Source organism: Erigeron canadensis, chromosome 7, assembly GCF_010389155.1.
Source record: "Erigeron canadensis isolate Cc75 chromosome 7, C_canadensis_v1, whole genome shotgun sequence".
NCBI lineage: Eukaryota > Viridiplantae > Streptophyta > Magnoliopsida > Asterales > Asteraceae > Erigeron > Erigeron canadensis.
Genome location: NC_057767.1, coordinates 37467877 through 37537910, shown reverse-complemented (window position 1 = coordinate 37537910; position 70034 = coordinate 37467877). Strand labels below are relative to the sequence as shown.

The following is a 70034-nucleotide window of genomic DNA, read 5'->3' as shown; positions in this document are numbered from 1 at the left end:
CAAAGTTGGAAATGGTAAGTCTGTTTCTATATGGAATGATAAGTGGTGTAGCTTATGCCCGTTGAGTAAGTATGTTACTGTTTCTATGATAAAAGTTGCACAGTTAAAGGAAAATGCCACCGTTGCTGATATAATTGGTAATGGGGAATGGAAGTGGCCAACCGAGTAGAAAGAAAGGATTGCAGAGTTAGACAAATGTTGATGTTCCTAATCTTGAGAATCAATTAGATGATAGATTAGTATGGGTTAATAAAAAAGGGGTAGAGACTAAATATTCTGTTGGAAATGTATGGAACGATACTAGGGAGTATGGCAAAAAAGTGCAGTGGGCTAAGATGGTTTGGTACACTCAATGTATTCCAAGCCATGCGTTCGTTGTTTGGTTAGCAATGAGAGGTAGACTTAATACCCAGGATAGATTGGCTAAGTGGTATCCGGAGAATGAGTTTGAATGTGTATTTTGCAAAAATCAAAGTGATTCTGTTTGCCATTTGTTTTTTGATTGTGAGTATTCTAGTTGGATTTGGAAGGAAGTAAAGAAAAAAGTTAAAGGGAGTGAAATTCCAAATGAGTGGGAGAAAATCGTTACTTGGTTTATAAATTCTAAATGCCCAAGCAAGGTGTGGAATGTGGTACAAAGACTTGTATTTGCTGCAAGTGTTTATTGGATTTGGAGGGAAAGAAATAGCAGAATATTCAAAAAGATTGTAATCCCTAAAGAAACAATAAAGGAAAAGATTGTGGAGTGTGTTAAGCTGAGAATTTTGAGTTTAAAGTTTAAACAATGCACAGCTTATGAGGAGTTGAAAGAGAATTGGGAAATAAATATGGCTGAGCATAGACCAAGATTATGAAAAATTGGTTCTGCAGGTGAGATTGGTTTTTGCTTGAAGAAGGGATGCTGATTGATGGTGGAAAGGAATAGAAGTTAGATACAACTGAACAAAGAGAATGACTACTATGGATAATAGAGATGATACATATGGACTACGGTAAGCTAGAAGCCTCCTGTTAGGGCACTTCCCCCTGCTTATAGAATTGGAAGAGATAAGGTCAGCCTCCCAAAAAAAAAAAAAAAAAAAAAGAAGCAACTTATAAATAAAACTTGTATATAGTTGACCATTATCTTTGAATATGCTTCTCTCTTATCCACATATCTTCAAAAAAAAAAAAAAATTGTAAAACTATATATCGACCTCTTCACAAGCAATCAACGTATATATATACATACATGAATAAATATATAGGTTCCGATCCATCTTATAAATCTAGGAGCTAGCCCAGCATCAGAAATATAATTAACAATATTCCAATGTATTTCATAGAAAGAAGCTAGGTTACATTATTTGTCTTATCATCTAGCTAACTAGTTATACATGTTGAACATAATATTATCCGAAATATAATCCAAAGTAATTAATTACCAAAAATCAGTGGTTCCAAGAATATCATCTATCTCGTAGTCATGGGCACTACAAATTGAGGAAAGTGTCCCCGATGACATCATGTCTTCATGATAAAACCCCGATGACATCATATACGTCGATTCTGATGGAACTTGTGATCGTTGGGTGCTCATCAAATCCCACGGTGTGTAATAATCCGATGAAGAAACTTGCTCTTGTTTCAAACCTAGAGATGCCACACCTTCTTTGGATTCTTGTGTCGCCGAGGGCAAACAAGCAGCAGGGTTAACTTGTTTGTTCTCGGTGAACGTATTGGTTTCGAAATTAAGAAGGATTGAGTTATTGCTAGAGTCTGGAGATTCCAAAATAATTTGTGGAGATCTCAGTAAATTCTTGCAAGTATGTTTTCCATGGTAGGTGACCTTATACCGAGGTGGCTCTTCATTTGTTTTTTGAACTTGTTTGGTTGCTTGGCATCCTTGCTCAATCTTGTGAGTGCACCTATAATAGTTCCTGCTCAATAACAATATATTATATACAAGTCAATAATTAGCAAATATATTTCTTATTAATCACAATACTTATACAAAGCAAATAGAAGTGTGCCCATACGTTGCAGCGATAACACCTTATAACGCGTGAGATGTCTGTAATACAAGTTGTTTAGGTTATTTTTGTTAGATACAACGATGAGACATCTAACCGTAGTTATCATTCTAAATACATAAGTAGAGGATTAGATGCAAAATATAATAAGGTGCAAAACTTAACTATTTTAAATATATTTGTTAGGATATTTAGGGTTAGTTCGAGAAAAATTGAAAAAAAATGTTTATATCCTTATTGATGACATGCAGTTTGTTTTATTAGGGATTATCGATAGATAACCCTTAATCTTTAGTAGTATTGCCTAAGCTAGGATTAATATTTCATGTAGTCAAAGTTAAATGGCGTATTTTATTAACTTATATTAGTTGCCCAATTTAAAAAGGGTTATTATTCACATACTTTATTTATTTTTTCTAGCAAACACTACCTACATGCGACATAAACGTTTAAGTGATCGCCGACTATATATAGGTTTATAAGTGGTGTATAATTAATCTTACGCGATCGCCTAATATGATATGTATATAGGTCTATAGGTGATTGCCGGGTTAAAAGTTATCATTGATTACGGTCAAAGCCTTATATGTCAAGTATAGATCTAGAGGCGTCGTAGAAGCGGTGTTTTTTTGGATATGGATGTACGTTTATAATAACACCATTAATTAATTAATTAATCAATAATAAATGGATAATAAAAATGTTATTGGTGTACCTGTCATAAAACCACAACTTAACAACAATTAGGTACCTCAAACTCTATTTGTCTTTAGTGAACCTAGACTAAACAAAGAATCTATGCTTAGATTTGGAGAAAGGTTACTTTTGGTAAGTTTGAAAATCTTATCCATATAGAATGTAAATTTACTACTAATTACGAGTAATATTATTACTTGAATCTAAATCTAAAATATTACGTATTACCGATGGTGTTTGCTGTTGAGAATCACTTTTTGGCCATACTTTCTCCAAGCAAATCCATCATCAATCAAAGTAGAAATGACTTTTGTAAATGTCGAGGAGCTTTTCCTACATTTGATCAAACATAATATCTAAAATTAGCAACTAATTAAATACAAATTAAATCAGGTTGAATATATATGTAAGTATAAAATTAAAAGCAGATCCAAAACTAGCAACACCATATACACTAAGATATAATTGATAATATAATCATATAAATTGATAAACATATACATATCATAAGATGTTTGTACAGTTTGCTATGTACAACTTGTAACTTATAATAATTATACAAAAATTATTGTATTTTTATCATCTCATGTACACTAAGTTAAAGAATTATATTTTGCACCATAAAAAGTACTTCATATATCATATTGTTACGATTTTGATAATATAAGCATAGTAATTAATGATTGTTCTTTGTAAAATAACTTTTGTGATGTGTAAGAATCATAAGCTAACATTATATGAGTAATTTATAACCGTTACAAATCATTGCGATCGATATAACTAACACATACCGTCTTTTGTAACATCCTCTTTTAGCTCTAACCGGTGTGGTTGGAGTCTTAACACTCTCACGAGAATCTTCAGATTTGTCATCATTCCAACTATTTGGAGATCTCCTCTCCAGAGTTGGGATGCGAGAAGTCTCGTTTGAACTCGAAGAGTTTAAGATTGAAAGGGTGTTATCAAACATCCCCAAAATCTGTCCCACTACACCATCAACTAACATGAGGTCGGCCTCGATCTTTCCGGGCTGCTCGAGCATTTCACGGAGCTTATTGGTCAACTTTTGGCCTTGTGTGAGTTCTTGAATGGCCTTCATTCGATTGCTAGATAAACTCTTGGGCCAAGAGGATGACTCCATAATGTATTTTGGTGGTGTAGATCTAACTATAGTATTTTCAACCCTTTATATCAATACTCCTCTTACTAATATTTGTACATTACGAGTATTATTTATTGTTATTATTATGATTATAATTTATTAAAAGTTTAGAAACTTTAAATAAGAAGCAAGTGGTTGCTAAAAATACAAAAACAAAAATTGTAAGTATATTAGTTCCACGAACACGCGCTAAAGTAGTTTATAATACTATAGTTAGCTCTATTTTTGTTCAAATTGCTTTATGTGCGTGTGGGTTAAAAATAAATGACGTTACACCAAGTTTATGCTATGACGCTATCATCCCCGTGCATGTGGTTATCGACGCCGTGTTTGAAGGTTTTGCATTTGAAGCAATAAGGGACGTATTATGAGAATATAGTTAAAAAAATTTTAGTGCTTAAAACTGATTGATAAAGGGTGGTAAATGAATTAAAACTTTCTATAAATTAAATAAAAATAAATGCATAAGATAGATATTAATAAAGTACAAAACGTACTATTTTATGTAAAAAAAAAGTTTTTATTTTAAGAAATGTTAAGTTCATTTAATCCTTCTAAAAATATGTCTAGTGAGCACATGTTAGAAAAACTTTCCATCTCTTATTTTTATAACATATCATAATCTTGTAATTTAAAGGATTTTTAAAATAATAAGTTAGAAGAATATATCATTACCTAATAAATACTAATTGAAAAGTTATATTTCTTTCTAATTTTTTTTTTTAAGGTGTGTAGATTTATCCGTCATTTATTTTAGAGATTTATATGTATTTCGATGGTCTTTTTTGATTATTTTTTTCTTTGAGATCGACTTCTAGACTCATTAAAATTTCAAGTTTTATCACCGATGATATCATCATAGGATCTTGACATTTTGTCAAAAATTAAAATTTTTTATAGAATATTATCGCTAATAAAAGTTTGATTAACAGTTTCAAGATGTTTGTTCTTGTGCATTAGCTCAATGAAAGGTCATCCCACATTCAAGAGGTCTTGTGTTCAATCATTGAAAAAGACGTAGAAAGTCTTTTTATGAGGGTTTGACTTGGGTATACCAGGTTCAAGTCTGAGAAAGCAGGGTTTACCCATATTAATCGTCGTGCCTTCGGACGGATTATTAGGGGTTTTCCCCCGATCGGGTATTTGAAATAGACATTTCTACTTCGAGAGATCTCTAGCGCGAACCCGGTTAAAACAATGTATGCTAGACCTATTGTTGTCAAATCGCGACATGAAGTTTCTAGCGAAATTATAAAAAAAAAAAAAAGAAAACTTCCAAGATGTTTCAATAATTAAAGGTACTTGGTAAAAAACAAAAATGATACTTTAGTTTTTTTTTCGTCCTCATTACTATTGATTATTTTGGTATATTAGACTAATAAAAGTTGTCTGTGAGGATTCACGATATCAAAACCGATTGATAATAAAAGCAAATTAAGGTTTTTTAATTTAAATTTTCAAGTCACCATGTTATATTAAGAATAAAAAACCGCCTCTGATATCTCGACGGTGTATGAGAGAGCTTAAAGTCAGACCTTAATTCTACCTAAGTAGAAAGATGTTGTTTTCAGATTTTATGTAAATGATATAATAGTTACTCCGACCTTTGGACGGAATGAGGATCGAATTCCAAAGGCCAAAGCGTTTACCAAATTACCTACCCAATTAATGATAAAATTTAAATTTCAATGAAATAAATATGTTCATGTTTTTATTAACTTATAGTCCATTTACTTATGGGGTGATATCTGTATTATAAATTTTAATATATCTACTACCAATATTTATTATTGATTTGTACAATTAAATTAATTATAAAACTTATACGTTATAATAGATGAATCAAAAACAGTGATACATTTTTCGCTTCTTTTTACTTATAAAAAAACCTCTGACCAAGTCATTCCACATGAGTTGTAAGTTGTCTGTCATTTACTTATTTAAGAGAATTAACAAGTGGCCAGTGCTGTGTTGATCAAAAACAGTAGCACGTGTTATTGGTCATTTATTTACAAATTGGTATACTTTAATCTTTTACTAATACTGATTATTATGATTAGAACTAAAATAATTCATGGTGATGACGGGTTTTAAATGACAACAAAAAATATCGTCATCTATTTATGTTGTGGCAACACATTCAACTCTGTTTGCACAGGTTACAAGTCATATCATCTTCACTTATGGAAGACCAAGTATATTTTTCTTTAGATATTTTTCAAATTAGCAAAAGATAGTGACGTCTATAAAATATAAATACTCAGATATTAATATAGTTTTAGATAATATAACTTTTTTAGAACGAGTGTTAGTTGTTTAAAATTGCTAACCTTAACAGTGACACCTAAGCTGACAGTATGTTAGAAGTTGAAACACGAAAGCACCTCTAAAGACCAAGAATGTGATAACACAACCCACACGTATCTGACGAGATAAACGCCCGAGACAATTAATATTAAGATTCGATACCTGGTCTTCAAAACAACAATCACTCCCTCAAAACCTCTAAAAAGGGCCCCATGTAACCAAGTGGTTGAAATATCTATATTTGATGAACCAATTCATGAAATTCAAATTATATATACAACTAAAAATAATAACCGGTGATAAAAAGTAACTCATTAGGCCTCTTTTTATAGGAACCTACTTCCAACATACGTTTATCACTATTCATCAGTTTCTCTCTCTTCTAGACAACACCCCCTCTTTATAACCCCACTTATAATCCACTTTTAACCCCACATCAATTCACTCAGCTGCGCCTAAACACGGAACAAAGGCCCAAACACAGCTGGTGCGACTAGCGTCTGGGACGTTGGCTGTGTCGGACGGAGGGTTGACGGGCTATAAGGAATGGCCTTACTATCAACTCTTCAATTACAAAAACACCTATATATAACTATAATAATCAAATTAAATATCAAGTCAATATAATGTTCAAGTGGGCTTGCGTTCATACTGACTCACGTGGTAGACAAGGAGCTATTCACACTTGTATTTTTTTCTCATGAGTGTGAAACCTTGGCATATTTATACAGATTTTTGAAAAACTCTGATAATAATTATTTCATCGTTTTTCAATTAGATCGATATTTAGCTAGGATTGATATATGGTAACATATGTTTCTCTTTTTACACCCAGATGAAATTACGGGGAACGTTCCTTTTGGGACAAGTGGGTAAACAATTTCCTTTTTCAAGTTTTACAAATCTTTTTAGCTTAACTTAAAAAACACCTTGATCGTTTATGAACCTTTCATTGATCACCTCCAATATTATATATTTTTTTTGAGTGATATCTTAATCTTAATTTTAATATAAATTATAGGACAGTTGAACTATTGACTAATTAATCAATTAAATCGCTTAATTTCATCAAATTAACTATCACTTATGTCATCATTTAAATTAAATATATATTAAAAATCTCAGTAATCATTATCCAAATATATTGTTATATTAATATTTATATTAACTTGTAGAAAAAGTCTCATTAATTTACACTTTTTTGTTTTACATCAATAATTGACACTTTTAGTCCTGAATACTTAATTTATATTTATTTTTAGTCATAACTTGAGAGGATTTTTTAAAATTTACAATTATTTAATTAATTAAAAAAATTTCAATATATGAAATATTGTCTATAATAGATTATTTCAAAACCTAATGACTTATTAACAAATATTAGATTAGATTTTCATAAATTATAAATATTAATATTTAGCATAATATCTAATATAAACACAATTTGTACTCTAAATACATATTTCAAACATAATAACACATGACGATATACAATATTTTTATCCTAAACACTATAAGAATCACAGAACATGAAACAATCACAGAACAACACACGATTTACAACAGAAGTTACTAGACTATTAAATCCAAATCAATATGAATTTATTCAAGATTTATTCTATCTCTCAATCAAATAGGTATATAATATTCCCCTTTTTTATATATTAGTTTTGCGTATTAATATTTGAAGTTACAATTGTCACTCAAATCAAGAGTCTTAATTGTTATCAAAGAATATGAAAACAATCCTAATTGCTATCTGATTATCATAAGACAGGTGATTGAAAATAAACCTATGCTTGCTATGGGATTTGTCAAGTACAAAATCATAAGTATGTTTATATTTCAATTCGTATTTATCTTTCATAATAATATCACATTATGAGTACAATTGGTTTCAAAAAATTTTATTATAAAGAAATTATTACAGCATGTGGCTTGTGGAATGATTACGACAAACAATTCCATCCATATGTCTCAGCTAATAATGACAGTGACAAACCTATGATTACTGTACAACAACTTGCAAAGTATAACACTTATAACCGTATATCTTCAAAATTATAAACTTTTATATTTAATATTGATAATATCGTAAACTCGTATCCAGTGTTGAACACAGGTCTAAAATCTAATTATATTAAATAAAGACGACTAGTAAAACACTAAACGTTAAAATATACATGTACAAATACAATTACAATATCTAGAAATTATATCACAATAAATTCTCATTGGGGATTGAACTGCAAAAAGTGTAAAAAGAAAAAAAAAACTCTAGTACTCCTTGATTATCACTTTCTAGAATTAGATTAATAACTGGATTAAACCTGTGTGATGCACAGATAATTTATGTCCATAACGAATGCTAAAAAATAGTATTATGAGATATGATATATAAGTCAAATTGTGATAAGATCAAAGTAACAAAATAGAATTGAAACAATTAAGAATCCACATATGTATAGATTTGAATTTTTCATGAAAAAAACTAATCATATCTTCTTAACAAAGTGTATGATTTATTTTTGTTAAACCGTACAATAATGAGATATAGATATATAAATATAATAAATAATAATAATAATAAACCATAAAATAAATAATAATGATAAATACAGTTAAAATTAAAAATTAGCATTCTATATTATCTTACATTACTAAATTTTTTAAACTTAAGATTTACATTAATATGTAGAAACTCATTATCTGAATTGGCTAAATAAAAAAAGAATAATAATTACAATAATGACAAAATTCCATGTAGAATAAAAGTTTATTTGACAATTAAAGATTATATCCACCTAAGTCCTAATAATATTTTTTTATTATTAATTAATGATGATTAAAATAAAGAATAATTTTTAATAGTTTGCTAAAAATTAAGAAATTTATGTAAGTATGACACCTAATGAAAAATCATACATGACTTTCTCTCATAATTGTCCACCGATTAAAAATTATCTAAGAGAGATTTGCTAATCGATAACTCTTATTATTATACTCTAAATGCACGCATCATTTTGTCTATCTGCTTAACACATTATTAAATTTGTAATAAATACTCAATTGTAATTTATTGCCCACTTAATCATGACTCTAAATTAAGACAACTCGTAAAGAAACTTATTTGACCGGTGAAGAAGACAGCTTGAAATAAAGGGTAAAATAAACAAACTCAAAGTTATTTATATCTTATTTTTAGACAGAATCTATCTGCTAGTGTTTTAAAAGCCGGTTTGAACAGACCTGTTTAATCAATTGAACCGATGTCTGGTCCGTTGGCTTATATAAATAGACTCATCATTTTGTCAGACGGTTTAGTTCAAGCCAGCTTGATTATTTTTCACATTTATTATTTTTTATGATAACTTGCATACTTTAATCTTGTTATGAAGTTTCATACTTCTATTTTCATAAATTTTTATTATAAATCGTATATTTTTTTCGATTTTAACTTTTGAAGTGTACTTTTGTTGTAATGTAAGATCTTAGTAGCATTTCTCCGAAAATATAGGTTGACTATTTGACCTGGTTCAAGTGGTCAATTTTTGTTGAACATGTTAAAACGAATTGTGTGGAAGTTATTTGATACACTAACCTCATGAACTCCCACAATGGGAAAGTTTGATCAGCCTATCACTCATTTATTTACTAGGTACTTATAAAACTAATGGATAATGTTGACTATTCATAATAGTAAAAAAAAAAAAAAATTTGTTTTATAAAACTAATAGACCCACAGTGAATGACCTATTTCCCCCCCTCTCACGAAACACGAAACACACAACATGAGAAATGAAGTTGATCCATGCAATGCGGCCTCCAAAGTGTTGAACCTACAAGACATAGTTATCACGTTTGTTATAAAGCTATAGTGCCATCAATATAGTACGTCTTTAGTTCGACATGACTACGAGTAAACGATTCCTCTTCAGACCCAGAAAAGGCGAGTCTTTGACTCACCTGTCACCGCCTAACCGAGATATCCCCATGACCACTTCTGACCTTTTCCCGGGTCATCCCCATCATTCTTACCCAATAATATAATTTCCTGCGAGGATATCAGACACCTGACAACTAGATGGTGGTTTAGTTGTATCCAATTCATGTACTGTACTTTATTATATTCATATGGTAAGAATAAAAGATAAATAACTAACATACCAAACAAAAGTAAACAAGTGGTTGTCAACTAAAGTATATCCGGTGCTAGTTACATAATACATTATTCATCTCTTTCATAATACATTATTCGTCTCTTTCATAAAGACCAAAGATTAACTTATTTTAACTATAGTAAAACATGTAACAAGTTTTATATGATCTATGGTAACAGTTTGAGCAAGTATATACAAAAAATTAACCCGGAGGGATCTCTTAACCCAAACCAGGTGATATGATGCTTTGAAATTTGCAATGCACAACCTAAGAATGCATACCTCGTCCAAGAGGGCTAACCATCCCCAGATTAGATTGAAGACAGATAATGATGCATTACAGAACTCATAAATAATCCATCGGAAGGTCCCAGTCTTCTTTAGGGTCATCAATGGGTCTATCCCTAGGTCTCTGGTTACCTGCACCAGACCTTCTTCTCCTGCCTTTTCGGTATTCAGATTGTCTTTCAAGATCGGAGTAATCATCAAGATCATCCATTGAGTAATTCATTTTCTCAGCACCCCAAAATCCCTGTTTTACAAAAACTTTTATAATGATGAGAAGATAAGATGAACACGTGGAAAAAATTGACGTCATTAGTATATTCCAAGTTCATGGTGTTCGAAAAGTAGAAATGTTGCAAACTGACATTTCCAAAGTAGTAAAATATTGCACCGTTCTGATCTTCAAGATAAAGAGGACTATTATTTCTAGTTTGGTTAAAATGACTTGCTTGAGTCCAAAAGTCTATATTTTTAAATACTCATCCTACATATATATAGGAGCATCTTGATCTGTATAACCTTTCTGTGTACATATTGCCACTGAAGTTAATTGCACAAAGGACTTTGACTCCTACCAACTATACATGGAGGTGAAAGTTTAGACAAACCAGGTAACAAATGAAAAGGGGTTAGTTTTGATACGAGGTAAGTCAACCCGAAACACTTATTGTCCAAACATATCGAATCTCTAATAAATAATCAGGGAGTCAAGTACGATCAACAAAATCATACGATTTTGGTATTTATTAAGCTTCCAAAATATAGTTTCTCTTTCAACCACTTCCGCAGTTTGGCTTCTTTTTCAGCTAATAGCTTTTTATACTTGTAATTTTAAGACCTTTAAGAGATAAAGCATAACTCTAAGAGACCCATGAATCAGACTTGTTGAATAATTTTAACATAAATTAAGTATTTAAGGTCATTAAGTTTAGCATGTTTTATTTGGTGTGTCTAAGAAGTGTTATAGTCTAATTTAGCATGCATCATGTACGTGTATATTGTGAGTGTGTAAGGGGAATGATCCTTCCAAGACTTTACATGAACGAGCCAAAATTGCTAAATTTAAAAATAAAGTACCCTGCATGTTTTTTAACTTATTTTCCCAAGTAGTATGCAGCAAGGCTCGTCATGAGGCGTACCCCTGGGCCCTGACCTTTCTGTCATAAAAGAATAACCTACCGGTTGTTACACGTTCACCCATATGACCATCGAACAGAAACATGTATTTACCTTAGTTAGTCGTTGTATGCGTGAGGCTGCTGCTTCATGCACCACAATCGTATCCAATAACACTTCAAGTATATCTTCAACCAGTAACGCATATGTGCTCACCTGTATTAAGTCACCTTCTACTTTAGAAGAAAGTGGAAAAAACTGGAAATTTAACTTTTAAATCTTGAGATAGTACTACAATTAGTATAGAATAATGTAAAATGGGCGGGTACGGTAAAGGGTCGAAAAAGCTAAACTTTTAGGCGGGTTCAGTTTTGACCTGTACACGTTTGTACAATCTGTTTTTTCATCTATTTAATCAAGTATTGTAATATGATTACAAAAAGAGAAAATATTATTATATAATAAACAACTTTCAAAATTGTTCTACTAAGTCAATCATGCTTATTAAGGATTTAATCACTCAGGTCTCATTTTTTTTTACCAGAAATTGATTTCTTAACCACTCTTTGGACAAATGTTTTCAGTATTCCATGAATAAACACCAACTATTTCTACAATTGCAGAGCTTTAAATATATTCCATATCAACATTCTGACACACGTATTTGACTAATATATAGGCAAAAAACACAATTGTTTTCTGATTAAAATTTTCACAAAGTTGGAACAAAATTGAAACTTTGTAGTTAACACCTCATAAAAAGTAGTTAAGAGTGACCTGGTGGCATGGGAGAACAATGGTGAAACCTCGGTTACTATTTAGTGATACCCAAACAAAACAATTTTATTTTTTCAATAATGATCTAACGTGTACTAATTTACAAATACGATATAGAAATTTCATGCAATAGAAATACATTTAATGTAAGTTCAGTCCGTTCAACCCATTTCTTTAATTAATCTAACTATATTTACCCATTTGACCCATTAGAGTTAAAACATAAACAGAATTAACTCATCTATAAGTAAATGAGGCAACATCATCATCTTTACCGAAACAATGATCTACTCACCAAACTTGATGGGATGATGGATATTCCAAATGAATCAAGTTCGAGAGATTCTACTACCCCAGAGTTTATATTAAAAGTATAACCGCGCACCTAAAACCACAGGAATTATATAAACTTGTCAAATGATAGCAAAGTAGTCACATTTCAAGTAATATTGCATTTTTGCAGGAAATCCGGTTTCTTTGAAACAGGAAGCCAATTATGATTGTTTAAAAAGTCAATTACTTATACCGTAGAAGAAAGAACCGAAAATATACAGATGATGCTTAAGATCAAAGATATACCTTTCCAATATCTCGTCGACCCGGTGTCACAACATTATATCCTACCTAAAAATGAAAACTGTATTAAGATTCAGTTGACAAAGATCTCTACTACTTCTATTCCAACAAACAGGATTTTTGTGTACTTTTGAGGTCAAGATAAACTTGCTATTGTAAAAGGTGCAAATGAAGCTACCAGTGTTTCTAGTCCAACCATTTTGAACTCATTGTCCATAACAGTCTCATCCTTGATAAGCACCACATCACCAACCTGTGGTCAAAGCATAATTACATATTTAACACTTCAGGAAGGCCAAAGGAGCTAAAGCAGCTAACAAACAAAAAATAAGGCTATTTAGAGTTTTTGTGCTTGGTGTATTAACTACTTACCTGCTTTGTATCTTCCAAAAAGAACATTTCTTGTTCTCCGGATAGTAGATTTGGTCTCACTTCTACAATCACTACCCTCCACTGCAAAAAGAAAAACTATTACCTGATATAGGAAATATATATGCAGGATCACATAGTTTATGAACAAAAGCATCTATAGAACTCGAAACCGACCATATGTAAAAGGGAAAAACTATTAATTGCTATAGTTAAAATATATGTAGGATCATAAAGTACATGAACAAAAGCATCTACGGAACTCAAAACTGACCCATATGCAAAAGAGAGGTGACATGTACATAAAACCACCTCTCTATGCAATATTGCAATATAAATGTAACGTTTAAGAAAACAAATTATTACGATTCTGTGGAGTATCAAGTATTAACAAGAAAAAGTATTACTCATTGTCCACTCCCTTCATCCCATTAAACACGCAACAATATCTGTTTAGGACGGTTTTAGATGACAGTTACTTATCTGCCATCAGTTGCATTGTAAAAACTAATGATATTGATTTGGTTCCGAAAGAATTCCTATTTCCTACTACTCTTGTCATTATGAAGGGGCTGTTTGGCAATGCATTTTCAAAGTGATTATATGTGATATGGAATAATCAGAATTAGAGACAGAATCAGGTAATAAAATACTGCATAAGATAACCAAATATCCTGAATCAGACTTTCAAAAGACTATTCCTGTCGTAATCATTCAAAGCTGATAATTTGACCCATAAGTAATTCGTTTCACTAACCACAAATACTAGAAACGAAGTATCTACTACTTGAAAAGTGAAAACATGATAATTGAATAATCACTCTAAAAACACATATCCAAAACAACTCTTTAGATGATATTTTGGAAACTTTACCAATAATCAAACAAAACAATATTCATACGACAAGTAGACTGGCTTGTTTCTGTGAACTATTTTCTAGGCATATGTTACTTCTTTTTTCTAACGAAAAAAGCGATACGCTCACCAGATAAATTACTCCATATACCACAAGCATTGTTTTAATACGTTTTTACAATCCACTTTAAAGATTGTACGGTGTAGTGCATGAAATATATGAACTGTACTAATCACCTCCATATATTAAAATCTATTTCTGGAGTACTTATAAAAACGGAGAGAGATCCCTGTTTAGGCTACACAGGGAAAGTAGAGCTTCTCAGCTCTCGCTCTGATGTACACGCCTAACCGGTATTCTAGTGACCCTTTCCTAGACTTTTTCCCTAGACATCCGAAGATGTTTACATGGGGTACAGATACATGCCTTTAATTTGATTTATTGTACACAAATAAATCTATAACATGTCTACAGTCTACACGGTATTAGCAATTACTCCAAATAATACAAGCAACTAACAAACATCTCAAAACAAAGGATATTGCTAACACACATTAAAGTATTATACATGGTGGTTAATAATTATTTTTAGGGAGTGGTTATACAACATTTACTGTAAGTTAACAATAGCCCACAGTCCTAAAACAAGGATTTTGCAAACACAGAGTAAAGTATTGTATCATTGCATTTAATATCGAAACAACGAAAAAAAGGTCTTATAGACTCACAGTGTTAGTATCCACCCAAAGCTGTGAAACAAACCCCAAACAAAGTGCAGATTCAATACTTATCACTTGCTTAGCAACTATATTTGATCTTTTCATCAATTCTCTCCCTTTTCTCACAACTTTCACTTGATCTTTCTTGTTACCAACATCAAATTCCTTCAAATTTTCTCTAATTTCCACCAAGTCCTCATCTTTTTCTCCATTTTCACTCAAATCGACATCAAATTCCATCTGGGTATTTTCTGTTTCTTGATCTTTATACTTAAAATCTTGATGTACACTCAAATTGACATCAAATTCCAACTGGGTATTTCTTGTTTCCTTAATCTCTTGAAGAAATTGGGGTTGGTCTGAAGTTGAGCTTGATGGGTTTGGATTTTTGCTGATTTTTAATGACAAGATTATGGGCTTTTTTTGAAATGAACTTAGAAATTGTGTAGATGAAGGGAATTTGTAAGAAAATGGTGCGAGTGAAGATGAAATGCAATCACACATGGTGATGAAGGGGTTAGAATCCAAGAGCCAAAACCTTTTTCTTGGTTTTTGATTTGGGGGGTTTTTGCTACAATATTTATTTATTTTATGTTTACTTTTACATTTTTGGTTGGAGGAAATTAGAATTTTACATTTAGTAACAAAAAGATATTGATCATTTAATAATGCTAAAATAATGCATAAAGATTCGTAAAAAACAGCTATATACACCTTGACAAAATTTTCATAATGATGATTAAAAAAATTAAGTTAAAAGAAAATTGTTTCACGTGCTATATCTTTCCAACTAGTGTTTAAAGTATGTTCGTTCCTCAGGATAGAGCTTGTATTTATAGTGTTTGGTCAACAATCCTAAAAATTCTTCCGATATGTGTCACGCAGGGCTCCTCTATGTGTCTTATATCGGTGTTTGATATTGCTTTTGGTAGCTTTTATGCTTCCCTTAGCTGCATCTTTGCGTTGTAATTTTTTCTCGATAGACATTTAAAAAAACATGCAAATTGTGTTGTTTGGCTAATCAATGCGTCACATGGAATCTTGGGGGCACATATGTGACGCCTAACTCCAAGATTTGATCATATATTGGCCCTTCGATTTCAATATTAATTTTGCTTAACTAGGTCACTTAGTTAAGCATAATTAATCATGATATTGAAGGAATTAAACGATCATATATTGGAGTTATGAAACTAATGAACGCTCAAATAAAAGTTTCAATAAATGCAACAAGTACATGAAATATTAAAGGCTTTTTTTTACTGATAGCAATTATTTTGCGGTGTTTAAATTTGTACTTTATTATGCCAATATTCAGAAGTTAATTTTTGATGTATAATGATTTAACCAAAATTTATACATTATTATGTGAAAATTCAGAAGTTAGTTCTTGATGTATAAAGGTTTAACCAACAACTAGGTAGATATGTAATACGTGGGTTAATAGGGAGAGACTAGTAAACCCTTTATCACATAAAGTACTAAAGTTACTAACTGCAACTTGACTAATTATTTTTTCACCCCTGAAAAGTGTATCGACCTTGAGTTCCTACACATCCCACCAAGTGTCTCTGATGTATTCAATATCAATTGTCATTTTATCCTTCAAAAATAAAAGATAAAGTCAAGTCCTAAATATCATACACTTTTGAGATATATATACATACATACATGTATATAAGGTAGAGATCTAGAGAGAAAATAGCTTGAGAAAATGTTTATTTTTGATTTTTTTTAACTTTTTTTTTATAATTTTTTTTATATATTTTTTTTTACCATCTTGGTTATAATTAAAGACAGTACTTTATATATATTATCGAGTTGAGAGTTGACATACTTACTTGGTGCAATCGGTGTTGGGGAGACGGTAAGGCATGTTAACGCCACATTTGCGGGGAAGGCCGGCCGCATTGTCCTGGTTGATGTTTTTAAGAGATCCGATAAAGTCATTTAGACACTTGCATACAACTTTCCGTTTACTAAGCAAACTAGTTTTCTTAAGTCCGTTACAACATAATGTTGGTGGTATCTCTCCGCCTGATGCTTTTAGGTAATTTAAACAAGGTTGAAAGTTGTCTGCTACAACGCTACATATCATAGCATCTTCTTGCTGTTGTATATCATCACCCGTACAAAGAACTGAGATCATCATGATGGAAGCCACCATTATGACATATAAAACGTTCCTCATCACTATTCTTGCCATTAATATAGAGCTAGAATAAATAACTTGTGATGACTTTTTTTTTTTTTTTTACTCTTTACGTGTGTATTTTGATATTGATGTAAGAAAATGTGTTATGGAGAGCCTTGGAGTAGTATGTGTTTATTTATAGGGATCATGTGCGCATATTTGGGTGAGAAATATATTGTGGATAACCGGATTGAGTATACATTATTATGTCGTAACAATGCATCGTGTATGAATTGAATGAACTATATATGTATGAAAATAATTCAAAATAAATAAACTTTCAGAGTATTCTGAATTCTAGAAATCAAGTTCAATTAAGTAAAAATTTGTACGAGTGATGATAAAATCCAAAATTAATTTTTATTTTTTGGAATCATTCCCATAGTTTATATCCATTTTTTGCAGGAAATTCATGCAATGATCACTACTACTATTTTAAACAATAACCATTAATTATAAACTCTAATTTTAATTTTTAAGTCTTACTTTGTGATACACGATTAGTAAATGATTTAGTTTGTTTAGCAAAAATGTAGACGAAAAAATATTGGTAGGTTAACTGATTAAACTGATCCCATATAAAACAACAATCAAGTCGATGTACGTAACACGTACATTAACATAGCAACTATTTTTGTTTTTAAAACCATCATTTCCGTTTGTGTTTTCTTACATGCTATAATTAGTAGTTTTTCTTGTTTTGTTTACAAGGTTAGGTAAAATGATTTACTGTTTTTGTTCAATTGTTAGTTTGGTTTGCTAATTACGAGTACAAGATTAAGTTCAAAAGAATATGATTGTTTGATGGCATTGTATAGTAGTAAATGTTGGATTTTTGTTTCATTAAAAATGTAAAATATATCATAGATGTTAGATTTCTCATTATTAGATGTGAAGAAATAAGTTGGGATAAAACTCGATCACTTTTGTTGCAAGGTAAATTTTCATTTTACAAGCGGAAGATCGTTCTAAAGCTAAATCATAAAATTTGTGGTGTATGTAACCAAGTAATATAATCACGATTCACGACTTTTATCTATAATAATATTAGCTCTTGCTTTTTGTGTTGTTACAAACTAGTTGATTATACCCAGTACGGATAACAATATGGATAACATATTGTATTTTGGGAAAAATGAGTTTAGTTTAGTATGAGAAAATGAGTTTAGCTGAATATATAATATACTTCAAAAATAAACAGAATATAAACTCGAATATGGATTAGGAACTTTAACATATCTAACATCATTCGTCATGCAAATCAGGTGAATTTAGCTTGACGCAATTAACTACATCATTTTTTTAATAAAGTTATTTTAAAAATAGAGAGAAATTAAATTCATAATATATCAATTTTCTATATGATATATGTGTATGACTTGCATCTATAAATTTTACTCGATTTTTCCCTAATAAAATTAGTAAAAAACCACCGAGAACAATCGTCCATATTACTCTCAGTCTCTCTTTTTAGTATTGAACTTTTGATGATGACTTAGCTGCTGTTTTTTCTATCTCCACACATATCCTGGCTAAAAGGATAAACCCTCATTTAGCCACGTGGCAAAAGTTCATCCCTTTGCTGACACTCCCACATTACCAAAATAAAAAAATCACAAAATATCATTTCATAATTATTTTTTTTAATCCAACAATGGCTTCTGCAACAATGCTTTCATCATCAACAAGTCTCAAACTTTATTCAAATTTCATCTGTTTCTCACCATTAAAACCCATTTTTCCATATTTTAAACATCCCAATTCTGCCACCAGCAGTAGTATATGGGATTTCAAGAAACACCCATTAAAACTAAATGCATCTTTCAATGAAATATCAGATGATTTGTTAGAAAAGACACTTCATTTAGACAAATTTCCAATTTTTAAAAATGGGTATGACCAGTTTCAAAATATAACACAAGATTTACCAGACAGTGAAAAATGGGGTGTGTTTGTTTTTACTGGTTTAGTTTGGATATATTTAACAGCTAGGCCAGGTGTACTTATAGGGGCTATAGATACATATATATTAGCAAATATACAAAAAGTGTTTGATGGGATTTTGGGGAGAAGAAGTTTAAAAAGTAGGGATTTTTTGATTGGTGATAAGCTGGGTGAAGGATCATTTGGTGTTGTGTATTCAGGTGTTGTAGTGCCTAAGAATGTTAGTGTTGAAGAAAGAGCAAGAAATAGTGGAAGTAAAAGGAAGCAACTTGAAAAAGATGAAAGATTTAAAGAAAAAGTTATACTTAAACAGGTAAAAAAAATAAAAGTTTTAAGATTTTTGGTAAATTATTTGTTAAGTTTTAATTGGGGTGGTTTGAAATCACCGCCGAGATAGCCTAGTGGTTATACTATGTGATGTATGTAATCGCAAGAACTCTCGGGTTTGAATGTTCCTAGGTAACATCTTGGGGGTGATTAGAGAAAAGGGTTGGAAACGGCCATGGAATACCATGTGCCGTATACATTTGAGTCAAAAAGACACGCCCTCTCTGGATACCTGCACTGGGAGATACGTTTACTGGTTTTATTGAAGGGGTGTTTGGGATCGGTTAGAGGGTGGGAGTGCATATTTTAGGTGCTTGTAATTTAAAAGTTGTGATCGAAATAAGCTACACTCACATTTTTTTTGGTCTTAGAATAAGCTTAGCCAAAAATTGATACTGCATTTTGACTTTTAAAAACGTAATATGCTTGAAATGAGCACTTATGTCAGTATGTATCTGCTTTACTGCTTATTGCATATTTTAAGGTAGATTTGCAGTTTTGAGTGTTTAATGTAGAATAAGCGGATATGCAGGTAAAGCAAAGTTTGTTATATTTATCAAAATGCGTAACTGTTTAGGTTAATGTGGTTTGTATGATTGATTATCTTGGATAGTTTTAGTCACACTTTTGATTTAAATGTGTACTAAATAGGTGAAAATTGGAGTTCAAGGTGCAATAGAATGTGGTGATTTTGAAGAATGGTTTAACTACAGGTTGTCACGAGCAGCTCCCGAGACATGTGCTGAGTTTCTTGGGAGCTTTATTGCTGAGAAAACTAATTCAAGATTTACAAAGGGGGAGAAATGGCTTGTATGGAAATTTGAGGTAAATTTTGTTTTTGTATTTTGGCACTTTTGGTATTATATAATATAAGGGTGTTTGGCATTGAGTTTTTAAAGTGATTATGCATTAGCGAGTGACAAAAGTCGAGTAATATTGACAGTGTTTGGATGTGCTTCTGTTGCTTGAAGCTGTTATAGTCATATTGATCATATGTTTAAGGACTTAAAATCGAATTGACATTCTTATCAGTTTTGCTGCAGCTACTAGCAACTCATTCAAAACTAATTAGTTGATCCCTGAGTTACTAGATAATCCATATAGGTTATGTTATACCCAAACACTAGAAATTGATTATATGCTATTTAAACACGTATATGCAAATAATCAGCCTCAAACCGCAATGCCAAACACCTCCTATGATATGTCAGTGTATTCATATCAGGAGTTAATGTAAATGACACAGGGGGATAGAGACCTTGGTGATTACATGAAGGATAGAGCTTTCCCATTAAACTTAGAATCCCTCATGTTTGGCCGGTTATTACAAGGACTTGAATCTATACAACGAAATGCATTGATAATCAAACAGATAATGAGACAGATAATTTCATCACTCAAGAAGATACATGACACGGGTATTGTTCATCGGGATGTAAAACCAGCCAACTTGGTGGTCACTAAAAAGGGCCAGATCAAACTTATCGACTTTGGTGCAGCCACTGATCTACGAATTGGAAAGAACTATGTACCCGACAAAGGTCTTCTTGATCCGGACTATTGTCCACCTGAACTGTATGTGTTACCTGAAGAAACGCCTTCCCCACCTCCAGAACCGGTTGCAGCTCTCCTATCTCCAATTCTTTGGCAGGTAATACTTTTTCATATGGGCCAATCATTCATTTTTAGATATATTTTAGATTTTAGTGCACTAGATCTGATTATTTGAAACTTGGTGTTTTATAGCATTTTGTATCAAAACTATAGTATTTAGGATAGAAAAATTGGTGAATAGGGTGAGTTGGGTAACAGTCTAAATGAGTGCAGGGTGGAATGCATAGTTTTAAAGTATGGGTCAGTTGACCTACAAGGCTACAAACATCTTTTTATCTATTCAGTGTTGAGTTATTAATTAGTTAATGCGTTAAATAGATTACATAAGCTATAGTTACAAGGATAACCAAAATCCTGGTATACAACGATGTAGAAGGTTGCATGCATTAAAAATATACTTTTGGGTAACTATTGAACCACTCGACCATTTGACCTGTTCCTTTTTAAGCTAATTGTTTGACTTTAGTCGACTTATTTGACCCGTTTGAGATGGTACTTGGCCCAAATCAACACTTCCCATTACTAAATGGGTTGAAATTGCACCTCTAATATGGGGTGTTTTGATTAACAGATTCTGGAAATACAATCATAAGTTTTAGTGCTTAGGTAGATAGAGCGATTTCAGTTTTTTTTTTCATTATATAGGGATCAAAATAAGTATATTTGTGTCGTGATTGACCCATTGGGTACAATGGTTGTAAAACAAGTATATTTGACTTCTCATCCTATTGCTAATTACAATTTTTTTACTTGTTTTTGCAGCTAAACAGCCCTGATCTTTTTGACATGTATTCAGCTGGAATAGTCCTATTGCAAATGGCTATACCATCATTGAGATCTAGTGCAGCATTAAAGAACTTCAATCTTGAACTAAAAGCTGTCAATTACGACTTAAAAAGATGGAGGGAGAAAACTAGAACTAGACCCGATACAAGTGTTCTTGACTTAGATTCAGGTAGAGGCTGGGATTTGGCCACAAAACTTGTTTCAGAACGGGGTTCTCTGCGTAGGGGTCGTTTATCAGCTTCGGATGCTTTGAGGCATCCTTATTTCTTGTTGGGCGGTGATCAAGCTGCGTCTGTTCTTTCAAAGCTGAGCTTATCCAAGTAGAAACTCAAAACTTGAAAGTGTACACATCATATTTCTTTGGTTAGTTAGGTATATGAGTAAAAATAGTCAAAACAATAGTTCAATGACTCATTATCCGTTTATATCAACACATTGGTTCCTCGAGTTTTATTTCAAAGAAGTGAGATTCTTCTGTTATCCTTCCATTTCGAAAATTTTGTACGGGTGGGTAAAAATTTCAAGACCAATGCTGTTTCCAGTATTTCATGATTTTTTTTTTTTTTTGAACGTAGGAAATCCGTTGTTGTAAATAATATCATGAGTCAAGCTTCAGTTTGAATTACAAGGTACAACGAGCTCGAGCTCCTAAAATTTGCTCAATCTCGACTACAGTCAAGCTCGGGCTCGATTTGGCTCATTTACACCCATAAGACTCACTAATGTCCATTAGATAAATAAACTTTGAAACAAAATTTGAGCCTTGATGTTATACATGTCAAGTTTACCCTTTCTTTTTATAACGGTGATGTTATTAAAAACCTTCTAGCAAGACACTAGATGGTTAACGATACAAGTACGAAAGTCTAGAAATATAACAATGTACACATTCTAGACCCAACTTGAACAAGGCTAAAACTCTACCGATTATAATAAAACTAAGACGTGGAAAATCTTCATTGCCGTAGTGTTTTTTATGCGGTCCCATAGAATGTTCGGGTGAACACGATACCAAATGATACAAAAAAAACTCGATACAAGCAGCAGCAAGGAAAGCCAACATTGAGCTAAGCATATAAATTTCTGATTTCAGTAGTTAAAGTGTATATGGTTGCAAATGTGACTATCGATATCGATGCCCATTGCCAAATTGCGAATTAACCTCCACGGCTCTCGGGCCACACAAATAAATTAACTTTATTCGGAATTTAAGGTAGTTTCCATTTATAAAACTCAAATATTAACTCGCAACAGAATCGATCTCTTAATTAATTAAAGGAATGTATATGACTACAATACTATATATGGAAAGTGATGTTTAATCGAGAAATCATTGTTTTATTATATTATATCTATATATATAAAGATAAAAGATCAGAAAACACCCTCAAAGGCTCAAATTCGGTTTATATCATTCGGCCCGATAACTCTCTTTCGATAAAAACTTATTAAAACCCCTTATTATTTATCTTTTCGAACGTTTTAACAAGATGAATACCATTCAAGGTTCATCAACAGAACAACGTCGTCGTGTCGGTTTAGTATACGATGAACGAATGTGTAAGCATTACGATCCTTGTGACGAAAACCATGAAGAATGCCCCGGACGTATTCTTTCTATTTGGAACAAACTTACGTCCACCGGACTCACAAAGAGGTACGTACGTACGTATATATACTTTTATATATTAGACCATCTTCAACGGGGCAACGTATTCCCACGGTTTTAGACGAGTACGTCGAGATTCCGGCGTATTGGGGAAGAATGGCGTTTTGGGTATTTATTTTATGAGATCCAAGCGCTTTGATATGTGTATATATAGTAGAAGTAGAGAAACGCTTTAATTTTAGTTGCAGATGATATATATTGATATGTATATCTAACGAAGAAGACCAACCCTTTGAGTTAATTTTATACTATAAAATTGTATTGTAGATCCACTATAATCAAATTTCATTTAACCCCTTGAAATTTTAAACTAGTTACAAAATAAAATAGCTACAAAGTGTTACATATTAATTCTAAAGTATTTATAAATCTAATATTATTGATCTTTTAATTTTATTATTATTTAAATGTGTTTTTAATTTAATCTAATATGGTTTTCAAAATTAAATAAATAATGATGTGGCTACAATAAACTGATATTTCGGTGTGTGGGTTAATGACAAAAATGGTTCAGTGTGATGAATCAGCGTATTGCTGATGTGGCATAAATAAACTGAGTTTCAGTGTGGTGGGTTAAATATGGTCTTAGTAATTAAGTATATAAATATATATATATATATATATATATATCCTATCGTACATATATTGTTTGTTTGTTTGTTTGTTTCAGATGTTTGGTGTTTGGTGCAAAAGAAGTAGATGAGAAATATATATCTGCAGTTCATACAAATGATCACGTTGACTTAATCAAGACTATTAGCTCTAATAGTGAAAGAAACGACGAGGCTCGAGGTTACAGTTCGGTATATTTCAATGACGGTTCATCGGAATCTGCTTATCTTGCGGCTGGATCAGTTGTTGAGGTCTCTAATCGAATCTAGCTATTTATCATATATGGTATACACCATCCGTCCCACTAAACTTAATAGTCAAACTTTATGAACTTTGACCATAAATAATTTTGTTTGTGTTATATAATATTTGATGAAAGTTATATGAATTAGTTGTCTTTTAAATTTATGTTTCATTGGTATAACTTTCATCAATTATTATATAACACAGATAAAAATATTTATAGTCAAAGTTGGTAAAGTTTGACATTGAAATTTTGAAAGTGGACAAGTTTAGTAAGACGGAGGTTATATAAAAGCTGTTTTTTTAGTTCTGGCCCGGCTACTAATTATTATTACAAATTATTGTTCAACGTACAGGCTGCTGAGAAAGTTGCAAAAGGAGAACTTAATTCGGCCTTTGCTATTGTTAGACCTCCAGGACACCAAGCGGAAGATTGTAAACCCATGGGATTCTGCCTTTTTAACAATGTTGCAATTGCGACAAGTTTTCTCCTTAACCAAAAAGTGAGTTGCAACTACCAATACATATGTGATATGTTTTTTTATTATAATGTACGTGTGTAATACAGTACATGATATGATTAACTTAAATGTTATTACCTTTTAGGAATTGGGTATCAACAAGATATTGATAGTTGATTGGGATGTTCATCACGGAAACGGTACTCAAAAGATGTTCTATGACGATCCTCGAGTGCTCTACTTTTCCGTTCACAGGTAAGAAACACATATGAGTAAATTAACATAAGAATTTACTTTACTAAATTTGTCATGCTTATTGTTGTTAAAGAGTGTTTGTTGTAAATATGCAGACATGATTCCTTTGTTTTTGTCTTGAACGGCAAAGTAAGACATGAACGCTTTTATCCTGGTGGTGATAATGGTTCACACATCATGACTGGTTCGGGTCAAGGTTTAGGGTACAATATAAACGTTCCATGGCTGAATGGTGGGTGCGGGGATGCAGATTATATTACAGTTTGGAACCATATTTTGATCCCGGTTGCAAGAGAATTCAAACCCGACGTAATCATGGTTTCAGCAGGATTTGATGCAGCAATGGGTGATCCTCTTGGAGGATGTTGCGTCACCCCAAAGGGTTACGCTCTAATGTTGCAAAAGGTTAGCATTCAAGATTCAAGTAAAATATGTTCTTATAGGCTCCCTTTGTGTGTATTATACTAAAACCTTAATTTGTTCTACCAAATATATATTTACTGCGTGATGTTTTTAATTGTCTTAATTAGCTGATGGAGTTTAGCAGCGGAAAGATTGTTATGGCGTTAGAAGGAGGTTACAATCTTGAATCTACATCAAACTCGGTGCACGCTTGTATGGAAGTGTTGTTAGACAACAAACCTATTGATGAATCCGTCAAGGACGATCCATTAAATTCCACATGGGAGTGATCAAAACGGTAATGTCCTGTAACTTCTATTCAAGTTTCTAGATTTATTTTATTTTTATTCACTTTTGGGAAGTTGTCAATAGTTTCTGGCTATTCATTAGATATATATTTGTCATTCTGAGGCAAAACTTACGTATGTCCAGGTTCGCAAGGAATTGAGTAGATTCTGGCCAACACTTTCAGAGAAGCCGCCTCAGACCTCAACAAAGGTGGATCTTACGATTCCTCTTTCACAACTGAAACTTAGTGAAGAAGATGCTTAAGGTGACACGGTTGTTGTTGAAGTACTTTGATATGGATCGGCTGAGAAGTGCAGGGGTGCAGAGTGATATGCACCAAGTTTAGGTTTAGACTAATTGGTTAATAAGGCCTATGTAGTTATTGTTATGGTCGACTTAATATGTCCATTGTAGAGCTTGTAGAAGCAAGGGGAGCTCGAATCCTGAATTATACCATCATTTAGCGTGATTCATCTTTCATGTTGTTAAATTTTCCAACATAGCCACGGGTCAAATACTATTAGTCCGTTAGGTCAAATGCTATTAACCTGGCTTTTCGCGTATGATGACAGCTTAAAATTTGACCCATACAAATTTAACCTTTTACTTATTTGCAGCCCAACCCACTGACCATTTTGACCTCTGTACTAGAATTTTACATGTTTTGAACCTTTTCTAGACCCGGTACAAGTGTTTTTGAAAGTCGAAAGTCAAAACTTGAAAGTGTACCCATTATATTTCCATTTTGATTAGCGAAGTGTCTCGGTGAAAAATTCAAGCAACAGGTCAATGACATAAGGTAAAATATCATTATATATATCATTCTTGAAATTTTGTTTGTGGTTGTGAAGTTATAGCCTTTTTGGCAGGGTACAAGTAAATACATTTCTGTTTTCATGATTGTTGATCATAGTTGTCCTTGATCAATCGATTTATGTAATTTTTCGTTGGGTATGTCAAGGATCTCTTCACATTAAAATTATAACTAGAAATTATAGTCAAAGAGTTGAGTTCAACTTGATGAAATGATTAAACTAATATGGATTTAATAAAGTTAATACTGGGTAGTATAGATATTTTGATTAAAAGGGTAAATTAGAAATTTTAAAAGTAAAGTGTTAAATTTTTTGAGATTAGTTTGTTTATATAGGTAGTATAGATATTTTGCTTTCGTTCGATTATTGTGTCTATTAATCTATTATATGTATCTTTTGGGCAGTGACTTTCCACTACTTTTACAAAGGAAGATTCGGCCCATTAATATGCATTAAACGGGTGTTTGGTCTAGCTTATAGATTTTTTGTATGTATCTTATTTTTATCTAGCTTAATTTTCAATGGCTTATTTATCAATCTACAAACTTATCATAACTTATATTATATATGGAAAAAATAAGCATATTAGTAAGAGAAGAAAAAAACCCAAATAAAGTTAGCTTATCAATGAAATATAAACTACATGGATAATAAGCTATAAGCTTACAAATAAGCTTAACCGATTTTTTATGGCTTTTTTATATTGACTCTATTTGATTTTAGAAGTTTAGGTGTTTTTTTTGGGGGGGCAAAAATCAACCTTCATGAATCATGAGATGTTATGGTAAATGACTTATTTTCTCGAATGCATAACTTGATGTGTTATTACTTGGTCTAAACGAGCATGATATCCGTGCAATGCGGCGGAAGACGGTCTGCTTTATTAGGGATTTTGGGTAGTTACGTAAAGAAAAATAAAATAAAAAAGTTCAAAGGCAAATAAGGTATTTCAAAGACAACTATATTTAATAGGGAGGTTTGTTTTATTAGGGAGTAAAGATGATATAATATAATTCTAACATAAATATTTACTTACCAATTTTCTTATAGGACTGCATAAATGCCAAAGAATTATTGGGGATCAAGTCAATACCTTATGAACTCAAGCATCTATGATAGGGGTGTTCAAAATATCCTAATTTGAATGCTAATGAAGATCCGAAATTACAAACATGGGCCGAGTTGGGCTGTCTTGCTTTTATATCTATTACATTTGGGTCACTCTTCAAACATTGAATAACTAAATCAGTAAATCCTAATGTTCGAAAAAAAAAAAAAAAAAAAAAAAGAAAGAGAGAGAGAAAAAAACAGTAAATCCTATATCCCTAGTTCACTAACTTCCTATATCATTATCCTAAGTTCTCTTTTATATATCATCTATCTAACTTATCCCTCTTAACCATCAATTTAAGCTTTGGTTTAACGAGGGAATCGCCTAAATTGATAGTTAAAAGGAAGAGCATGATAAATGAATAGATATGAAGATCGGAGATATTAAGAGAAGAGACTGACGATAATGATATAGAGAAGTCACGGAACTACGGATTTACTGATTTAGCCATTTAGGTTTTTTTTTCACAAGTTAATAAATATAAACACAAGACACCCCGAGCTTGGCCCATGTTTGTATTTTCGAATATTTTCATATATCTGAAAATTCAAAAACTATTTAAAATATCATCTGATATCCAAATCCAAAAAACCGAAATCCGACTTTTAGATATTCAAAAATCCGGATCCCTATTAGATTCTTCGTTTTGTGGATTAGGATATTTTGAATACCCCTGCCCTTAAGTTCACAAGGTGGGTGACTTGATCCCCCTTAATTCTTTAGCATTTACACCATTCTTTAAGAAATTTGATAAGTATAAATATAGAGTAATAATCCGGTGAGAACACTTTTAAAATAATAACGGTGAGATTACCTTAAAATCATCATTTTGATGTATTAAAAGTCCACAAAACTGACATAGTGCATAACTAATTATCATCATTTAAGTGTTTAACAACACATTTATCCGTCAAAATCGAAATAATCATGTTTTTTGTTTTGTGCATCCATCTTGGATACATATTCATCAAAATGATGCATCCAACAAAAAACGTGATTTTTTTAATTTTGATGAATCAATGTGTTGTTAAACACTTAATAATGATAATTAGTTATGCACTATGTCAGTTTTATAAACTTTTAATGCATCAAAATGATGATTTTAAGGTGTTCTCACCGTTCTTATTTTAAAATTGTTCTTATTTGATTGTCCCCTGTAAGTATGTATATATATATATATATCTATAAGGTTGAAAATAAGCTAGGCCATACACCTCTTTTTACAAAGAATGGGAAGTCACTTTGCCCTATATACATATAATAATAGCCAAGAGACTTAAACAAAAGCAAAATAGACAATGATATCTATTTCATCTAAGTCACAGTCAGATTATAGTCGCAAGTTCCTCAAGAAAGGAATTGACAGTCTCCACTAATCACTACAAGAACGCAAAAACAAATTTTAAATAAAGAGAAAACTAACTGAATAAGATGTCTAGGAAAGGTTCTGATATAATAAAAGTATATTAGGTTGAAGCAAAAAATGAGTTTGATATGTTAGTTCAAAAAGTTGGGGAACGATATATCTACATCAATTTTACCATCTACAAAAAACGCATATTATAGTACATAGTATATAACTGTATAAAGCGTGCATTGTTGTAGATGACAAAATCTTATTGTAGATTTATCACCCCACAAAAAGTTTGATGACATGTTAATGTGGTACCTGGTATGTTTTGACATTTATATATACCATAGAAGATGGCCTTATAATCTCCCACTTCAAACAAAAGATCCACACCTTCGCTTTCTCTAACTAGAACACAAAATCCAGATCTACGCATATTTTGAAGACTAGCAAAACACACATCTTCAATAAACATTATAGCATGGAAAGGAAAGCAATTCACCAAGCTATGAAAGATTAATCACATAATCTATATCCATAAACTCAAACACACATGATTCACCGGATAATAAAGCACAAGTTAAATAATAATCATATAATCTATAGTCAAATTACCTAGATGTCATAATAATTACCGGATAATTAAGCATAAGTTAAGTAAATAATAACTACTACTTTATTTTCAAAACATGAGATCTGGCATTTAATAAAAAGAAAATTTAAAAATAAATAGAACCCCGGAAAATATGAACAAAAATACTATCACAAAAAAGAAAATACTTTTTTGCAAAATATAGACATTAAAATTAGAGAAAATAAATATCACAACATATTAAATGACAAAAATAAAAAATTTGTACAACATATTTACAAAATTAAAATATATCAACTTTTTTTTCTACAAAAAAAAGGTAAGTGGGTAGCCACCCTCTGAAGCCATGTAGGTATTGGTACTCAGCGCGTTTACCGCATATACGCATGCTCGGTAAAATCCCCTGAAGACTTGGTTGGGAACGAGATTCGAACCCAGGACGTGCGCCCCCAAGCCCCCATTGTTAGGGGTACGGTACCACTGGGCTATTAACCCATTGGTAAAAACGAACATCATGTAAAACTTTTTTTTCTACATGAAAACATATATCAGATTTTTCTTTTTAACATTCAAACATTTTGTAATTTCATAACTTTCACAAGATATGAGAGAAAGAGAAACAGACAAAGATCAGAGATACAATGTTAAAGTATTCCAATTTGATCAGGTAAAATCTGGGAAATTTTTATTCTCTTGGAAAGCCATAAAAGGTTTGAGGCTTTTAAGTTCTTTGATTGCAAATCAGATATATTACATATTTGGAAAACAATTTGTGTGTGTGCATGTAATGTAATATTAGTTCAAGTTAGGTTTGTAGATTTTAATTCATTATGTATAAAAGTGGAGACGAAGAAGAGTCAAAGAAAACTAATGAGAGGTAGTTGTATAAGTAATAATGGTTGAGTTTATGAAGGTTGGTTGGGGGTTGGTATTTATGGTTTTGTATGACGTAAAAATTTAATGTTTAACTAGTGAGGTTTGGGCATTGCTGTGTTGAAACGGTTTTGATATGGTAGTTTACTTGCGTTGAACCTATTTAAGAAAGTGTGAAATAACAAAGAAATAAATTGAAAAAAGCAAAAAATGTTTGTGCGAGAAAACGAAAAAAACCACATCAAAAAGTTTACAATATCAAATACATACATTTAGTTTGTGCTATAAAATAAAAATAAAATAAAAAACACAAAGGAAAAACATAATGTTGAATAAACTTTCTAATCTATTAGTTGATAATGCAAAAGCAAAAAACTATAAAAAAAAAAAAAAAAAGAAAGAAAGAAAGAAAGAGAAGAAACTTCAAACAGGATGCAAAATGGCAAAATAGTGATACGGGTATAAGATGTGTCAATAGAAGAGAACACAAAAGCAAAAAAAGTTGTGCAAGAAACAAAAATAAAACGAAAGAAAAAAAGCCTTAACAGAGTCTAATATAACAAAATCCAAATATTAACTGAATAGTAACGTGGGATGTAGGTGGACTAATAGAACAAAGGCAGACAAAAGATCAATTGGTGTAACCAACCTATGTTACTATTCGCTTTAAACTAGTTATTGTATCGTGTCGTGTTCGTTTTTGAATATTAATATATCTATTTCTATGATCGAATATTTAATCAACTACTATCATCAGCATATTATGTATACAACGATTTGCATAAATAACTCTTAAATAAATCAATTATCTAGAAGTATCATGCAAGACCTTTATAAATTAACTAAGAACTTATTTTGTTTTAATAGAATTTTAAACGAAACCATAGTATAACTAATTTTATATTTCATTTTGGGAATAATCAAGAACATATATCAGTTCTAAGGGGAAAAATTGAAAAAACGACCACTAAACACTAGTCAGATGAATGAATTATAAAAAGAGAGGCTACGGCCCAAGTAGTGAAACACATTCATTGTAATCTATATCAAAAAGTCAAATTTTATTTCATTGTCGGGTTGATTTGCTAGTATACATCTACAAAGAGAGTTAGAAACAAAATTTTAGCCTTCACTTTAAACATGTCAAGCTTAGTATATATAAATTTAAATTTAAATTTAAATATATAAATGTTTACTCGTAATAAAAAGAGCTAGTAACAAGTAACTTATATTTTAGAAAGAGGGCTGTTTTTTGAAAAAAAATTTCTATCAAAGGCCCAAAGTTCGTCCTTGATCGAGTCCTTTTGGTTTTTCAGTTTCGGTCGATCGTACACATGATTAAGTTTGTCGGTACCATTGGACTTACATATCGACACTTGAATTTAACTTTAGATACGAATTGAGAAGAAGATGGAGGAAACCACGATTGATACAGTGGACTGGATTTCGCAGCTTCCAGATTTTATTATTCACCATGTGCTGTCTTTTCTTTCCGATGATTCAAAAACGCTTGTTCGAGTGAGTGTATTGTCGAAGAACTGGTATTCTCTAACAGCTTCTCTACCGATTTTGAAGTTTGACTGGTTACATCTAGGGGATAATCTTTTCAAGTATGTCAAGTATACCACGTCAAGATTAAACGAGCAAAAATTCAGTCCACACACATTTGACATCTGTGCACGCATACGTGAGCCTACCCATAGAGATATTATCGACAAATGTGTGGGGTTTGTTCTTCAAAAAGGCGTGCAGGTGTTAGTTCTGAATGTCTATAGATGTAAGGGTCAGCAAATGTATCGTTTGCCTAGCCAGCGCTTATATGCTTCTTCGTTATTATCTTTGACGATTCATTCATGTGAGCTGCCTTCGTCATTGATGTTTGATACTTTCACAATCCCGTCTCTGAAGATTTTGTCCCTTGAACAAGTACCGATTTATAATGATGAAGTGATCACATATCTGACCGCTAATTGCCCAGTTCTCGAGGATCTTGAACTAGAATTCTGCTATGGGTTCAAAAGAATTTGTGTTAATGCTCATCAAACCCTTCAAAAGGTTCAAATTGGATGTTCTGGTCCAATTGATAAAATAGATATCCAAGCTCCAAATATAAGTTATCTTCTGGTGGATGCAAGCGCATGGGAGCCGACATGTATGAACTTGGCTTCATGCGAAAAAATTAAAACATTCTGTTACTACGGGGATCAATCAGAACCACATTTTTTACCCAGCTTCCGCTGCATCCAAAATTTGCTTTTGTATTCCCGTAGCGAAAAGTGGAGGCTGTCAGTTCCATCCTTGAGGAGCTTGGCATTACAATCTGACTGTGACCTAGATGAAATCGATATCTATGCCCCTAATTTGCATTTGTTCGAGTATTCTGGCTATTGTAATTTTTATGGGCAAAAGCGGCTTTCAACTCCTTTTAAAAAGGAGGATTCGGCCCATGCAACTGCATTTATGGGAGACTTCGAGTCATTTCTTTATGTTGACAGTATTTGGTTTAAGAAGTTGAGGTTCTTTCTGGGCAAGTATCAAGGAATCGAAGTTTTGAAGCTGCGTATTGGTGTGAATGAGGTATTTACTCGAATGCAATATTTTGATGTGTTATTGTTTGCTCAATTATTGATAATACAATTCTAATTTACATAAATATATTTATTTACCACTTTTCGTACAGGAGGGCATAAATGCTTATCAATTAATGGAGATCAAGTCACAACCTTATGATCTCAAGCATCTGCAAGTAGAATTTTGTGATTTGCAAGATTTTGAAGATGTTGTAGATGCCTTACTTTGGTGTTGCCGGCCGCTATCACTAACCTTAAGACTAGAAGGTATTTGGCTGAAAAATCGAAGGCTTTATAGACTCAAAGTAAGTTCTATGATTTTTCTTTCATGTTATATATATTCATTATATTATTGTCTTTTGCATTACATGGTTTTGATTCCGTTTTTCTTCAACGTTTAGATAAAAGGATATATCCACTCTTTCCCATTATTAGCTTTCCTTTTTTCTTTTCCAGCATCCATACGAGAAGCTATTGAAACAAGAAGATCGAGGCCAATTCAAAATTAGGTTTGTCTTGACTCAAGGTTTGGAAGCCAAACAACAATTCACTGACTTGAATTTGTTGGCCGAAGCATTACATTGTGACACATACCCAAACACAATAACCTTTATAAAGGAAAAAGGTACTGCTTTCCTTTTTTGATTAACGAATTATCTTTAGCTACATGTGTATAAGTATAATAATAAATTCTGTCTCTCTTGCTTATATCCAAACAGTTGTTGAATAAGCACGGGATAATAACGGAACAATCAAAGCTGTGCAAGTCTCGACATTTGAACATTCGTTGGATTTAGCAACACGCTTTTATTTGAGCATGGGTCTCTAAGTATAACTCACTTCTTGTCTTTACGTTTTTATGTTAAAATTTGTTGAGACAAACTTTTATATGATTACTTTTGGTTTATTAGATAGAATTGAAGTAAATGCGGTGGATTTTTTAACACAGTAATTATTGTTGTGTACTTTGCCATAAAGTTTATATGGATCGATCCATTAACATTTTAGGAGATTGTTAAGCAACTCAACACATACTGTACGAGTTTTAGCCAGTTTGACATAGGGGTGTTGAAAAAAACCAAACCCAAATAATCCGACTCGACCCAAATGGGTTTGGGTTATACGGGTTGGGTTTTTCGGGTTAGTTATTTGGGTAACCATGTCCATATAAATTTAATCGGTTTGGGTTGTAGGTGATAAAGTTTCATTTTGGGTCAATCCGAATAAATTTTTCTTATTCGTTGGTAGAATTATTATAATGATAAATATGACATAGTTACTCAATGTTTTAAATACCGGTAGTTTGGTCGTACCGGTCGGTTACCCGGTACCGGTATTACCGGTATACCGGCCGGTACGTACCCGCACGGTAATCTAATCTTTGTATTTTTATTTTTATAGAAATCCTACAAAACTTGATATAATTTCAGCTTGTTACTTTTTAGTTTTCCGTTGAGGTTACTTTTATTATGTAATCAATAAATCAAACCTTACTCAAAGATAGGGTATTTCCCATTTTATTTCAATTATAGCCCCTTAGAATGTAAAATATATCTTTCATTACCAACTCTATAGTGTATGAAACAAATGTATGCATATTCTATTTGGGGGGCGTTAAAATTTTTTTTTTTTTCTTTTACTTGTTTGTTGACATAAAATAGGGAAAAACTATCTATGTGTGTATGTAACTTGTGACCAACTACTATTGTATGAAAGAAACTTTAGCCGGGTTCATTGTATGTAAATAATCTGCTAAAACTGAACGAATCTTGTAAGAAATCAATGTGGCACCACCAGGCATCTGATACATGGCCCAATGAGAAACCTCCACATCAATTTGTTTACACGTTTCATTCATTTTTAACAGGTTAGTTACATACAATAAACCAAACTAAAGTTTCTTTCATACAATAGTAGTTGGTCACAAGTTATATACACACATATACTTTTCTCTATAAAATATATATGTAAAGAAAAATTAAGAAATCATCTTCATGATTTAATGTAACTGCTTATATCACTCATGAGTTTCAACCCTTTTGAAACAAAATTTTGTGAAATGGTACGGGTTAATGTTTATTTTTTCTGTAAAGTACACAAATTCAAATACCTTGCGGAAACCTTCACCATATATTTTAATATAACTATATAATTTGTAGAATAAATTACACTTTTCGTCCTTGAAGTTGGCACGTTTTTTACTTTTGATCCCTAAACTTTAAAAATTACAATTTTGACCCTAAAGTTGGCCAATTTTTTCAATAATCGTTCTTTGGCCTTACGGCGTTAAAAAATGGCCGTTAACGTACGCACGTGCTAGACACGTGAAGGCACTAATGTCATTTCACTTTTCGTCCCTCACCTTACACCGAGGGACGAAAAGTGAAAAAATAGCTACTTGAAAGACGAAAAGTGAAAAAATAGCTACTTGAAGGACGAAAAGTGAAAAAATAGCTACTTGAAGGACGAAAAATGAAAATCATACAAATAAATTTATTCTTCCATTCTTTCTTTTCCGATAAAATTTTCCGACTAGACATTAATTTTCCCTTTACCCCCAAGTCTCTTCAATCACCACCACCTAATAACCACCACCAACAGCCTCGCTACTAGCCACCGCCTTTTGTAACCAGCACCAGCCACCGCCGTCTATAACCACCACGAGCAATTGCCACCCATAGTCACCGCCGCCTATAATGACCACCAGCCACCGCCACTACAATCAACACCAGCCATCACCGCCTACAATCACCACCAGCCACTACCGCTTACAATTACCACCAAACACCGCCATCTACAGTCACCTCCAACCACCGTTGTCTACATTCACCACCAACCAACTGCCGCCACCTAGAATCACCACCATCCACCGTCTTCCTTTCAATTAAAATCAAAATTTAGGAAAGAAAAAAAAAAGATGACTGACATGTCTGAACTATAATTTGTTTGATTGGTTGTGTTTTGAATGTCATGAATTTGAGTAAATGATTTTGTTTGTGTTATAGATTTGGATTCAAAGTCGGAAAATTCCATCGGTAAAAATGATAGGAGAAGACGATCGGAAAAGAAAGAATGGAAGAATAAGTTTATTTGTATGATTTTCATTTTTTGTCCCTCAGGTAGCTATTTTTTCACTTTTCGTCCCTCAAGTAACTATTTTTTCACTTTTCGCCCGTCGGTGTAAGGTGAAATGACATTAGTGCCCTCACGTGTCTAGCACGTGCGTACGTTAACGGTTATTTTTTAACGCCGTAAGGCCAAAGGACGGTTATTGAAAAAATTGGCCCACTTTAGGGTCAAACTTGTAATTTTTAAAGTTTAGGGATGAAAAGTGAAAAAACGTACCAACTTTAGAGACGAAAAGTGTAATTTACTCTAATTTGTATTAGTAAGTGTCACAAATCTACATAATTTAGATCATTAAGAAATTAAGTTATCTCTATACTTTATGATTTTCTCTTATCCTAAAAAGTCCCCGAAAGCTTGTTAATCCAATAATCAAAAGATGGGGTTTGGGATTTAGTTTTAAAAAGATTATCTGATTATTGAGTTTACATGAAGCAATTAAGAAAAACAAGTGTTTGCGGGAAAAAAAAAGAAGATTATCTGCTTTTCACATATATAAAACACAGTTTCGGAAAAAGCATGGTTTTTCAAAACGCAAACCTTTTATATATTCAATCCCAAATACCCTCGTAATACATCGATTGGTGAGTCGTTTAGATACTTCCTAGTTAATAAATTAAGAATGCTTTCATTAAATTGAAAAAATAATTTAAAAGAATCTCCTTGCCTAAGTTATTGGTTGCATCAACCTTTACTATAATCGATAATGCTTTCAATGTAATTTTTCAATTTTTTCTCCCAATCAACAGAAAGTTTTTACTCATGGAAATGGTCTCAAAACAAAAGTCTTATGTGTATTCTCTCATGTGTTAATAACCAAAATGGTGTATTTGTAAAACTTAATTCTTAAAATGGTGTATTCTTAAAAGTATTTATCAAAATGATATTTTTTAAATAAATATTTATAAAAATGATGTTTTGTCAATATATAACCAACAAATACTCCAATTTTTTTTCCTTCATGTTTCTCTCGATCATTTTCAAAATATATTGCAAAAATAATTAGTATAAGTGAAAAAATACTACTTGATCGAGTAAAACAACAATATGTTTTTATAATTAATATATATATATATATATATAGGGGAATGGTAATATAAAGTTGTCGGGTATCTAAGCTTAGGTGTGGAACACTCACATATTGTTTTTTTAATCCATAAAAATCATGGGGCCCGTGCATTTATTCATTAAACAATAAATAGTAAAATATTAGTATGTGAGGGGTTCCACACCTAAGCTTAGGTGGACAGCCTTATTATTCCCTTTTCCTATATATATATATATATATATATATAGTTTTAATTTAAATATTCTTAGCATAAACTATAACTTCTTTTGTATTTTTTAAGAAACAAAAATATAATTTAAAATGTTTTTTTTTTCTTTTTTAATTAAAAATATCAATTATAGTGATTAGTCATACAACCAATGAAAGATTTATTATGTTGTTCATAATCTTACTTGTAAATTTCTTAGCAAGCCAACCTATTCCTAACAAATAATATGAATTATATATCATGGTTAAAAACATTAATAGGTTGCAATATTCCTTTTTAAAATATACGAGAACGATACCCGCGTGTTATAGCGGTGATGAAGGTGATCGATGACGGGGTGGTGATGTAATGGCAGCGGCGGCGTGGCGGTGATGGGTTGATCTACTTGACGGGCTCAGCCCTTACCGTACGGGCTCCGCTATTGGATTTAAAAATTCGTTGAAAAAATATCAAATGACCACTCTAATGAAAGAACATGAAACTTTGAGAACACCCATATAACTTTTATAATTTATCGATGTGCGATTTTTGAGATAAAAGATTTTAAATGAATTAGAAGAATAAAATGATTTATGAAAGAGAGAAAAAAAATGATTGATTGAGATTTAAGGAGAAAAAAATGGTATTATATTTATTTTAGACAAATATAGAATAGATGAGAGGAGCATTTTGGAATAGTACTTAAAATCAACATTGAAAATTTAAGTTCAATGTTGAAAATTTAAAGGAAATTTGCTTTATAATATAGGATTAATTACTTGAAAAGTCACTTAACTTGTCAGTCAAACCTTTTATGAGGCTCGAACAAAAAAAAGTTTTATTTGAGGCAATGAAACCTAATAAAATACCTTTCGTAGGACTTTGACCTGCTTTCGTTTACGTGGACTCTAATTAACCGGTTATATCTTAATTTATTCCACCTTACATCCATATAAATATAATGAATATTTAATATTAAGGGGATAATATCTGTACTGCTGGCAGTTCCCTTATCGGAACTGTAAAGGGGAAAATCAGGGGGGAGGAGGTTTATGAATCAATTTTTTATCACGTGGAGAAGATAGATGTGAGAGGACAGTATTGAACTGCTGCCGTTCGGAAGATTATCCCTAATGTTAATTATAAAAATAATGTTTGTTTCCCTTCTTGTTCACATATCACTGATTTGCTTTTTACTCCGCTACCACCTCTTCACAATTAGACGATTTTTTAACAGCTATCATTCATGGGATTGTTTGGTGCTATCTTTTTGTTTTTATAAGTTCACTAAATCAAATATAATCAATCATGGTCATCTACATATAAAAACTATAGAATACTTTTTGTTTGACCAATCATGGCATCTTCATATAACCAAATCATGGCTACCGAAGTTATACATAAACATTACACATACATAACAAGCTTTTTATTATCGGCGCCGGTACCCGCCACTTCGCCGCCAGCCGCCGCAATCCCATCTCCGTCTCAGATCTTATTTGTGATACTCAGATCTTCTTTTGTTTGTGATACTTAGCTTTGATTGAGAGATGATGATAGAAAAATAAAAGATTTCATTTGTGACTTTTGGGAAACTCCACCACCCACCGACAGCAAAATCCCTCCTCACAACGGTGGTCTGATAATGACCAGATAAGATGGGATGAGCCGGAAGTAATGACCGGAAATATGTTTGTTTGTTTGTTTTGTTTTGTGTGTTTAAGCGTATGAACTTGGGAATGCTTATTGTGATGTGGGAATTCGTAGAATTTGAGTATGAATTACTTGATTAAAGTCGAAGAATTTGGGGAAAGCAAAGTTGATTTGAGTTTAGGAAAGATTGAGTTTACTCCATGGAGTTTCGTGAATGGATTTGCGGATTTAGGTGAAAAAGGTGTTGATTAAAGTAGTCATAACTCATAGGCAAAGTTTGGTGTTGCTAGGTGACAAGTTTCTCAAAAGCGTCAGTGGATGTATGGAGAGAAAAAATTATACTCGTATAAAAAAATTTGAAAATAAAAATAAATAAGAGAAACTTAAAAAATTTAAATTAAGTGTAGTTTAAGAGGACTTTTGATTAAGTAAATTGTAATAAGTTTTTAGGAATTTTGTTCTTCTTTTTAAATAAGTTTTAGTTATAAATAGGCCTCAGTTTTTTGTTTCGCTTTAGATCTCAGCATGGCTTGAGCCGTTACTGTACAGTACCACTTTAAGCACTCTATCCTCTCCACTTTTTCATATTTCTCACACCAAACTCAAACATTGCTTTCGTTATCATTTCTTGTATTTAAGCTTTTGTTTTGATTGATAATATTTTGGATTCTTCGATTCCTCATGTTAAAGAATGCAACTACGATTCAAGATCGATGTAAGTTACCTCCTTTATGTATATATATTTTTTTGAACACCGAATCCTTTTATGTATTTTAAATCTTATTTTTTTAGGTAATAGATTTTTCTATAAAAATTTGAGTTGGTTTGAATATTATCAGTTTTTTTGTTTGTTTGTTTGTGAAGTTAAAGTATTTTAATGAAAAACAATGATGATAATTTCTCTTTAATTATATATGGTGGGATGTATGTAATCCATGATAAGTAGTTTTCATTTGTCGCACATTTCATGACCGCCAAGAAACAAGAGAATGATAATTACTTTTTTGCGTTATTTTTTAGTTACTTGTTTTCTTTGTTGTTCTAGATCTAGGTTTTCTTTTCGAAATTTTTGGCTTTTTTGTACATTTAACGAAACTTTATATTTGTATATGTTCAAAATGCTTCTATTTTTAATCTGGTATAAGTGTTATTATAGTTTGATAATTTAAAAAAGGGCTAATCATCCCTGCTTCAGGGATGTTGGCAGCAACAACATCAAATGTAGGGGAGCTTTGTGTCATTTTTAAGCTTAAAAGGGTTAATGTGTAATTTTTCTTTAAATTTTGTTTTTTGTTTTTTGCATATTTCGTCGACCCTTAAAAAATGTTAAAGTTAATGGTCGTAGTCACTCATAGTTGTAAATTAAGACAATGTTGTTGAAACCAAACTTTTGCATAAAGGTTTCAGCTACCGATTTTACTCGGTATTTTTTATATGTCCCTTGGCTTTTTTTTTGCCTTTTTATGATTTAGCAATATATCAAAGTTTTAAAGATCTAAGTTAGAAAGATTGGTGTATGCTTAATATTCTGTAAATTTTGTTTAGTAAAAGTTTACCTTTCAAAAAAAAATAAAAAATATATATATATATATTTATATGTGTTGGAATAAAATTGTTCTTGTGATAAACCTTACAAATCTTTGATACAGTGTGGGTACAATATGTAATTATATTCAACTAATCATAGCCATCACTTAATTACTAATTCTTGTACGTAAGTTATTATCTCCAGCAACCCTTATTCTACTTGAAATCTAACTCCACCAATACAATAAGAAACCAAACACCACCTTTACTGAATATATGTAACTAATATAATGATTAATGGAGTTATTTTAAGAGTTAAGAGACCGATAGCGTAATTTATTTAAGGGAATTTCTAACTACAACCTGTTGGAAAATAATGATTCGTATTAATTAATATAATGAAAAACATGATTAATAACACTAACCTGAAGATCTTGTGGAACCTGTTAGTTGATTCAACATTCTTGTCATTGAGATTGGTTCCCAAATTAAGGTGATTGTATATTTGATGGGGTGTTATTGGGCTGGGTAGTTAGGCCGTGATTAAGAGAGCATAAGCACACAATTAAGAGAGATTAGAAAGTGATTAAGGGTTCTAATAAAGTGTAATTAGGTTCTATCTATAAATAGAACATTTACACTTTAGTCCCCTGGTGTTTCATGAGTGTGCAATATAATTCTTTATAATTCCAATCACCTAATGGAAAACCCTATATTATGTCATTAATGGTAAATACGCCCATCGTATATTTACCGACATAAGGATTTCAATTATTTGTCAATTATCATATATGACTGATATATGATCGGTGAAGGTCACAACTTCGTGAGTCCAACACAACCCTTTAGGCTGTTTTTAACCATTAATAATATTCTAAATATAGTTTAAAATTAATTAAGATCCCCTCTAATTAATTTAGTCCGTAATTCCGTAACATTTTTTTTGTAAAAGTCAAGAGAAGGTAATATTAACTCAATATATTGTATCCTAATCTATATATATCTAAAAGTTCTATCAAGCAAGTGGAAAAATTGACGTATTATTGACGATTTATCGATTGGTACTTAATAGATGTAATTAGGTTTCTTTAGAATATTTAATGTGCAAATATTAATGATCTATATCTATATCTATCTATCTATATATATATATAAAATTTCTATCATGATGATGAAAGAATTTAGCGCATTTTTGACGCAATTTAGCGCATATATATATAATTAAAAGTTCTATCATGGTAGTGGAAAAATTAAAAGTTCTATAAAAAATTAGCACATTTTTGACGCTTTATCGATATGTACTTAGTAGGGTTAATTATTATTATTATCAAATGATTAATATTTATGTTTAAGTTTGTTTAGTTATATACGTACATATGTATATGTATACATATTCTGTATTTTTCTATTAACCAATTATTTTTATATATCAATTAAGTTAAGTCTTTAATTTATTACTTTTTTTTTTTTGAAAGGTAATTTATTCTTTTGGTCTTCCCTTGGTGGCTTGATGCAGTCCAACGGTCCAACCAACTTAAAACTGGTGTCCAATTTGATCAGCCCAATTAGAATTGGACTCTTTGGTGTTCCCCCGTGGTGTCAAGCGAAGGGATTTGAAATACAAACCGTCTCTGTATATCTAACATAATTTTTTTCTATCTATTTCAGTTACACCGTTTATTCTCTTTGAATCGTTGATTCGTTAGCACAATCGAAGGATCTCAAGGCTGAACTTGCTTCTAGCCTAATGTTCTTTCTCAATTGTTTGATGTTTTATATTTAATTTTACATACTTATTATATTTTATTTTATTTTGTATAATAATGTGCAGGTAATTGTCTTCAGAAATTGACTGTGTTTATATATATTTCACAGGTATGTAAAATTTGGAATTATTTTCTGTTGTAGACTTGCGGGTTCTTAATCCCTAATTCTCTTTTTATGGTATTTTCTGTTATTGCTACTTATAGGTGGCTATGTTTTTTTATGCAGAGTTCGAATCAGCTTTGAGTTTGGTGGTGGTAAATTGAAAGGGAAGATGATTAGAGCTACTTCCCTGCAGTCCTTTAAGCTTAGAACACAGGTTAGAATATTTAGTCCCTAATAAGTTTGTATCATATAAAATAATATTTTATTATATGATTAGTGAATCATCATGCTTCTTGGTTGAGAAGGTAAGAGTCCCCAAATAGAATAAATAAACTATCTGTGATATGAAAAATGTCATCAGAATTGTCACACTATATAAATTTTGTATTTTGGTCCAGAAATATCAATATTACAATATGTTTTCCTATAGTTTTCATAGTTTTTCAAATCTCTCTTATTTTCGCCATTTTGTATATCATGGATCTTAACAAAGCACAGTTAGTTTCTACAGAATGTTGTGTTTTATGGTTTCATTGTAATAGTTAGCCTCTTTATTAAAAATATGTAGAAATCTCAACTTCTTTTGAGAGCTTTATAGCCATTGCCTTCTCAATGTAGAAATCTCAACTTCTTTTGAAAGCTTATTAGCCATTGCCTTCTCAATAAGCTCAAAGTAAAGAGCATAAGCTTATTAGTTTATTCCTTTGTGAGAAAAACCCATAAGCTCACATAGATAACCTCACTCACACAAAATGGACCTTTTAACTTGATAAGGATAGAGTTAACGAATAGTTTCAGTTAGACTTGGGATCTTTGAATTAAATTATTAATTTTGTACTCATCTTTTATATGCCACTTAATTGGGAAATTTTATTTTTATTGTTAACAAATATTTTGCGTTTAATATGCTTGCTACTTCATGTATATATATCATATATGGTCTAATTATTTTGTCAATCTATATAATTGTTATGTAATACTGCACACTAATGACTTCTTACTATACTTTTCAAGTTAATACATATTGAATAATGAGGTTGATATTAAGTGTAATAGACATGTAAGAAGAGAGTAATTAGCAAATGATACCAATGAAGGTGAAGTTTCTATGTTTACATAGCTACACAATTAGTTCTATGATCTTTACATTGTAGGCTAAGAGTTTTGTAGCATCAGAAGGATGTTGGGTCTACCTACTAAAGTGTGCTATTTTGATCAGCTTATTATTATTATTATTTCACTAACTTTTTTATATATAATTCTCTCTAACGTTGTTTCCTACTTTTGAGTGGCTGGGTCGAGTTTAAGCATAATGGCTCAAACATATTTGTTTTAGGATACTTGCAAGGATCAAACAGATTAGGCTACCACATTTAACTTCAAACTAAACGAACAGACGTGTTAACTGGGCCAAACATGTTAGAAGGGAATGCATAATAAAATCATTCTGAATATTCTTAATTTACAACATATTGTAAGGATATACTTTCCAATTCATTTTTCGTCGTATTTGTTATCCACTGAACTGGTGAAAAGAAAGGACTTTTCTCGCTTGGTTAGTAAACTCAAGTTTTTGGCCTTATCTTGCAGGTGACGACGACGTCGAGATATGTATGTGTAAGTTAAAACATTAGGTATTTTATGATGTATATATTGGATCGATAGGTCATTGGACCGTTAGATCTTTTTTGGAGTAACTAAGAAATTAAGGAAGTAATTATGCGCCTTTTGGGTCAAGAATGAAGTCTGCGTGTTTTTCAGTTAATGGTCTTAAGCCTTAGTCGTTGAGAGTGAAAGTCAAGTCATATGGTGTTTCAAATGGTCAAGCATGGGGTTAATATGTCTTTGGCCTGTTTGGCCGTTTTTCGATCAATCTATGGGTTTAATGAGCACAGTACATTCCGTTTGTGTGCTATTGTGAATCTGCATGTTTTCGTTAATTGATTTCAAGTGTTGGTCATATGGAACGAAAGTGAAAAAAGATGGAAAGTTGTAAGTAATATGCAGGCCCAAACATAATTTCATGGCAATGGGCTGCATTTTAATGGTGGAAGCTGTTGGAAAACATGAGAAGATCTGAACTAGGCGCTAATTACGGTGGTCATTTATGGTTAGTCGTAGTTTTTTAGCTGTAGGCCTTGATACGTGCCAAAGATTTGTTTTTTTTTTAGTTTTTGTTTGTATAGTTCGTTTAAACTAATGTCTAATTAAGCACAGAAGCCTGAGTTTGTACAAACTACCTAAATCCCACGAAGTAGGCCAATAGCGAATGACTACTTAAATACCAAAAAGCATTTGTGTGTGTGTGTGTGTGTGTGTTTTACAGTGTTAAGGAATCCGGAGACTTTGAAAAGGAAGTACTCGAAAAAAGGATTACCATGAAATAGAAAAATTAAATTTTAGATTGTTTTATTTGGAGCTAAATCATTCTTAATATACGTTGAACCTCTTTTCAGGAAATAAAGCGAGGCGATTGGTGTGAATTCTATGGGAATCGAAGTAACCGACCAAATCGATTGTCATATTTTATTTGGAGTGTCAATTCCACTTATCTACTTATAAATGGGTCACTTTGGGCTGTGGTTTACCTTTAACGGGTCAAATGGGTCCAAAAAGATGTAGCTGAAAAATATCAGGTTCTAATGGGTTACAAGTCTCATCAAGTTTAGATTTACGTCATTGAAAATTGTTTATCTAGAATTATTATAATAAAAAAATCAAAATATAGCTACTGTTGACCATTTTGTAATCGGTATAATTATAATATTTAAACGTTTTTACCTTTCTTCTTTGTATTGCAGGACAACAAATTGGAATAACCAGTATTCGGTATCTTCTAATGTTCATACCACTTATTCGTTCTTAGTTTTGGAATAACCTTTCTTCTTTGTAACCTACTTCAATGGAGAACATTTGGAACCATTATTCGGTATCTTCTAATGTTCATACCACTTATTCGTTCTTAGTTTATGTTTGCCGGTTTTGAACTGAATGTGCCTTTAGTTTCTGTAAATTCTTAAAATTTTTGGTATAATGATAACCAGTAGTACAAATTGGAAAAAGACTCTTAAAGATTGGCAGCCCAACAGCCTAAAGAGATGTAAATTGATGCTACTCATGTTAGACCTTAAAATTTGTCAGCCTAAAGAGATGTAAATTGATGGTAACTTCTTTTTACATCATGTCATGAAGAGACAATGGAGTCTTAACCTTAGTAAATGTCATTCTAGCATATATGAATCACACTATTAGAACCTTATAAAGGTACTATCATAAAAAGTATATTCAAGTATATGCATTTATTTAAAAGTATACCAATATTGACTTTTAGAAGTCAAAGTGCTTGCCATTGTGGGCGTGAACATAGATTACAAAAACTAGCCAAATTTTCATATGATTAAATAGTACCACCTATTTTCTTAAAAAAACAACTCCAAGGTGGCTTAGTGATTTCAGTGGCTTAGTTAAACGTTATCATAATCAATTTCTTTTCAACTGGATTTAAATTGTCATATGCTTAAGGACTTTAGGTTATGCTGATATATTTTTATAATGTAAAATCACAGAAAGCATCATGGAGCCATACCATAGATATCAATTTTTGGGCCGCCTTTAGGTGATCTCTATAGTTCAAGTTTTTTTTCAATTCCGGATTGTGGCTGCTGAAGAAGCTTAAGTACATGTTGCATTCATTACTTGACTTAAGAATACACGTTGCATTCATCAATTGACTTTCCAAGGTACCGAATACAATCGATACTTCTGAATAAGATCAATTCTTTTCGGGGTCAAAGTTACCTATCAGTTGATTCTTTCATATGTAACTTGCAAGACATATGGAGGTTTTGTCTGTTTGAGCAAGACATAAACGTAGGCTACATGTATCCAATACAAAGTCAAGTGCATGGCTATATTGTAGTGTTTCCCTTGGAAAAAAATTTCAGGTCTGCTGACAATTCGAGATTGGATACTCTGGTGGATGAGGACGCAAAAGAAAATCTGGGGCCCATGAAGATAAGTCGCAGGAAATGGTACGTTGTTCATGCGCCTTTGTATGTCAAAAATAAGAGTCATCTGTGCTAACATGAGTCTCCTATAATAAAATTAGGCGCATTGCGGATTTTGAGTCGGATGAAGAGGCTCGCGTCAGCGTGGTAGCCAAGAACAGTCCACGCCAGCATGGATAAAGCCTTCAGACATGTCAGATGCCGTATGTTTTAATTTTTATATTTCATAGGTAACAAGTTGAGATCAGGTTGGGTAACGGGTTGAATTGGCCGTGTTTTAATATGGATCATAACGGGCTTGGGCAGGTTTTGTAACAAGCATTGGTTGTCCAATTTTCAATATATGAATAGTTCATTATTTATGATCTGAAAACAATTTTATTGCAACAATTATCTATATCTTGGAAAACGATACATTATGCGTGACTTTCAACCTCTTCAGCCCATTCCCCTTTTATTAGTTTTACCCGCTTAAGTAAAACACAACCCGAAATGACCTACGCGTGGGTCAAAAAGTCCTTCAAATTATTAGTGTTGTCCACGTTCATACATATAACGTTTGATAAAGAAAGAATTCAAGCCGTGCAACGCACGGGTCTTCACTCTAGTTCTTCTTAAAAATCAAATATCTTGTGTACTTCATTTATCAAAATCAAAACCTACAAAAGCTATACATTTCGTCTAGTTCTTCCTGGGTTTGTATGTATCTTTACTCAAACTTTTCATGTTTTTGTTTTTCTACAACATCAGTATTTGATTTTGATGTATATGAATTTGGCCACCACATTTACCCTTTTCACTCTTTTTAAGTGTTAAAACTATTTACGTCTTTGTTTATCTAAAGTGACCTTGAAATATCATTCAATTTAGAAGTGATATTCTGGTAAAACAATGAAGGCTTGTAAAAATATGATTAATGTCTTACAATTTACGAACAAAACTAAGGTGATCTATATATATATAATATAATATAATAAGAAGGTACCTTAAGGAGAGAAGGGAGAAAATGTTCATTTTTTATTTTTTTTAGCTTGTTTTATTGAACTTTTTTTTTTTTTTTTTTTTTTTCCGTTTTTCACTTTTTTCATTCTCTCTTTAATTAACTAATTTCATATAAAAATTTTAAAAATATTTTTTTTCAAAGGGCGTAGCCCGTAAGCTGTAGGCGAAACCTCTCAGACTATGGCGGAGCCATAATAGGTAAGGGCGAAGCCCGTAAGGTAGATCACCTCATTACCGATCACCCCCTATGACCTATCACCCTCAATGACCTATTACTCTCACTAGCTACCCTTTATTAATATCCTTAAGGGCGAAGCCCGTACTGTACCCTTGCATGTATAACTTACTAACGCTGGTTAGAAATTAATTTTTTTCTAAATTTTTTTATGGATTGAGTTAATTAAAAAAAGAACGAAAAAAGTGAAAAAAATGAAAAAATATTAAAAAACAAGCTAAAAAAAATAAAAAACGGACTTTCTCTCCTTTCTCTCTGGATCTCTACCCTATATATATATATCGTAGATTAAAATAAAATATTTAGTTATCTTGTTTTGTGGCTTACCTTTACAAATGGGGAGTGATAAATCTACAACAAGATTTTGCCATATACAACAATGCACGCATTATACAGTTGTACACTGTGCAGTATAATATGTATGTTTGTTGTAGATGACAAAAAAATGATGTAGATATCATTCCCTTTACAAATAAATAGGTACAGACTAAAACTATTAATTAGAAGGAATCAAAATTAAATTTAAACTAAATTTAGAATGATATTAATTGTTAAAAACAGTTTAAAGGGCTGTTGTTAGAAATATCGTTTATTTAATTAAGGTTATTTTAGGTTTATTAATGAAGATAATTAAATTAATGAATGTAGAATAGGAGAATCTATATTTATACTCCTTTATAAAACAAACTCTCCCTCCCCTCCTTAATTTTAAAAAACTAAAATGACATATTTACCCTTTATCTTAATACATCTTTATTTTTATTTTATAAACTGTGACTAAAATGTCTTTAAAAAAATTCAAACGTTATCTCTCCCTCACGCAGAAACACATAACAAAAACCCTAACTCAAAAGTCTTCCCCCTACTCCCCCCTTTCATAACTACACCAATTCATCACATCTCCGACCGCAATGAAATTATTTCTACGTTAATAACTACACCATCATTGCCGGTGCATTGTGCGGATGCTAATTTAGTTTAAAAAAAAAAGGGAAGAGATACTTATGTAATATTGCATGGTGTAACATTTAACATTTTTAAAAATAAGAGGTTATTTTCTTTATAAGTATGGATATATATATATATATAGTTTATGTTAGTCGTTTACTTGACTTGACTATTTTTTTAAACTATCTAATAAATTATGGTATCTGTAGAAGCACATTTATTAGATAATCTAGTAGATAGGAATTATACCGGATAAAATAACTTTTATGGGATTCCTTACAGGTAGCAGGTAAAAAATATTTTTGAAACTTATTTTCTTTTTCTTGAGATTCATTTAATGATTACATGGATATTACAGCTCATTTATTTTGCCATGTTAGATGCAATTTCATTTTATGCAATTATACAATCTTATCAACAAAAACATTTTGATTTTTTATTTCTGGGTTTCTCCGATTCATTGCTTCACACGAGACATACCAATCTTTCTTCTTTATTTACGAGGAACAAAATCCAAAAACCCATGAAACAATTTTAGTTAATCCATAATGGCTAATCATTATGTATTCACCATTCTCATATTCAACTCCTATTACACAATCCAAGTTGAAGATGTGGAGTTCTTACTTAACACCACCGGGTGACGTCTCCATAACCGCTGCCATAAACACCGCTACTATTTCCCACAACAAACCCTAATCCCCGAATTTCGCACTTTTGAATTAATCAATCTTATTTGTTTTTCACCCAAAATTATACACAACTATGAGGAAACCAAGATTAGATCTGGAATCATGGGGTAGTGAAGCCACCGGTGGTGGCTAGCGAGTAGGCGGAACAATGGCCAGTTGGGATGGCGGAGAAATCGAAGGTGCGTGGTGATGGTTCTTGATAGTTATTTGTGTGTTTGTGAAGTTAGTTGATGGGTTTCGTAGATCCAGTGATATGGAATGAAACCCATTGATTAGATTTTGGTAACTTAATTTCCCTCGAAGTTTCCGACGCCGGAGGCGGTGGTGGTGGAATGGAAGTGGCTAGCCGCTGATATGGTACAAGCGATGAATCGAATATAAAGAAGTGGCTAAATTGAATCGATCATATATCTAATAATATAGTTGTCGTTTTCTTCTTCTTAATTTTAGAACATATATCTAATCGAATATAGAGTGGTGATTGGTATGTGTTGTAATGAAATATGAAAATGGAAATAATGAGTTTGTAACGAAAAGAATTAGGAATTGGGTCATAGAATTTTAATCAGATGGATGATGGCATGATGCTTGTTATTGGGTTTGTTTTAATGTAGGGTTATATTTATTTAAATAAATAGAAATAGACTCCACGTGGAAAGGGTCGGATGATTATGTATAAAAGAAAAAAAAAAAGGCTAGTTACAATACACATCAGCAAAAACTGGTTTGTCCCCCACAAAAGTTATTTTATCCAGTTTCATTTTCCCGAATAGAAGTTTTTTTTGTTGGAGTCCCAAAAAACAAAAGTATCAAAATTGAAGCACTTTTCAAACAGTTAACCCTTATATTTTTAGAATGTAATGTTAGTGAAAAAATATCGATATCTTTGCAAAAAAATAAATAAATATAATATCATTATGGTAATACCCATTGGTATCCTAAGTCCCTCCGTTTAAGAGAGTGAAGATTCTACCCTTAATTAGTTGTTGTGCTCTTTGGCGGGCTATTAGGGGTTTTCCCTGTAATCCATATGGTGGCATTCACGTAGAGACCATTAGGGATGAATGGTTCTACGATCGAATGTTCAAGAAAATGTCTGACATAATGTTATTCACTACTTTAAATTTAACAAGTTAAAGTTATATGAAAGCTTTAGATGTAAAACAATTCATATAAATGAGCATTTTAATCTTTTCTTATTTGTGATTTAAAAGGGTATATGTATGGTATCATCCTTATATTTTAATATGAAATTCAAATTAGAAAGTAAATTTTATTGAAACCACATAATTTTAGACATAAGTATCACGAGACTTATAAAATTAAAAGTATCCAAACATAGTTGTATAATATACATTTTTTTTTAACAACGAGTTATTAGTTACCAGTTAGTATTCGAGACATCACAATGACATACAATTGGGCAGTATGCGATGCTCGAACCACGCATGCCTGAGATGAAACCCAGGACTTTCGAATCTGATCCTTGATTTTCATCCAATGACCAAGATTAGCCCATGCTAGTCTAACTTGAGAGAATCCTTTTCCATAAATAATATATTAGGCGAGTTATTGTGATGTTAATGCCAAATCATGAAAGAAATAGAAGGAAGTCTCGGTTTCCTATTAATAATAAAGAGTAATTTAAGAAAAATTAAGAGGAATGTTTCCTTTTTTTCTTTTTTCTATCAAAGGGCCCTTTATATATAATTCGAGTGATTGAGTTTGAGTCAGCCACACATCCCAGGACGAAAACTTCTCTTTTTCTTATATATAGAGTCGTTGTGGTTTTTCAGTTTCGTTATTAAAGGACCAAAACTTCTCTTTTTCCGGTTTTCGACAAACAAGCCTTGGTATCTGGTGGTTTTGTAGACGTGGTTTATTCATAGAGGGATATTCATAATATTAGATCTCATCATATACGTATCCACCAATTTGCAAAGGTATAACTTTTAATCACGTCTTATCAATCTGTCTTACATATATATGAATATGAACGTTTATATAATATATGTATGTGCGTGTGTACATGTTGGTATTTAATCTTGCATCTCGTTTTAGTTATAAAGTTGATAAAACATGATTTTCTAACATTATTTTGCTTGAGTGATCTTGCTCGATACTTGTCATGAAAATTTTTCCAAATTAATCACGTGGCTGCTGGTATTCCTTACCATTGGACTTTCTAATTAACATTATATACTATTGTAGTAAATTCACATTACCCGGAAGTGCTAGCGTGGGACGATCCATGTTTTGGTTCTCGCATTAACCCTACCCCTAATTTGTTTGTTTTATTAGGCCCTAGTTGTTTGGTTGGTCAAGTTTGTATCCATGTACTTAGGCAGATAGTTTAATTTTTCTAGTGTAAATAGGTGTGATAGTGTTGTGTGTATGTAGTAAACTTTGTCTGTTTTGTTACTTGTCATTTAGGTGATCAGATACATCATTCATAAAAAAGATTTACCTGTTACTTATTATTTGTTTATACGCGTAACAAAAAATTAAGCGAACAAGGTTGATTTGTTACACTTTTATGCACTAATTTCTTGAATTTAACTTTAGATACAGGGAAGGAGTTAAAAAGAAGATGGAGGAAAGCACGATTGATACAGTGGACCGGATTTCGCAACTTCCAGATTCTATTATTCACCACGTACTGTCGTTTCTTTCAGATCGTCCAAAAACACTTGTTCGAGTGAGTGTATTGTCAAAGAACTGGTATTCTCTAACAGCTTCTTTACCGATTTTGAAGTTTAACTGGTTACGTCTATCGGGTAATTTTTTCAAATATGTTAAGTATACCACGTCAAGATTATACGAGCAAAACACCAGTCTACACACATTAGACATCTGTGCACGCATACGTGAGCCTACCCATAGAGATATTATTGACAAATGTGTTAGGTTAGTTCTTCAAAAAGGTGTGCAGGTGTTAGTTCTGGAAGTTGCCTATCGCAAGGGTCAGCAGATGTATCATTTGCCTACCCAACTCTTATTTGCTTCTTCGTTGTTGTCTTTGAAATTATGTAATTGTGAGCTGCCTTCGACATTGATGGTTTATACTAGGATGTTCACATCTCTGAAGTTGTTGTCCCTTAAAAATGTACCAATAGATGGTGAAGTGATGACATATCTAATCGATAGTTGCCCCGTTCTGGAAGAACTTAAAATTAAACACTGCGACGGCTTCAACAGAATTTGTGTTAATGCACATCAAACCCTTCAAAAGGTTCAAATTAGAATTGCGGTTCCAATTGATAGGATAGATATCGCAGCTCCAAATCTAGGTTATCTTCTTGTGGATGGAAACATACAGAAGCCGACACTTATGAACTTAGCTTCGTGCGAAAAGCTTAAAACATTCTGTTACTTCGGGCATCTGTCAGAACCAAATTTTGTTGACCTTTTATCCAGCCTCCGTTTCATCCAAAATTTGTTTTTGTGTTCTAGTAGAGATAAGTGGAGGCTTTCAATTCCATCCTTGAGGAGCTTGGCACTACAATCTGATTGTGACCTAGATGAAATTGATATCAATGCCCCTAATTTGCTTCTGTTCGATTATTCTGGCTGTGGTTCATGTCGTGGGCAAAAGTATCTTTCCACTCCTTTTACAAAGGAGGATTCGGTCCGTCCAACTAAATTTATGCGAATCAACACATTATTCTTTCATGTTGACGCTATTTGGTTTCAGAAGTTGAGGTTCTTTTTGGGCAAATATCAAGGAATCGAAGTTTTGAAGCTGCATATTGGTGTGAACGAGGTTAGTTTTTACTCTGATGCATATTTGGATGTGTTATTACTTGGTTATAACTCATTATTTACGAATTTTCTTTCTTACAGGACGGCATAAATGTCAACGAATTAATGGGGATCAACTCACCACCTTATGAACTCAAGCATCTGCACGTAGCATTTTACGATTTACAAGATTTTGAAGATGTTGTAGATGCTTTACTTTGGTGTTGCCGGCCGCTATCACTAACCTTAAGACTGGAAGCTCATTGTATGTGGTTGAAAAATCAAAGGCTTCATAGACTTAAAGTAAGATTTTATGATTTTTCTTCTATGAAATACTTCGCATTATTCCTTGATAACTTTGTGTATTGTGAGAAATCACAATCTTTCCTCAACATTAGCTTTCCTTTTTTTCCAGCATCCATACGAAAAGCTACTGAAACAAGAAGACCGAGGCCTATTCGACATTAGGTTTGTCTTGACTCACGTTTCAGAAGCCAAACAACACTTCACTGACTTGAATTCGTTGGTTGAAGCAATACATCGTGACGAACACCCAAGCACAATAACCTTCATAAAGGAAAGAGGTACACTTTTTTTTTTTTTGATTTAACTAATTTTAGCTACATGTGTATAAATATAATACATTCTCTGTCTCTCTGGTTTATTTTCAAACAGTTATTGAAGAAGCGGGGTAATAATGGAACAATTGAAGGCATTGGATCCAGCAATACACCATGCCTGTCTATGTATATCACACTTCTTGTCTCTACCTCTTTATGTTAATATTTGTAAACTTTTATTCGATTCCTATTTGGTTAGATAAAATCAAAGTAAATGTCGTGGATTTTTCATACAGTAATTACTGCCGTGTAATTTACCATAAAAATTATAGGGATCGATCCATTTACATTTTAGGAGATTGTTAGCGCGTCAACACATATTGCACGAGTTTTGGACTGATTGACCATCTCCATTTCAGAAAATGGGATTGGTCTCAATTTGGCGTGCGTGTTACAAATGATTGTGATGCAAAACTAATGACCTTGAGTTTCAAAAATGCAGTTTGGAGGAGTTATGCGGTTTGGGGAATAACTTACTTTATAACATAGTCAAATACCTACCGTTGTGGCGGTACCCCTTAATAACCAGTAGTTACTTAGTGACGATATTTTGTTGTTGCATGAATGTACAAACTCATTATCTATATTTATACAAAAAAGATCAGTCTGAGCTACAATACCCGAAAGACATCAGCTATTTCGTCTTTTTCTGATTTTTTTTTACGATAGTATACGATTTTAACATTTCATATTTTTACCACTTAACTTTTTCTTTTATTACTTGCATCTAACATTTTTATACAAATTTAAATGAGTTACTTTATATTTTACTTTCTATCTTTTATTATAAGGTTTCTAACTTTTATCATCGAACTTTTAGTTTTTTCAACTTTGGATACCCGTTATTTTAACTTTCTACCCCTTACAATAAACTTTAAGTGTTCAAATTTTTAAGTAATGCTAAATGAATGTTCGCATAATGGGACGACGATCCAGGGCAACGCCCGGTTAAATTTCTAGTTGATTGTATATACTGTAGTAGAAAACGCAAAACCATACTACTTGAGTTAATTGGACTAGTAGCTACATTCCACTTGATATGCTTGTTTATAATAACAATTTATGATAATAACAATTTAAAAATAAAATATAATAACAATTTAATTACAAAATAATAATAAAGGGATTAACTTTTTCTTGAGTTATCTACAACCATTTAAAGGAATTTACTTCCAATGCAAAAACTATTTAAACATCAAAGAGATATAGAAAAACTGAAACAACGCAGAGAGCTTAAACAAAAGCCCGTACGCAAGCATATCTATCATCTGCCACCCGGCACCGCCCCTATTGCTGCCTTCTCTCATGTACCTGTCTTCTGATTGGTCATAAACATCAACAAATTAAACATGAATAGCACTATATTTGGAAAAGGATCAAAATGAATACTGAACACAAAAAGTAAACATACTTGTATGTTGGGCGACCCAAAACACTTGTCTCGAACATTTTTAAACAGAGGTTAGGTAACCCATGATTTCGCACAGCAAAAAACTCTTTGGGCTTTTACCCCTAAAAAAAATAAAAAAATAACAGCACTTTAGGCAAACCTTTGACAGTTCGACCCCTTTTCTTTTCCAATTTGACCTGTTGAAATCAAATAGTAATACATGGATTGACCCATTAACCAGTCAATGGGTCAAAAATACAACCTCTAAATGCCACCCACCACCGTTGCAATGGCATATGTTGGTATGAAACCGGAGTGATACAACATCAAACTGCAAAAGTTTAAGTACTTTGATAGTTACAACATCAAACTTCCTTATATGGGATTTTACCCAGAATCTTGCTAGAACACAATCTTGGACTTGGACGTATTGCTAGAACTCAATCTTGGACTGCATAACAATTAACGGAATAGATTAATGAAATGAAGTCCTTTAAGACTTTATGTTCACTTACTATGCAGTCCAATAGGGAAGAAAACATAAACGAAAAAAGAAGAAACTTCAAAATAGTTAAAACCAACCTTCAGAACTTCTAACCAAACAAAACAATTATAAAACAAATAGGTGACAATACTCTCATATAATATCACAAGAGAGAAAACATCACAGCCTCTAAAGGAGATATATGTATTTAATTGTCACATTTGAATCTTGATTCAAGTGGCATGAAGTGTATGCAATGCATAAAACTTAAATCTTTAATTTAAAAATGAACTATTAATAAGACAATTAAAATTTAAAACATATAATAAATCACCTCAATGTTTGTTGACTCACTTTCTAACCAAGGTATATATATATATATATATATATATATATAGTACAATAAACCTGGATTAATCACAAGAATCTTATTGACAACGATTAACAATCAACAATTTGTATTAGCAGCAAGAAGCATTCGGTTTTAGGTTGAAATATGCCAAAAATATAAACCATCGCCCTTCGCAATATTATCTCTGACACTCTAATTGATGGTCTAACCTATAATAGAAGTATTAAAGTAAAAAGATATGACCAGCTACATAAAAATGCTTATACGATATAAATGAAAATACATTTTTTACCTCGGAGACAGATTCCAAGTGCTTAACGATTGTAGCAGCCAGTGATTCTATTGACTGATCTTCTGTGAACTTTATTGCTGAAAGGGATTTCAGAGCAGACTGATCATCTTCCTTAGACCCGAAACTGATACTACCTGACCCAGTTCCAACAGTCAGCTTGCAATCTTCAATCAAGCACAAGTATGGATCCACCTATTAACATACAACAAACCACAACCACTAATTGTTTTTTGGTTTTATAAATAACAAAAGAATGTTTACTTTACTAACGCGAAAAACACGAACTTCTGGAATTGATTTTCCATATCAATAGTAACATAGGACAAGTAGACAGAATAAGTATTTAACATACCATCTTGTTTGGAAGTGTAGCCTTTGCAACTGGAACGAGAGGAACAATACTAAATGCTTTCCCAGAAATGATTATCATTGTAGTCGCCAAAGTGAACAGTGATCTCCTACGTGATGCTGGCAGTGATCCTGCAATAATAATAAAATTGGAAACTCAACAAGCCGACTAGCATAAGCTCTTCAGGATGCATATCTTGAGCTATATATTTAAGAAGATACCTGCTTCAGCAAGAGAAGTATCAAGCAATGAAAATGACATAGATTGAAGATAGGAGGAGTAATATCTGGTGAGAATTGAGCCTAAGGATAACCGCTTCCTGGGCAAAAAATTGTTGACTTTTTAAAGTAAAGAAAAGAAAAGGACGACACATTATCCAAAACAAATGGAAGAAAAAACCTACCCCACCCTCGTTTAAATTGTTTGCAGGATTTGTATCTATCTTTATTGAATATGTTTGGCTATAGCTTGACTTCATTCTGTATTATTTGATTTTTGCTTACTAACGTTGTTGGTCATTAAAGGGCCACCCTTTTTCATCTTCCCAAAAAGAGCAGCTGAAGAAGAAAAGACAGAAACCGTTCGTGACAGTGACCGCGGAACTGCAGTCTTGTCTGGATCTCCACCAGCTGGCACAAGACTTGAAGACCGTGGGCAAACAGAAGAAGGAAGAAGAACAACAGAAGATTCGATGAGCTCCAACTCGGGTTTCATGATCTTGATGGACCATGAGAGGAAGCAACTGATGAAACAATGCTTCTAGAAATGCCTACAAAGAAAAAGATCAGAGTGGTTGCCTTTCTATGAAAGTAGTCCATAAATGTATAGATACAGATATATGGGTCACTACCTTATTGTTGTATGCCATATTAGGCAATGAAGCTACAATTTGAGCAGTTCAGTAAACAGCAGCAACTGTAGTTCTTCCTACAACTGTATTACTTGATACATTTTCTAGCATCCCAGCCATAATGTCAAAAATTGGACACACGTCACCAACCTGTTTGACCAAGATCAACTTAATTCACATTAATAAATAGAAAACAAACTTTTTGGAGTACAAAAAGGAAATGAACAAGACCTTAGAGGATAACTCCACTAGGCACTCATCTACAAGTTCATGAAACTTTTTGTTCCATTTGATTACATCAGCTCCCAGGTCAGCATCGTCTAGAGTCAAGTGTACGCTTTTTCTAAGATGTCTAATGATATCCGTTATTGCACCATGTCGATTTAGCAAACCAATGCCTTAAGCCCTTGTGCTATCCCCCATGATCAGATCAGATATTTGGGCAACCAACCCATTTCGCTCTATCATTTCTTCTTTCTTTCCTAGCCTACTCAAAAACTATTTAGGAACAATCGCAACTGAAGCTTCTACCTTCGTTTGTCGTGCAAGTGAGATGGTAACCTCTATAATGTCAAGCTGCATATCAGGTTTTTTTTAGGACATTCTTGTGATCAAGATGCTTGACTAATATGGAAAAAAGAAAATGTGTATTTTGTCCTGAAAGAATTACAAAGAAATACAGTCCATGACTTAACAAGAAATGATTCTATGACTTCATGAGAAGGAAAACATACACGGGACCAAAAACTAGGATTTTTATAGCGTCAACCCTACAGAAAGGGAAACAGCCAAGGTAACTAAGTGAGGCGGGCCGTGAAAAATAGTGTTTAGGTGTGCTTCTGCTGCTTGAAATTATAATAATGAGGTAACTAAAATGAACAGCCCCTGACTCTATAAGTATTTACTAATAAATAAATTGATCACTAAATGTATGCCAACATACAAGACTGATATTTGAGGACAGGAACTTACGCAGGCACATTTAGTTCGCCTTTCTCATTTACAATTGTCGACCAAGATGGGATTTTCATCGAAGCCTCTGTTTGTGAGACATGATGGTCATCTTTCAACACTTGTTGTACCCAACGATTTTGATTAGGATTGTCAGAATCTTTCCATAGATTTCCAAAACTACAGAAACAATCTTTGTAATGATGATTTAAGGAATACATTAGTATACTATTACCTCAAATATTCCACGTAGATATCTAGTACATTTTACAAGTAGAAGGTACAGATTACTGGCAAGTCGAGAAAATGGGAGATGATTAACTTACATTATCAGACTCTGAATACCATTCAAGAAAGACGGTGTTTCAGACAACATTCATTATATCTTCACCAACTTGTTGAGCTAATTGACAGATTTTGGGATAAAACCTTCCAAGTAAAACATGTAAGTTCCATCTTTCTGCAAATTACCAAAAAAAGAAGTCAAATATACAAAGTACTGGATATTTTGTCAAACAAATTATCTCCTCACATACAGGGAAAATCCCTAATATATGATTTCAATCATAATTAGATCCCAAAAAAACACTTCACAAACTACAATCCATCTACAGTAACACATCAGCCACATAGAAATCAATAAAGTTTCGATTTATATTCAAGAAAACATATAAAAGTATAAACCAAAATTTTGCCCAAACAAATATCATTTTTTGACTTCTACTTACTAAAGCTTAGGTTGATTTTCTCCCGATCTACAAATCATCCTACAATCCATGTTACATACTAAACACCAAAAACAGATTTACCCTGAAATTATATATAAAAATTATGATAAATTCGAAGACTACAATCATCAATGCAGATATATACCCATCAAGGGGCAATATTGTCTTTTTAAACAAAACTATACTTATGGATATCTTTCCAAATAAATTATATTTATATAGTACTGTACTACTTTTTGATAAGTATAAAAAATATTATTATAATAAATTAATTAATTTATCTAAAACAAATTAAAAAACACATGTCACTTAAATATTATTATAATAAATTAATTAATTTATCTAAAACTAATTTAACTTATAATACACTTAATAAAATAATTTTCAATATACATCACTCATTCCTTAAAATATTTTCACCACTCTTTTTTTTTTTTTCACATCCTCTTTATCCACTAAGGTTCGAATCTCATTTACTATATTTGTAAACGTGAATTATTAGGCGTCGGCTTTTCGAGAGTCTCGGGTTTCATCTCATATACGCGTAGTTCAAGTTTTACATATTGCCCGATAATTAGATATCAATGTGATGTCACGTATACTAAATAGCAACTAATAACGCAACGTACAGATACTCTTACATATTAGAAAGAAATTAAACTTCTTGGCCACGGTATCTATTTCACGAACAAAACTAAGCTCCTTTCAAAAACAAACCAAAGGTACTAACCGACTTACTCACTCACGGTAACCTTTCGAAACAGAAATAATTTTACCGTTAGAAACAAATTAGCTTAATTATTTCTCACGGTAATATAAATATTTAAACAAACCGCCATACACACGGCTCTTCAACTCCTTTGTTTCCATAATTAAAAAAAATACTTTCAAACTCTCTCCCAACCGATCTTTGCATACTTTCTCTGAGTATAATTCTTGCTATGATCTTTAATTAATTACATTGTTGTTTTAATGTTAAATTTTTAATGTATTAATGTTAAAAAAATTTTCCAATGCAGTTTAATCAATTCTTTCGATTAATGATGGAGCCAACAAATGGACGTGATGATGAGAACTTCAACAATGCCAAGAATTCGTAAGCAACTTCTTGAGAAAAAAAAATTAATTAACCCCACTTGCATTCTTGTTAAATTGATCGATATATTGAATTATTATATATGCATATGTGTAGGTATAATCATGGCATTATCGATAAGAGGGCTGGTACGAGTTGTACATCATCATCATCGCCGAATGATGCTATAGAGAAAAAAATCAACAAGTTAATCATTGGAGATCAACAAGTTGAAGGTAATTTCCTAAACCCTCATTGGTTTATATTGTTTTACTAGCCGTACACAAAATAATGTTAAAAAAAAAATCTTAATTTACATTGTTATTTTTTGTAAATCTTTAAACTTTTAGTGTATGAGTTCCTTTTGCATTCTTTAAATTATAAGATTGATGTTAATAAAAAAAATTTCTAATTTTTTTTTTATTTTCTTGATTGATCCACGAAATTACAATAACTGTGATTTAATCATTTAATTCATTATTATTAGTGAGTTGTAGTCTCGTTATTATGTGTATTGGGCTATAATATTTAACAAGTTTGGTCTACAATCAACAGATTAATAGTACCTGGCCCAACAGGAAAGAAATGGGTCAAACAGTTTGGTCTATCTTTACATTCTTTCTTTTAGTTATTTAATTAATATATCAGTTTAGTAAAATCCCCCTTTTAAATTCTTTAAAATTTTAAAAGTAATTGTACATCTTTAACTTATTAGTGTTAAACTCTTTTTGAATGTAGATTGTGTATTCTATCAGTCGAAGAAGGTGGAGAAACGAATTGGCTGTGATGATCACAAGTTCACTAATTCTAAGGATGGGTAATTAAGCCATTGTGTTCTTTTTTTATATATATAAAAAACCCACTTTACATTCTTGAATATTATTGATCACAAGTTCATTAATTCTAAGAATGGGTAAAGCCATTGTATTTTTTTTATTAAAAAAAAAAACCCACTTTACATTCTTGAATATTATTGGAAAAGAACTAGTGATTTTGCTAAACTATTTTGTTGAATTATATATATATATGTAGGTCTAATACAAATGGGGCTAGTACATCATCATCATCTGCTAATGATGTTATGGAAAAGCAATCTTTGATGATTGGAGCCCAACGACTTGAAGGTATTTACTCAATTGGCTTACTTTGTTTTTCTTGCAATTGGTTGATTACACGTAATCTAAGCAGATGGTAAAAAGCACATGTGTTATGGGAACATAAATTAATACAAGTAACTTAAATATTGCTACGGATATATCGGAATTTGAATGTTATTGTATACTGGATATTAATTTGATGATGAAACTTGTTTTGTAATGGATATTAATATTAATATTTTTATTTATAATTATAACATTCATTGGCTATATAATGTACATTGCACTTACAAAAATAATCATAATGTGTTTTATAAGGGTCCAGATTAGTATTCTATAAAAATGATAATTTATGCTTTTTATTGTGAGGGGGTGGTTAGGGATTTAAATGTGTAAAGTTAATCCTATTGAATTTATTTTGAGAAAATGAGTACATGTAAGAGTCTTAGGATTTAAAATTGGGTATGTTATGTATGTTATTTTCATGTTTAAATGTTATTTTAGGCTTTAAGGAGGGAACATATGATATTCGCAACTATTAGTCTTAAAGTTTAAAGAATTTAAGTATTATGATTGATTGTATATTGTATCTTCGCTTGTTAGATTTAAAATTTATGAAGTCTCATAAGGATGCAGAGCGGATAAACATGATTCAGGAATATATTGACAAATCTTCTCTCCAAATGTTATACCCTTCACTAAATCAACAGTCTTTGAGGGTTCAAGTGATATATTTTGTCAAGCAGCTAGTGGAGGGATCATTAGGCTGCCATGTAAGACATAGCATTTTCTTTTTGTTTAGATATGTATATAGTGATAATGTAGGCATTTATATTGACGTATATGCTTCGAACGAACATTACAGGCTTGTGTATATGGGTCAACGTCTCTTAAGACGTTTTTACCGGATGGAGACATAGATTTCACTATACTTAGTCCTTTCGAGGACACTGACATCACATCAAAAGTGAAGTTCTTGTTGGAGATGGAAGCCAAGAGGCCCAACTCTCGTATCGCACAAGTCCAATTAATCGATGCAAAGGTAATTTGTAATCCAATTTTTTAATATGTTATTTTTTTTTTTGTTAAGTATTAATTGTTATATTTATATATCTTTGGTAATTTTCTTATGGATTGCAGGTTAAGATAGTGAAATGTAACGTGAATGGGATCGATATAGATTTATCAAGTAATCAACTTATGGGAATGGGTGCCACAACATTTTATGAATATGTAAGTTTTAGTCGTTGACCTTTTCTTTTGAAAGTTAATTGTTCATATCTTTCTCCTTTGTATCTTTTTATTTATTACGTATAAAATAAAGGTGAAAAAGCAATTGTATGTTACAAAAAGTGAATAACTTGGTCTGATAATTTTTTGTAGGCCAATGAACGATTCAAGAAGGATCATTTGTTTAAGAGGAGCGTGATTCTTCTTAAAGCATGGTGCTCATATAGAAAACGACCAATACTTGGGTCATCGAAGGGACTTCTTTCAACCTCCGCGCTAAATGTAATGATCTTCTATGTTATAAACGCCTTCTATGACGAACTCACGGGACCATTCTCCGTATGTTTGATTTTTACCAACACACATCCTTATATATGTCATTTGATCTTCGGTTGGTTTGATAGGTGAAATTGACATGGTTATTGCTTTTGTTTTCTAGGTTTTAAATAGGTTCATATCCTACTATGGGGAGTTCATGTGGAAGAATAATACTTTGAGTGTGAAAGGTCCAAAGATTGGCGCCAAAGTAGACGGTCTCATAAGCGATCATGAGATAGATTTGATTGTTTGGGATTTGACCAGGGGGCGCAAAACAATGGGTCATTTCCCCCAAAAGTCCAACATAGAAGACCCATTATGCCCAACGAATAACCTCGGTACTTCAGTATCTGAAGGTATGTAATGTATAAGTTATAGTTATATAATAATCAATGGGTAATGTTATTTTTCAAGTTGAGGACTTTAGTGGGCCGATTTAATTTAGTTGGAATATGGTTACATAATAGTTGCCCACTAACCTTTTTTAATTGGAATTGTAGACAACTTTTTTACAATAAAGCAAGAGTTTGAAGCCGCCAAAAATATTCTTCGGGAGTTCTTGAGCAGTGAAGCAGATGTGACCGATAAGCTTATCAATGAATGTCTTGAGGGTGTGTTTCAATGCAACCTACAGGAGATCCCTTTTGAGGGAAATGACTACGAAGCAGCTGATCTCTCTGGCGAATTCCAAGAGTGCCTATCTAGATTTGATAAAGCACGAACAATTTGTTCCAAATTTCAGGAGAATCGCAAAAACTTTCAACACGTCTTTGTGCGCATTCCATGGCTAGGAGTGCCACCGATCCATTTGCTGGTGTCGACTGACTGTTTTTGGTTATGCCTTGATGGGCTTCGTTACCGATACCCAGGGTGTCTATTCTTTTTCCCTTGAACTACTTTAGTGTGACAACCCGCAAATTCCGGGTCAATTTTCTTTTACTCGAACAAACTTACAAGTCAAACAAATTTACCATTTGATCTTCCTTTAGAACATATACAAATATAATTAGTGATATGAGTTATTGGCTATAACATCAGATGCATGACAAGTTTAATTAGTAACGTCTGAACTCATTTAATCTATAGGCTCAATATATATGTAACTCGGCCTATTCCACCTTGTGCTTGTGTGAATCTAGCAACACTTTTAATCTTGTAAATCGGCCCTTGGGAACAGCACATACAAGCCTTCTTATTTTTTGAACGTTAATCTTTCTAATATCAAGCCTTCTAATATCACCAATTTAGCATTTATTTACTACCCTTAATCTTTCTGTAAACTTCCAACTATAACACGTCAAGAATCACTACAATATAAATGACCTTCTGCTGAAAAAATAACAGTAACTATTGGAGCCATCGGTAAAACTCTATTATGACAATGTGCTCTTTTCGACGACCGATCATTAACAAATGCAATTGTATAACCAGACAATATCTAATTGCATTATAGAAGAGGATCTCGTAACTTTCAAGTTTCAAAATTACTAAAAAAGGCTTTTTTGTAACGGCGTTTAGAACCTGCCATGGAAGACCAGACAAGAACTTTGAGTCAACAAAATTAATGTCCAAGTTCGACAGTACCATATTATACCCAACACCAGATAGGAGAAGCAGATACGACTCGACTTTTCTCTTAAAAAACAAAAATATAAGTATGTAACCAACTACGATTTATATGATCAGCCAATATCTAAGACGGGTTTGAATTGGAATTTCCTTCCACAACAAACAAAATGTTGTAATTTATATACATCAGTTTCGTTGGCAGCTAATTATCTAAACCAATTTTAGTTGTGTTAGCTAATATAGAAAGAACAAATGACAAACTTTGCACTTGTTCATGTGATAGAAAAGCTATATTCCATAGTCAACTGGAAAATACAAATTACAAACCTAAAAAAAAATCAAACATTAGCATATCCTACATTCCAAAGATAAAGACTTCAAAATGGCACAAATTTGCCCCTTTTAATAAGTACTGTATTAACTACTTTTATTTACACTAATTTTCACAAAACCTAAATCAAAAGGCACAAATTAATTTCAGTATAAATACTCATCAAACCTTAATTACTTTATAATAATTACATCTAGCTAATCTCACAGCATCAACATCAATGGAAAATTGTAAAAATTACATAATAATTATATAAGAAGGCACCATACCTGCGTTTGTGATAGTACGGCGGATTGTACTTTCAACGGTCGGAACTTAGGTCATCAAAAAGTGTGTTTCTGACCATCAGTCATGTGATTGCCGGAGATCGTGAAGATTCAACTGGCAGCGATAGATGTACGGCGACGTGCGGCCGGAGGATAGCCGTGGGAAGCTGGTCGGCTACGTCATGTTGGAGAGTGAGCGTGTGTGTCTCTCAGTGTGTGTGTATCAAATGTTTTTATGTTAACTAGTGGTATACCCGGCCGTTTACCGGAATAACAACCGAACATAGACTTGATTGCGGGTGAATAATTCCAACATGTCAACCGTTACAATTATACAAAAATACACATCGTTAAATAATACACCGTTAATCTTAAAACATAAAGCTTTGATGACAAAATATAAACTTGCAATGTTCTTAGAAGATAAATATAAGCTAAAAACTTTGGTTGTGAAAATTAAAATAGACTAAAGTTATAACATATTAAATGTTGAACATAAGACTTTAATGGTTAAAATAAAAGGTTTTAAAAGGATTTTGTGGTTAAGTGTGAAAGACTAAAATATTACCACCCTAAAAAAAATAAAACTCAAGAAGTTAAGGTAACATCTACATAACACGGTAACTTAAACACTAAAATTGACACAAAAAAATAAATAAATAAAAATATAAAAAAACAAAGAAAAAAACTAAGCAGGCAGGTAGACAGCTGAGCCAGCTAACTTTACTGTTCACACAAAAATAGTTTAAATAGGTTGTAATAGTCAATCCACTTTTCTTTATGTTAAAAAACGTTATCAAAAATAGTTTTTGATGATTGTAAATTTTTTCAGCTAGCAAATGTTTGAGTCACTAAGACCAATCGTTATCGTTTATCTTTTTCACCTATATTTTTTTCGTTATATCAGCATCACCTTCTAACTATTTTCACATTTATTTTTTTCCTTAATCATTCAGTTTTAAATTTAATACTTGACTATATCCTAGAATACGTTACAATGTTTCACTTTTTATCCAATTAAAATAAAAAGATAACAATAAAAGGTGTATATAAACGAAAATTGGATCACACATTTTTTTCTTTTAACCTAGGTGATACCCTTTCACTTTCTTTCATCACATATACCCCTTAACCATTCACCTTTTCACATATACCCTTCACCTAACCCTTTCACCAATCTTTAGACCATTCGTAACCGTTTACCCTTTCAACTATACGTTTTCCTACCACATCAGCATCACATTCTCATTTTTTTAACCTACTATTCTTTCCCTTAACAATTCACCTATCATTTTTTTCGGTAAAAGACCGTCACCCCTATTAACTTTTTATATCCTTCACAAAATAAAGACAGGCAGCTTGGCTGAAATACCAAGCTGACTTTACAAATTGTCCATGTTAATCAAGCAACATCATTGGTGGGGGGTGCCATTAAATGAAAAACCATTCCCCAATTCACCTATCATTTGGTCTTCACTTTTATTTAATTAAAACACAATAATTTTTATTTTAAAATAATATATTTTATTTAGAGTAGTAGGTGTACAATAACATAAATATCATTATACTAATCTAAATAAGACATTAACAAAAAAAAACAAATTAAAAAAAATATATATACGTTTTCACTTAACCAACGCTTTACAATTGGTCTTACAAATGGTCTTAATAAAAGTTATCTATAGTGTAATTATAACTCATATTTACCGTTAAAATAACACATCTACCCACCTTACTTACATAATATCATAAACATTTATTAAAACACTTAGGGCTTGTTTGTTTGAATGAAAAAAGTGACTGAATAGAAGCATAATGTCTGTATGGATTAAGTCAGTGTAGTTGTCTTTTTACTTATTAAGTTAATAACAAACATATTTGATTGACTTAATGAATTAAGTCAATCAAGATTAAGTCATAACTTTTTAATTAAGTCATTATCAAACACTACCTTAAACTCATCATAAGTACCCATTTAGTCTATTATAATCTAATAAAACCGTAACATATTTAGTGTTCATAATACACCAATAATGTCCTGTTTTTAGGAGTGGTGTTCATAATGCACCAATAGCGTTCTGTCCTTGTTGGTTATAATTTCCGTACTTGTTAATAGTTTTTTGTGGTACTCGTTAAATGCGTGGTATGGTTAATTATTGTTGCCTAATGAATTACTATAAAGTTTATATGGATCGATCAATGACATTTTAGGAGATTGTAGCATGTCAATATATAGTGGGCGAGTTTTGGCCTGTTTGACCCATTCGACTACCTTTTCTATTTGTCCTTTCTTTGTTTCTACCGAAATTAATGATAGGATGCCTCAAAGATTGCAAATAAAAAAAATATATATATATAGGAAAGTTATTTGAGAACCATAAAAAAAAAAGAAAGCGAGAACCAATCTGGGCCACACATCTCATCTCCTTTTTTCTCTCTCATCACTTTCATCCAAATTTTTCAAAACGTTTTATCTCACAAACCGTGCATCGTTAGACGAAAAAAAAAACCATGGGTAGTCTTAAAATTTCGTCATCTTTCATTAAAGTTTTGACAAACTTTTAAATTTTGAAATTTTTTTTTTTTTCGAATTTTTTTTTACCTGCACATGTGTAGGATGTGTATGATGTATACCCTACACATGTCCTGCACATGTGTAGGATTATCGCTAAAAAAAAAATTAAAAAAAAATCGAAATTTAAAAGTTTGTCAAAAGTATATCAAGTCGCATCTCTAATGAAAGAGCACGAAATTTTAAGACTACCCATGGTTTTTTTTTCGTCTAACGATGTACGGTTTGTGAGATAAAACCATTTGAATGAATTGGGTGAAAATAAGGAGAGATAAAATTAAATATCATCAAGATCAAAATCAATGGCCAGGATTGGTTCTCGCGTTTTTTTTTTTTATGGTTCTCAAAATAACCCACCCCTATATATATATATATATAGTGTGCTTTCAAATGAGAATGAAATTAAAATGAGAACACTTAAAAATTACATTTTGATGCATTAAAAGTCCATAAAACTAACATAATGCTTAACTAATTATCATTATATAAGTGTTTAATAACACATTGATCCGTCAAAATAAAAAAATCACGTTTTTTGGTGGATGCATTATTTTGAAGAATATGCATCCAAGATGGATGCACAAAACAAAAAACATGATGTTCTTGATTTTGACAGGCCAATGTGTTGTTATACACTTAAATAATGATAATTAGTTAAGCACTATGTTAGTTTTATGGACTTTTAATGCATCAAAATGATGTTTTTTAAGTGTTTACACCGTTCTTATTTTAAGACTGTTCTCACTGGAGTGTTATATATATATATATATAATGCATCAAAATGTAGTTTTTAAGTGTTCTCATTTGTTCTCATTTTAATTTCATTCTCATTTGATAGACACACTATATATACATATATATATATATATATATATAGCCCTTTTTTCTTGATCCTCACGTGTAAAAAAGAGAAAAACTAGTCAGTTTCGCCTTTTATGGATTTTAGTCTTAATATCTCGACGGTGTATGAAAGAGGCTAAGATGTAGGCATATCTTACCTCTACCTAAGTAGGGAGACTGCTTCCATTTTTTACATAAATGGTATAAAAATGACCTTTAACTTTTGCAAGAGATTAATATCAAACCTATAATCTCTGTCTCCAAAAACCAAAATGTTTACCAATTATTTAACCATGCTCTTTTCTTGATCGCTTTTAATTCGAACCGCCAGAAGATCATAAACATAACAATAATTAAATTGCATATTAAATTGCTTAGTATTATAAGGTTCCATGTTTTTTTTATAATATTTATTCAATAATAATAGCCGCTTTTTAAAAAATTTTTTTATAAAACATCTTTATTATTATTATTGTCATCTATATATATACCATCTAGAAAAACCATCACATATTCTTAACAAAAAAAAAGGTAACGGATTAAAAAAAACATACGATCGACTACCAAAAAAGGTTTTTTTTATTTATATTTTGTTCATATTTAATCATTATTGTTAATATTTAACATTGAATTTTTATGAAAATGTTATCATTATCTTTTTTAGTTTAGTTGTTGTCCATTATAGATTCATTACGACTTTTTCTTCAATAACAAAAAATAAGACTATATTATTCATCTGGAAGATCTTAATCCAATACATATCAACTATCATCTACGACTCCGTGTTGAAACAGAAAAAAAAATTCGAAACGTTCGTGTTGATATAGTAGGTGAGTTATTGTGATGTTAATGCCAAATCATGAAAGTAAAAGAACGAAGTCTCGGTTTCCTTTTATTAATACAGTAATAAAGAGTAATAATTTAAGAAAAATTAAGAGGGATGTTTCCTTTTTTCTATCAAAGGGCCCCTTTATATATGATTCGAGTGATTGAGCCGCCTTTTTCTTTTATATAGAGTCGTTGTGGTTTTTCAGTTTCGTTCGATCGAACAGATTAAAGGACCAAAACTTCTCTTTTTCCGGTTTTCGACAAACAAGCCTTGGTATCTGGTGCTTTGGTAGTCCTTTTGGTTTATTCATAGATCTGCCGGAGGGATATTCATAATATTGAATATTAGATCTCATCTGCTCATCATATACGTATCCACCAACTTGCAAAGGTATAACTTTTAATTACGTCTTATCATTCTGTCTTACATATATATGAATATATATGAATGTTTATATAATATAATATAAAATATATATGTGCGTGTGTATATGTTGGTATTTAATCTTGCATCTCGTTTTAGTTATAAAGTTGATAAAACATGATTTTCTAACATTATTTTGCTTGAGAGATCTTGCTCGATACTTGTCATGAAAATTTTTCCAAATTAATCACGTGGCTGCTGGTATTCCTTACTAATCAACACTACATATTATTGTAATAAATTCACCTTTGGTATACTTATTGCCCAGA

At 31.9% G+C, this 70034-nt stretch overlaps 10 protein-coding genes and 1 long non-coding RNA gene across 24 annotated transcripts in view; 7 read left to right on the top strand and 4 right to left on the bottom strand.

Annotated features, from left to right (window-relative positions):
- Positions 1-1295: 1295 nt before the first annotated feature.
- On the bottom strand, positions 1296-3925 carry LOC122608043 (probable WRKY transcription factor 70). The gene is made up of 3 exons (XM_043781125.1): positions 3500-3925; positions 2937-3041; positions 1296-1919 (listed from the first exon to the last, which is right to left on the bottom strand). Exons 1-3 carry the CDS (start codon positions 3847-3849, stop codon positions 1421-1423), a joined length of 954 nt encoding a protein of 317 aa, XP_043637060.1. The 5' UTR covers positions 3850-3925; the 3' UTR covers positions 1296-1420.
- Positions 3926-10354: 6429 nt separating this feature from the next.
- Positions 10355-15584, bottom strand: LOC122607291. The gene is made up of 7 exons (XM_043780230.1): positions 15046-15584; positions 13464-13544; positions 13270-13344; positions 13095-13139; positions 12811-12900; positions 11853-11954; positions 10355-10869 (listed from the first exon to the last, which is right to left on the bottom strand). The coding sequence occupies exons 1-7, from the start codon at positions 15538-15540 to the stop codon at positions 10684-10686; spliced, it is 1074 nt and encodes a 357-aa protein (XP_043636165.1). The 5' UTR covers positions 15541-15584; the 3' UTR covers positions 10355-10683.
- Positions 15585-16873: 1289 nt separating this feature from the next.
- Positions 16874-17242, bottom strand: LOC122609477 (non-specific lipid-transfer protein 1-like). The gene has a single exon (XM_043782522.1). The coding sequence runs from the start codon at positions 17240-17242 to the stop codon at positions 16874-16876; it is 369 nt and encodes a 122-aa protein (XP_043638457.1).
- Positions 17243-18863: 1621 nt separating this feature from the next.
- LOC122607270 (serine/threonine-protein kinase STN8, chloroplastic) lies at positions 18864-22381 on the top strand. The gene is made up of 4 exons (XM_043780206.1): positions 18864-19487; positions 20153-20326; positions 20748-21152; positions 21878-22381. Exons 1-4 carry the CDS (start codon positions 18885-18887, stop codon positions 22223-22225), a joined length of 1530 nt encoding a protein of 509 aa, XP_043636141.1. The 5' UTR covers positions 18864-18884; the 3' UTR covers positions 22226-22381.
- Positions 22382-23391: 1010 nt separating this feature from the next.
- On the top strand, positions 23392-26394 carry LOC122609476 (histone deacetylase 5-like). Its single transcript, XM_043782521.1, has 7 exons — positions 23392-23558; positions 24241-24433; positions 24782-24928; positions 25032-25141; positions 25237-25546; positions 25672-25841; positions 25976-26394. Exons 1-6 carry the CDS (start codon positions 23392-23394, stop codon positions 25831-25833), a joined length of 1089 nt encoding a protein of 362 aa, XP_043638456.1. The 3' UTR covers positions 25834-25841; positions 25976-26394.
- A 5323-nt stretch (positions 26395-31717) lies between these two features.
- On the top strand, positions 31718-34108 carry LOC122608485 (putative F-box/LRR-repeat protein At5g02930). Its single transcript, XM_043781591.1, has 4 exons — positions 31718-33150; positions 33254-33448; positions 33600-33768; positions 33863-34108. The coding sequence occupies exons 1-4, from the start codon at positions 31984-31986 to the stop codon at positions 33871-33873; spliced, it is 1542 nt and encodes a 513-aa protein (XP_043637526.1). The 5' UTR covers positions 31718-31983; the 3' UTR covers positions 33874-34108.
- Positions 34109-39033: 4925 nt separating this feature from the next.
- Positions 39034-46995, top strand: LOC122608719. Of its 11 annotated transcripts, none has more exons than XR_006325302.1 (9): positions 39034-39893; positions 42181-42338; positions 42537-42580; positions 42698-42788; positions 45031-45210; positions 45376-45503; positions 46141-46314; positions 46519-46605; positions 46683-46995. It is a non-coding gene; the product is annotated as an uncharacterized LOC122608719 (long non-coding RNA). The 11 variants fall into 11 exon arrangements; XR_006325301.1 differs by lacking the exons at positions 39034-39893; positions 42181-42338 and adding exons at positions 44165-44191; positions 44582-44684 and having other exon boundaries at positions 42379-42580; XR_006325303.1 differs by lacking the exons at positions 39034-39893; positions 42181-42338 and adding an exon at positions 44165-44185 and having other exon boundaries at positions 42380-42580.
- Positions 46996-52787: 5792 nt separating this feature from the next.
- On the top strand, positions 52788-54060 carry LOC122609554. Its single transcript, XM_043782583.1, has 4 exons — positions 52788-53221; positions 53302-53502; positions 53615-53783; positions 53875-54060. The coding sequence occupies exons 1-4, from the start codon at positions 52790-52792 to the stop codon at positions 53892-53894; spliced, it is 822 nt and encodes a 273-aa protein (XP_043638518.1). The 5' UTR covers positions 52788-52789; the 3' UTR covers positions 53895-54060.
- An 869-nt stretch (positions 54061-54929) lies between these two features.
- Positions 54930-59290, bottom strand: LOC122608304. Of its 4 annotated transcripts, none has more exons than XR_006325201.1 (11): positions 58814-58963; positions 58509-58680; positions 57768-58112; positions 57537-57686; positions 57090-57455; positions 56908-57005; positions 56690-56817; positions 56338-56529; positions 55472-55660; positions 55231-55331; positions 54930-55137 (listed from the first exon to the last, which is right to left on the bottom strand). XR_006325201.1 is itself a non-coding variant. In XM_043781395.1 (10 exons), the coding sequence occupies exons 7-10, from the start codon at positions 56945-56947 to the stop codon at positions 56135-56137; spliced, it is 480 nt and encodes a 159-aa protein (XP_043637330.1). In that variant the 5' UTR covers positions 56948-57005; positions 57090-57455; positions 57537-57686; positions 57768-58112; positions 58509-58680; positions 58814-58947; positions 59216-59290; the 3' UTR covers positions 55985-56134. The 4 variants fall into 4 exon arrangements, 1 of the variants encoding a protein (XP_043637330.1); XR_006325203.1 differs by having other exon boundaries at positions 54930-55134; XR_006325202.1 differs by having other exon boundaries at positions 56338-56471.
- Positions 59291-60258: 968 nt separating this feature from the next.
- LOC122609475 lies at positions 60259-63299 on the top strand. Its single transcript, XM_043782520.1, has 9 exons — positions 60259-60311; positions 60408-60526; positions 61029-61107; positions 61323-61414; positions 61991-62160; positions 62253-62429; positions 62528-62620; positions 62771-62956; positions 63057-63299. Exons 1-9 carry the CDS (start codon positions 60259-60261, stop codon positions 63297-63299), a joined length of 1212 nt encoding a protein of 403 aa, XP_043638455.1.
- A 6271-nt stretch (positions 63300-69570) lies between these two features.
- The window catches only part of LOC122608574 (F-box/FBD/LRR-repeat protein At1g13570-like), a 3282-nt gene continuing 2818 nt past the window's right edge, over positions 69571-70034 (top strand). The window contains exon 1 of the mRNA XM_043781667.1: positions 69571-69732. The gene's annotated coding sequence lies outside the window, so the exon portion shown is untranslated. The remainder of the gene's footprint in view (positions 69733-70034) is intronic.

What these genes read in the sequence shown, in the direction of transcription:
- LOC122608043 (XM_043781125.1), bottom strand. Translation starts at nt 3,849, where the DNA reads ATGGAGTCATCCTCTTGGCCCAAGAGTTTATCTAGCAATCGAATGAAG. An exon ending in AGAGGATGTTACAAAAGACG is followed by an intron (nt 3,042 to 3,499) that starts GTATGTGTTAGT and finishes GATCAAATGTAG; the next exon opens with GAAAAGCTCCTCGACATTTA. An exon ending in CTCAACAGCAAACACCATCG is followed by an intron (nt 1,920 to 2,936) that starts GTAATACGTAAT and finishes GTTATTGAGCAG; the next exon opens with GAACTATTATAGGTGCACTC.
- LOC122607291 (XM_043780230.1), bottom strand. Translation starts at nt 15,540, where the DNA reads ATGTGTGATTGCATTTCATCTTCACTCGCACCATTTTCTTACAAATTC. An exon ending in TTTGGGTGGATACTAACACT is followed by an intron (nt 13,545 to 15,045) that starts GTGAGTCTATAA and finishes TTCTTTTTGCAG; the next exon opens with TGGAGGGTAGTGATTGTAGA. An exon ending in TGGTTGGACTAGAAACACTG is followed by an intron (nt 13,140 to 13,269) that starts GTAGCTTCATTT and finishes TTTCATTTTTAG; the next exon opens with GTAGGATATAATGTTGTGAC.
- LOC122609477 (XM_043782522.1), bottom strand. Translation starts at nt 17,242, where the DNA reads ATGGCAAGAATAGTGATGAGGAACGTTTTATATGTCATAATGGTGGCT.
- LOC122607270 (XM_043780206.1), top strand. Translation starts at nt 18,885, where the DNA reads ATGGCTTCTGCAACAATGCTTTCATCATCAACAAGTCTCAAACTTTAT. An exon ending in GGCTTGTATGGAAATTTGAG is followed by an intron (nt 20,327 to 20,747) that starts GTAAATTTTGTT and finishes TAAATGACACAG; the next exon opens with GGGGATAGAGACCTTGGTGA. An exon ending in TATCTCCAATTCTTTGGCAG is followed by an intron (nt 21,153 to 21,877) that starts GTAATACTTTTT and finishes TTGTTTTTGCAG; the next exon opens with CTAAACAGCCCTGATCTTTT.
- LOC122609476 (XM_043782521.1), top strand. Translation starts at nt 23,392, where the DNA reads ATGAATACCATTCAAGGTTCATCAACAGAACAACGTCGTCGTGTCGGT. An exon ending in CGGCTGGATCAGTTGTTGAG is followed by an intron (nt 24,434 to 24,781) that starts GTCTCTAATCGA and finishes TTCAACGTACAG; the next exon opens with GCTGCTGAGAAAGTTGCAAA. An exon ending in GTTTTCTCCTTAACCAAAAA is followed by an intron (nt 24,929 to 25,031) that starts GTGAGTTGCAAC and finishes ATTACCTTTTAG; the next exon opens with GAATTGGGTATCAACAAGAT.
- LOC122608485 (XM_043781591.1), top strand. Translation starts at nt 31,984, where the DNA reads ATGGAGGAAACCACGATTGATACAGTGGACTGGATTTCGCAGCTTCCA. An exon ending in TGCGTATTGGTGTGAATGAG is followed by an intron (nt 33,151 to 33,253) that starts GTATTTACTCGA and finishes CTTTTCGTACAG; the next exon opens with GAGGGCATAAATGCTTATCA. An exon ending in GAAGGCTTTATAGACTCAAA is followed by an intron (nt 33,449 to 33,599) that starts GTAAGTTCTATG and finishes TTTCTTTTCCAG; the next exon opens with CATCCATACGAGAAGCTATT.
- LOC122609554 (XM_043782583.1), top strand. Translation starts at nt 52,790, where the DNA reads ATGAACTTAGCTTCGTGCGAAAAGCTTAAAACATTCTGTTACTTCGGG. An exon ending in TGCATATTGGTGTGAACGAG is followed by an intron (nt 53,222 to 53,301) that starts GTTAGTTTTTAC and finishes TCTTTCTTACAG; the next exon opens with GACGGCATAAATGTCAACGA. An exon ending in AAAGGCTTCATAGACTTAAA is followed by an intron (nt 53,503 to 53,614) that starts GTAAGATTTTAT and finishes CTTTTTTTCCAG; the next exon opens with CATCCATACGAAAAGCTACT.
- LOC122608304 (XM_043781395.1), bottom strand. Translation starts at nt 56,947, where the DNA reads ATGTCATTTTCATTGCTTGATACTTCTCTTGCTGAAGCAG. An exon ending in TACTTCTCTTGCTGAAGCAG is followed by an intron (nt 56,818 to 56,907) that starts GTATCTTCTTAA and finishes TTATTATTGCAG; the next exon opens with GATCACTGCCAGCATCACGT. An exon ending in ACTTGGAATCTGTCTCCGAG is followed by an intron (nt 56,255 to 56,337) that starts GTAAAAAATGTA and finishes CTTCTATTATAG; the next exon opens with GTTAGACCATCAATTAGAGT.
- LOC122609475 (XM_043782520.1), top strand. Translation starts at nt 60,259, where the DNA reads ATGGAGCCAACAAATGGACGTGATGATGAGAACTTCAACAATGCCAAG. An exon ending in TGGAGCCCAACGACTTGAAG is followed by an intron (nt 61,415 to 61,990) that starts GTATTTACTCAA and finishes TTCGCTTGTTAG; the next exon opens with ATTTAAAATTTATGAAGTCT. An exon ending in AGGGATCATTAGGCTGCCAT is followed by an intron (nt 62,161 to 62,252) that starts GTAAGACATAGC and finishes CGAACATTACAG; the next exon opens with GCTTGTGTATATGGGTCAAC.